This window comes from Oncorhynchus mykiss, chromosome 14, assembly GCF_013265735.2.
Source record: "Oncorhynchus mykiss isolate Arlee chromosome 14, USDA_OmykA_1.1, whole genome shotgun sequence".
In the NCBI taxonomy this organism is placed as follows: Eukaryota; Metazoa; Chordata; class Actinopteri; order Salmoniformes; family Salmonidae; genus Oncorhynchus; species Oncorhynchus mykiss.
In genome coordinates this window covers 35,107,298-35,179,386 of record NC_048578.1, presented here as the reverse complement: position 1 = coordinate 35,179,386, position 72,089 = coordinate 35,107,298, and the positions used below count along the sequence as shown (strand labels likewise).

The 72,089-nt window shown below is 41.8% G+C and overlaps 3 protein-coding genes across 7 annotated transcripts in view; 1 reads left to right on the top strand and 2 right to left on the bottom strand.

Moving 5' to 3' along the window:
- Nucleotides 1-20,772, top strand: part of glra1 (glycine receptor, alpha 1) — a 109,266-nt gene extending 88,494 nt beyond the window's left edge. For all 5 annotated transcript variants that reach the window (XM_036943410.1, XM_036943408.1, XM_036943413.1 and 2 more), the window contains one exon: nucleotides 16,142-20,772. In XM_036943410.1, coding sequence (XP_036799305.1) covers nucleotides 16,142-16,435 — 294 coding nt within the window. In that variant the 3' untranslated portion in view covers nucleotides 16,436-20,772. The remainder of the gene's footprint in view (nucleotides 1-16,141) is intronic.
- A 12,072-nt stretch (nucleotides 20,773-32,844) lies between these two features.
- Nucleotides 32,845-43,925, bottom strand: g3bp1 (GTPase activating protein (SH3 domain) binding protein 1). Its single transcript, XM_021561843.2, has 12 exons — nucleotides 43,748-43,925; nucleotides 42,569-42,685; nucleotides 42,237-42,318; nucleotides 41,828-42,001; nucleotides 41,634-41,724; nucleotides 41,264-41,357; nucleotides 36,369-36,621; nucleotides 35,523-35,624; nucleotides 35,061-35,175; nucleotides 34,567-34,695; nucleotides 34,110-34,219; nucleotides 32,845-33,658 (listed from the first exon to the last, which is right to left on the bottom strand). Exons 2-12 carry the CDS (start codon nucleotides 42,661-42,663, stop codon nucleotides 33,416-33,418), a joined length of 1,488 nt encoding a protein of 495 aa, XP_021417518.2. The 5' UTR covers nucleotides 42,664-42,685; nucleotides 43,748-43,925; the 3' UTR covers nucleotides 32,845-33,415.
- Nucleotides 43,926-54,035: 10,110 nt separating this feature from the next.
- On the bottom strand, nucleotides 54,036-71,632 carry LOC110489215 (SPARC). Its single transcript, XM_036943407.1, has 10 exons — nucleotides 71,500-71,632; nucleotides 61,400-61,467; nucleotides 61,216-61,254; nucleotides 60,263-60,359; nucleotides 58,118-58,239; nucleotides 57,792-57,912; nucleotides 56,131-56,264; nucleotides 55,642-55,790; nucleotides 55,063-55,211; nucleotides 54,036-54,743 (listed from the first exon to the last, which is right to left on the bottom strand). Exons 2-10 carry the CDS (start codon nucleotides 61,457-61,459, stop codon nucleotides 54,715-54,717), a joined length of 900 nt encoding a protein of 299 aa, XP_036799302.1. The 5' UTR covers nucleotides 61,460-61,467; nucleotides 71,500-71,632; the 3' UTR covers nucleotides 54,036-54,714.
- Nucleotides 71,633-72,089: the final 457 nt, after the last annotated feature.

The window sequence follows — 72,089 nt, the reverse complement described above, 5'->3', positions numbered from 1 at the left end:
CCTGAAAGGAGGATGTGTACTAGGTGAGGGTCGATTAGTCTACTGTTCCCTGGAGCACTAGTCTCTCTCAGGTAAATTGAGAAGCTGGCCACATCCCTAACGGCAACCATACGGCTCTGGTCAAAAGTAGTGCACTAATCAGGGAATAGGGTGCCATAGGTCTCTGGTCAAACGTAGTGCACTATACAGGGAATAGGGTGCCATAGGTCTCTGGTCAAACGTAGTGCACTAATCAGGGAATAGGGTGCCATAGGTCTCTGGTCAAACGTAGTGCACTATACAGGGAATAGGGTGCCATAGGTCTCTGGTCAAAAGTAGTGCACTAATCAGGGAATAGGGTGCCATAGGTCTCTGGTCAAACGTAGTGCACTATACAGGGAATAGGGTGCCATAGGTCTCTGGTCAAAAGTAGTGCACTAATCAGGGAATAGGGTGCCATAGGTCTCTGGTCAAAAGTAGTGCACTAATCAGGGAATAGGGTGCCATAGGTCTCTGGTCAAACGTAGTGCACTATACAGGGAATAGGGTGCCATAGGTCTCTGGTCAAAAGTAGTGCACTATACAGGGAATAGGGTGCCATAGGTCTCTGGTCAAACGTAGTGCACTATACAGGGAATAGGGTGCCATAGGTCTCTGGTCAAACGTAGTGCACTATACAGGGAATAGGGTGCCATAGGTCTCTGGTCAAACGTAGTGCACTATACAGGGAATAGGGTGCCATAGGTCTCTGGTCAAACGTAGTGCACTATACAGGGAATAGTGTGCCATAGGTCTCTGGTCAAACGTAGTGCACTAATCAGGGAATAGGGTGCCATAGGTCTCTGGTCAATAGTAGTGCACTATACAGGGAATAGGGTGCCATAGGTCTCTGGTCAAAAGTAGTGCACTAATCAGGGAATAGGGTGCCATAGGTCTCTGGTCAAACGTAGTGCACTATACAGGGAATAGGGTGCCATAGGTCTCTGGTCAAAAGTAGTGCACTAATCAGGGAATAGGGTGCCATAGGTCTCTGGTCAAAAGTAGTGCACTAATCAGGGAATAGGGTGCCATAGGTCTCTGGTCAAAAGTAGTGCACTAATCAGGGAATAGGGTGCCATAGGTCTCTGGTCAAAAGTAGTGCACTAATCAGGGAATAGGGTGCCATAGGTCTCTGGTCAAAAGTAGTGCACTAATCAGGGAATAGGGTGCCATAGGTCTCTGGTCAAAAGTAGTGCACTAATCAGGGAATAGGGTGCCATAGGTCTCTGGTCAAAAGTAGTGCACTAATCAGGGAATAGGGTGCCATAGGTCTCTGGTCAAAAGTAGTGCACTAATCAGGGAATAGGGTGCCATAGGTCTCTGGTCAAAAGTAGTGCACTAATCAGGGAATAGGGTGCCATAGGTCTCTGGTCAAAAGTAGTGCACTAATCAGGGAATAGGGTGCCATAGGTCTCTGGTCAAAAGTAGTGCACTAATCAGGGAATAGGGTGCCATAGGTCTCTGGTCAAAAGTAGTGCACTAATCAGGGAATAGGGTGCCATAGGTCTCTGGTCAAACGTAGTGCACTATACAGGGAATAGGGTGCCATAGGTCTCTGGTCAAAAGTAGTGCACTAATCAGGGAATAGGGTGCCATAGGTCTCTGGTCAAAAGTAGTGCACTAATCAGGGAATAGGGTGCCATAGGTCTCTGGTCAAAAGTAGTGCACTAATCAGGGAATAGGGTGCCATAGGTCTCTGGTCAAAAGTAGTGCACTAATCAGGGAATAGGGTGCCATAGGTCTCTGGTCAAAAGTAGTGCACTAATCAGGGAATAGGGTGCCATAGGTCTCTGGTCAAACGTAGTGCACTATACAGGGAATAGGGTGCCATAGGTCTCTGGTCAAAAGTAGTGCACTAATCAGGGAATAGGGTGCCATAGGTCTCTGGTCAAACGTAGTGCACTATACAGGGAATAGGGTGCCATAGGTCTCTGGTCAATAGTAGTGCACTATACAGGGAATAGGGTGCCATAGGTCTCTGGTCAAACGTAGTGCACTATACAGGGAATAGGGTGCCATAGGTCTCTGGTCAAACGTAGTGCACTATACAGGGAATAGCGTGCCATAGGTCTCTGGTCAAAAGTAGTGCACTAATCAGGGAATAGGGTGCCATAGGTCTCTGGTCAAACGTAGTGCACTATACAGGGAATAGGGTGCCATAGGTCTCTGGTCAAACGTAGTGCACTATACAGGGAATAGGGTGCCATAGGTCTCTGGTCAAACTGCCCCTGAACAGGCAGTTAACCCACTGTTCCCAGGCCGTCATTGAAAATAAGAATTTGTTCTTAACTGACTTGCCTGGTTAAATAAAGGTAAAAAAAAAAAAAAAAAAAAAAAAAAAAAAAGTAGTGCACTATACAGGGAATAGGGTGCCATAGGTCTCTGGTCAAACGTAGTGCACTATACAGGGAATAGGGTGCCATAGGTCTCTGGTCAAACGTAGTGCACTATACAGGGAATAGGGTGCCATAGGTCTCTGGTCAAACGTAGTGCACTATACAGGGAATAGGGTGCCATAGGTCTCTGGTCAAACGTAGTGCACTAATCAGGGAATAGGGTGCCATAGGTCTCTGGTCAAAAGTAGTGCACTATTTATTTTTATTTTTTATTTAACCAGGTAGGCTAGTTGAGAACACCTTTATTTAACCAGGTAGGCTAGTTGAGAACACCTTTATTTAACCAGATAGGCAAGTTGAGAACACCTTTATTTAACCAGGTAGGCTAGTTGAGAACACCTTTATTTAACCAGGTAGGCTAGTTGAGAACACCTTTATTTAACCAGGTAGGCTAGTTGAGAACACCTTTATTTAACCAGGTAGGCTAGTTGAGAACACCTTTATTTAACCAGGTAGGCTAGTTGAGAACACCTTTATTTAACCAGGTAGGCTAGTTGAGAACACATTTATTTCACCAGGTAGACTAGTTGAGAACACCTTTATTTAACCAGGTAGGCTAGTTGAGAACACCTTTATTTAACCAGGTAGGCTAGTTGAGAACACCTTTATTTAACCAGGTAGGCTAGTTGAGAACACCTTTATTTAACCAGGTAGGCTAGTTGAGAACACCTTTATTTAACCAGGTAGGCTAGTTGAGAACACCTTTATTTAACCAGGTAGACTAGTTGAGAACACCTTTATTTAACCAGGTAGGCTAGTTGAGAACACCTTTATTTAACCAGGTAGGCTAGTTGAGAACACCTTTATTTAACCAGGTAGACTAGTTGAGAACACCTTTATTTAACCAGGTAGGCTAGTTGAGAACACCTTTATTTAACCAGGTAGGCTAGTTGAGAACACCTTTATTTAACCAGGTAGGCAAGTTGAGAACACCTTTATTTAACCAGGTAGGCTAGTTGAGAACACCTTTATTTAACCAGGTAGGCTAGTTGAGAACACCTTTATTTAACCAGGTAGGCTAGTTGAGAACACCTTTATTTAACCAGGTAGGCTAGTTGAGAACACCTTTATTTAACCAGGTAGGCAAGTTGAGAACACCTTTATTTAACCAGGTAGGCAAGTTGAGAACACATTTATTTAACCAGGTAGGCAAGTTGAGAACACCTTTATTTAACCAGGTAGGCTAGTTGAGAACACCTTTATTTAACCAGGTAGGCAAGTTGAGAACACCTTTATTTAACCAGGTAGGCAAGTTGAGAACACATTTATTTAACCAGGTAGGCTAGTTGAGAACACCTTTATTTAACCAGGTAGGCAAGTTGAGAACACATTTATTTAACCAGGTAGGCTAGTTGAGAACACCTTTATTTAACCAGGTAGGCAAGTTGAGAACACATTTATTTCACCAGGTAGACTAGTTGAGAACACCTTTATTTAACCAGGTAGGCTAGTTGAGAACACATTTATTTCACCAGGTAGACTAGTTGAGAACACCTTTATTTAACCAGGTAGGCTAGTTGAGAACACCTTTATTTAACCAGGTAGGCTAGTTGAGAACACATTTATTTCACCAGGTAGACTAGTTGAGAACACCTTTATTTAACCAGGTAGGCTAGTTGAGAACACCTTTATTTAACCAGGTAGGCTAGTTGAGAACACCTTTATTTAACCAGGTAGGCAAGTTGAGAACACCTTTATTTAACCAGGTAGGCTAGTTGAGAACACCTTTATTTCACCAGGTAGGCAAGTTGAGAACACCTTTATTTAACCAGGTAGGCAAGTTGAGAACACCTTTATTTAACCAGGTAGGCAAGTTGCGAACAAGTTCTCATTTACAACTGCGCCATGGCCAAGATAAAGCAAAGCAGTGCGACACAAACAACAACACAGAGTTTCACATGGGATAAATACATGTACAGTCATGTACAATAGAAAAAATCTATATACAGTGTGTGCAAATGAGATAAGATAAGGGAGGTAAGGCAATAAATAGGCCATAGTGGCGAAATAATTTCAATTTAGCATTAACACTGGAGTGATATATGTGCAGATGATGATGTGCAAGTAAAGATACTGAGGTGCAAAAGAGCAGAAAAAAGGGAATAGGGTGCCATTTGGGACATAACCGCTGAGTACCATACAGTGTTTAGTGCTCACATCTCTACAAGAGATGATAGCTGGTAGTCCCGATGTTTGGCAGGTATGACTCAGATCTTCATCCGGTCTTTCACATGGTATGAGTTCTGGAGATTCCGGTTGGGTGATGTCATCATGTAGTCTAGTATGTGAAATGCAAGTCAAGCATTATTCTGCTGGGTTTTCTAGAAAATGCTGACAAATCCTTGTTTGAGTGGTGTTAGGCCTATATAGTATTGCAGTTAACAATAGTATCATAAAATAGGACAAATATAAGCACCTGCCAAATTATTATTTAGTATTACTATATAGTGTAGTATTGCAGTTAACTATATTATCATATTATGTTATTATATTAACATTGTTTATGTAATTATTAACCAAATATCCTGTGAAAATGCTGATCAATCCTTGTTTGTGAGGTGTTAGGCCTATAGTATTATTCATTTCAATACTATCTGGTGTTGATGATTATAAGCCCATTATGAAAGGATATATCCTGCATTTACTTAAAGCTCTGAATGATATTGATAGTTTTTGGAGTTGTATCAGATGACAGGCTAGCTGCTATGTAAAATAGCTAGATTGATGTTGTATGACTTTACCATCCTGATCTACAGAAAGACATGTTGTATGACTTTACCATTACCAGTTCAGTGTGTGTGTGTTCAGCCTTCTAAAGGCTATCATTCAGCCAGTTCAATCTTCTAAAGGCTATCATTCAGCCAGGTCAGCCTTCTAAAGGCTATCATTCAGCCAGTTCAACCTTCTAAAGGCTATCATTCAGCCAGTTCAAACTTCTAAAGGCTATCATTCAGCCAGTTCAACCTTCTAAAGGCTATCATTCAGCCTTCTAAAGGCTATCATTCAGCCTTCTAAAGGCTATCATTCAGACTTCTAAAGGCTATCATTCAGCCAGGTCAGCCTTCTAAAGGCTATCATTCAGCCAGGTCAGCCTTCTAAAGGCTATCATTCAGCCAGTTCAATCTTCTAAAGGCTATCATTCAGCCTTCTAAAGGCTATCATTCAGACTTCTAAAGGCTATCATTCAGCCAGTTCAACCTTCTAAAGGCTATCAGTCAGCCTTCTAAAGGCTATCATTCAGCCAGTTCAACCTTCTAAAGGCTATCATTCAGCCAGTTCAACCTTCTAAAGGCTATCATTCAGCCAGTGCAACCTTCTAAAGGCTATCATTCAGCCTTCTAACGGCTATCGTTCAACCTTTTAAAGGCTATCATTCAGCCAGTGCAGCCTTCTAAAGGCTATCATTCAGCCAGTTCAACCTTCTAAAGGCTATCATTCAGCCAGTGCAACCTTCTAAAGGCTATCATTCAGCCAGGTCAGCCTTCTAAAGGCTATCATTCAGCCAGTTCAACCTTCTAAAGGCTATCATTCAGCCAGTTAAACCTTCTAAAGGCTTTCATTCAGCCAGTTCAACCTTCTAAAGGCTTTCATTCAGCCAGTTCAACCTTCTAAAGCCTATCATTCAGCCAGTGCAGCCTTCTAAAGGCTATCATTCAGCCAGTTCAGCCTTCTAAAGGCTATCATTCAGCCTTCTAAAGGCTATCATCCAGCCTTCTAAAGGTTATCTTTCAGCCAGTTCATCCCAGAGGACTGCTCCTCTGTTCTCTCTGCAGTGAGGAACCTGTCACTTCTACCCTCGACACAATAAAACAACCTCTCTGGTTCTCTCTGGTTCTGGCTGAGCATCGGGATACATAGCACACACACACTCAGCTCCAGGACCAATCTTCAACAGCCGCAGTGGAAATCGTGTTGTTTCTCCGTTGGTGTTTAATTGATCGATGATTGTCACTGATAACCTAGAGAGTGCCCATCAGCTACTACCTGACCTGGTTGAAAACTGATGGTCGCTGGTTAGAAAGACAATGAGGGTGAAATCTACAAACGAACGCTGCAGCCTTTCCTGTGTGTGTGTGTGTGTGTGTGTGTGTGTGTGTGTGTGTGTGTGTGTGTGTGTGTGTGTGTGTGTGTGTGTGTGTGTGTGTGTGTGTGTGTGTGTGTGTGTGTGTGTGTGTGTGTGTGTGTGTACGTGCATGTGAGAGCGCTAGTGTGTGTGGATGTTTATGTGTGTGTGCGTACCTCTATGTGAAGGTGACAGATTGAGGTCTCCCCCTCCTGGCCAGATGGTGTAACTGCAGACTGCAGATCAATAGCAACAGGCAGACTATTCATCTGCCCGTTGCCTTGAAGTATAGACTGACTGTCCAGCAGCAGCCCACTCCCTCGACACACACACACAAACACACATACACACACTCACTCACACACACACACACACACACACACACACACACACACACACACACACACACACTCACACACACACACACACACACTCACACACACACACACACACACACACACACACACACACACACACACACACACACACACACACACACACACACACACACACACACACACACTCACACACACACACACACATACACACACACACACACACACACTCACACACACACACACACACACACACACACACACACTCACACACACACACACACACACACACACACTCACACACACACACTCACACACACATGTACCCGACAAGCTTCTCTCAAGATTGAACGAAAGAGAGAAAGATTTTAGGAGTAAACTAAATAATGAAATCAGTTGCCCAACTGCAGCCTACCAATATTATCCACCAGCATTGAATAAAATAATAGCAAACGGCATGTAATTTCACAAGCTTCTCTCTCGAGACTGATATTAAGAAAGGCCTTACCGAATAAACATGAATAAATACTGACTTGATTAAAACTTGACCCAACTGCAGAATACAGTATATCAATGGTGTGTCTCCTTTAAGGATTGTATAAAGAATATCAATGGAATTATAGCAATTGCAGAATTCATAATAATACATTATTTAATTATCCATAGAGACATGTCTGTAGCCTATACCCAACCACAATAACATCAGCCACATAGCCCATGCATTAAAGATGCACTCTAGGATCTTAAGAGGAACAAATTCGTAACGTATTTATACTGAACAAAAAATATAAACACAACGTGCAACAATTTAAAAGATTTTACTGAGTTACAGTTCATACAGTGCCTTGCGAAAGTATTCGGCCCCCTTGAACTTTGCGACCTTTTGCCACATTTCAGGCTTCAAACATAAAGATATAAAACTGTATTTTTTTGTGAAGAATCAACAACAAGTGGGACACAATCATGAAGTGGAACGACATTTATTGGATATTTTAAACGTTTTTAACAAATCAAAAACTGAAAAAATTGGGCGTGCAAAATTATTCAGCCCCTTTACTTTCAGTGCAGCAAACTCTCTCCAGAAGTTCAGTGAGGATCTCTGAATGATCCAATGTTGACCTTAATGACTAATGATGATAAATACAATCCACCTGTATGTAATCAAGTCTCCGTATAAATGCACCTGCACTGTGATAGTCTCAGAGGTCCGTTAAAAGCGCAGAGAGCATCATGAAGAACAAGGAACACACCAGGCAGGTCCGAGATACTGTTGTGAAGAAGTTTAAAGCCGGATTTGGATACAAAAAGATTTCCCAAGCTTTAAACATCCCAAGGAGCACTGTGCAAGCGATAATATTGAAATGGAAGGAGTATCAGACCACTGCAAATCTACCAAGACCTGGCCGTCCCTCTAAACTTTCAGCTCATACAAGGAGAAGACTGATCAGAGATGCAGCCATGAGGCCCATGATCACTCTGGATGAACTGCAGAGATCTACAGCTGAGGTGGGAGACTCTGTCCATAGGACAACAATCAGTCGTATATTGCACAAATCTGGCCTTTATGGAAGAGTGGCAAGAAGAAAGCCATTTCTTAAAGATATCCATAAAAAGTGTTGTTTAAAGTTTGCCACAAGCCACCTGGGAGACACACCAAACATGTGGAAGAAGGTGCTCTGGTCAGATGAAACCAAAATTGAACTTTTTGGCAACAATGCAAAACGTTATGTTTGGCGTAAAAGCAACACAGCTCATCACCCTGAACACACCATGCCCACTGTCAAACATGGTGGTGGCAGCATCATGGTTTGGGCCTGCTTTTCTTCAGCAGGGACAGGGAAGATGGTTAAAATTGATGGGAAGATGGATGGAGCCAAATACAGGACCATTCTGGAAGAAAACCTGATGGAGTCTGCAAAAGACCTGAGACTGGGATGGAGATTTGTCTTCCAACAAGACAATGATCCAAAACATAAAGCAAAATCTACAATGGAATTGTTCAAAAATAAACATATCCAGGTGTTAGAATGGCTGACTGACTGACATAGGCCCACCCACTTGGGAGCCAGGCCCAGCCAATCAGAATGAGTTTATCCTCACAAAATGGCTTTATTACAGACAGAAATACTCCTCAGTTTTACCAGCTGTCTGAAGAAGCCGGGTGTGGTGGTCCTGGGCTGGCGTGGTTACACGTGGTCTGCGGGTTTTAGTCCAGTTGGACATAATGCCAAATTCTCAAAAACAATGTTGGAGGTGGCTTAAGGTAGAGAATTTAACACTCTGGTGGACATTCTTGCAGTCAGCATGTTAATTGCATGTACCCTCAAAACATGAGACATCTGTGACATTGTGTTGTGAAAAAACTGCTCATTTTAGAGTGGCCTTTTATTGTCCCCAGCAGAAGGTGCACCTGTGTTATGATCATGCTGTTTAATCAGATTATTGATATGCCACACCTGTCAGGTGGATGGATTATCTTGGTGAAGGAGAAATGCTCACTAACAGGGAAGTAAACAAATTTGTGCTCAACATTTGAGAGAAATAAGCTTTTTGTGCGAATGGAACATTTCTGGGATCTTTATTTCCGCTCATGAAACATGAAACATTTACAAACATTTACATTTCAGCTCATGAAACATTTACATGTTGCGTTTATATTTTTGTTCAGTAGTACAAATTGGATTTGTAAGATATCTAATTGTTAGTGCACAAAATGTATTCCATTCGGTTACATACTGTAATTCCATGGTTTTTCCATGGTTTTAAAAAGGAAGACATTTGTCCGTGGCTCATTTGTGATGCTAGTCGGCCAATGCCTCCATGCCAGGCAGTCACTAAAAGCAACCCAAAAAACTTAACTCTAGTCTAAAATATTAGCGTCCAGAAACGTCTCAGCTAAGTGGATAGCTACTTTCTTTCAGCTATCCTTTTCTTTTCCCCTCTAGTCCAAACTGAGATATATTAATAACTAGGTGACATGATGTGACCCCTAGACTGCAGATACAGTGTTCCAGTGTTCCGCTGGCTAACGATGACAGGGCCTTATTAGGACCACACTTCCTGATTGATCCAGGATAATCAGCTCATTAGGCCTGATTAGCTACTGTTCAAGTGGAATCTTTCACACGGGATCGTCTCGGGTGTGTGTGTTCTGAGGTTGTACTGTACCACCACGTCTGAGAACAACGGGGGATAAGAGACTGGATTAGCTAGGTAAATAAAACTGGATTAGCTAGGTAAATAAGACTGGAATAGCTAGGTAAATAAGACTGGATTAGCTAGGTAAATAAGACTGGATAAATAAAACTGGATTATCTAGGTAAATAAAACTGGATTAGCTAGGTAAATAAAACTGGATTAGCTAGGTAAATAAGACTGGATTAGCTAGGTAAATAAAACTGGATTAGCTAGGTAAATAAGACTGGAATAGCTAGGTAAATAATACTGGATTAGCTAGGTAAATAAGACTGGATTAGCTAGGTAAATAAGACTGGATTAGCTAGGTAAATAAGGATGGATTAGCTAGGTAAATAAGGATGGATTAGCTAGGTAAATAAAACTGGATTAGCTAGGTAAATAAGACTGGATTAGCTAGGTAAATAAAACTGGATTAGCTAGGTAAATAAGACTGGATTAGCTAGGTAAATAATACTGGATTAGCTAGGTAAATAAGACTGGAATAGCTAGGTAAATAAAACTGGATTAGCTAGGTAAATAAAACTGGATTAGCTAGGTAAATAAGACTGGAATAGCTAGGTAAATAAAACTGGATTAGCTAGGTAAATAAAACTGGATTAGCTAGGTAAATAAGACTGGATTAGCTAGGTAAATAATACTGGATTAGCTAGGTAAATAAGACTGGAATAGCTAGGTAAATAAGACTGGAATAGCTAGGTAAATAAAACTGTATTAGCTAGGTAAATAAAACTGGATTAGCTAGGTAAATAAGACTGGATTAGCTAGGTAAATAAAACTGGATTAGCTAGGTAAATAAAACTGGATTAGCTAGGTAAATAAAACTGGATTAGCTAGGTAAATAAGACTGGATTAGCTAGGTAAATAAAACTGGATTAGCTAGGTAAATAAGTGGCATGCAACAGATAACCAAGTGGAAGCTACTCTCTGCCGGTGTCTGCAGGACATGAAGGGGCTAAATTATGTGAACTCATCATTTTCTCTGCGGAGTAAAAGATAATACATACAAAAAAATAACACATAGAACAAAATACTTTTGGAGTATTGAAGTACAAAATATTTAAAAAGTACTAAATATATTACGTAGTATAAAGATGTTATAATTTAGTTGTGTTTCAACTGTGAAGAATATTTGTAAACAGTTTAACATTAACAATGTCTAAAATCCAGAATTTCTGCCCGTAGAGCACTAGTGAGAGAAATGATAAGGGACTATTTAGTTGTATTTCAACTGTGACTTATATCTCTAAACAGATTTACGTGAACATGGCCTAAAATCATGTATTCAGGCAGTATCGACAATGCAACTAGTACAACGCAGAAATGATCGATACTGTGGCTTTTTAAACAGTTTTCAATAAACATTTGTCTAAAAGAAGTCAGTCCTAGACTAGAAGGGTATTTGTTCTATTAGAAGTCAGTCCTAGACTAGACGGGTATTTGTTCTATTAGAAGTCAGTCCTAGACTAGACGGGTATTTGTTCTATTAGAAGTCAGTCCTAGACTAGACGGGTATTTGTTTTATTAGAAGTCAGTCCTAGACTAGAAGGGTATTTGTTTTATTAGAAGTCAGTCCTAGACTAGAAGGGTATTTGTTCTATTAGAAGTCAGTCCTAGACTAGAAGGGTATTTGTTCTATTAGAAGTCAGTCCTAGACTAGAAGGGTATTTGTTCTATTAGAAGTCAGTCCTAGACTAGAAGGGTATTTGTTCTATTAGAAGTCAGTCCTAGACTAGAAGGGTATTTGTTCTATTAGAAGTCAGTCCTAGACTAGAAGGGTATTTGTTCTATTAGAAGTCAGTCCTAGACTAGACGGGTATTTGTTCTATTAGAAGTCAGTCCTAGACTAGATGGGTATTTGTTTTATTAGAAGTCAGTCCTAGACTAGACGGGTATTTGTTCTATTAGAAGTCAGTCCTAGACTAGACGGGTAAGGTATTTGTTCTATTAGAAGTCAGTCCTAGACTAGATGGGTATTTGTTTTATTAGAAGTCAGTCCTAGACTAGATGGGTATTTGTTCTATTAGAAGTCAGTCCTAGACTAGAAGGGTATTTGTTTTATTAGAAGTCAGTCCTAGACTAGATGGGTATTTGTTCTATTAGAAGTCAGTCCTAGACTAGAAGGGTATTTGTTTTATTAGAAGTCAGTCCTAGACTAGAAGGGTATTTGTTTTATTAGAAGTCAGTCCTAGACTAGAAGGGTATTTGTTTTATTAGAAGTCAGTCCTAGACTAGATGGGTATTTGTTCTATTAGAAGTCAGTCCTAGACTAGAAGGGTATTTGTTCTATTAGAAGTCAGTCCTAGACTAGACGGGTAAGGTATTTGTTTTATTAGAAGTCAGTCCTAGACTAGACGGGTATTTGTTCTATTAGAAGTCAGTCCTAGACTAGACGGGTATTTGTTCTATTAGAAGTCAGTCCTAGACTAGAAGGGTATTTGTTCTATTAGAAGTCAGTCCTAGACTAGACGGGTAAGGTATTTGTTCTATTAGAAGTCAGTCCTAGACTAGACGGGTATTTGTTCTATTAGAAGTCAGTCCTAGACTAGACGGGTAAGGTATTTGTTTTATTAGAAGTCAGTCCTAGACTAGACGGGTAAGGTATTTGTTTTATTAGAAGTCAGTCCTAGACTAGACGGGTATTTGTTCTATTAGAAGTCAGTCCTAGACTAGACGGGTATTTGTTCTATTAGAAGTCAGTCCTAGACTAGAAGGGTATTTGTTTTATTAGAAGTCAGTCCTAGACTAGAAGGGTATTTGTTTTATTAGAAGTCAGTCCTAGACTAGAAGGGTATTTGTTCTATTAGAAGTCAGTCCTAGACTAGATGGGTATTTGTTTTATTAGAAGTCAGTCCTAGACTAGAAGGGTATTTGTTCTATTAGAAGTCAGTCCTAGACTAGAAGGGTATTTGTTCTATTAGAAGTCAGTCCTAGACTAGAAGGGTATTTGTTCTATTAGAAGTCAGTCCTAGACTAGACGGGTATTTGTTTTATTAGAAGTCAGTCCTAGACTAGAAGGGTATTTGTTTTATTAGAAGTCAGTCCTAGACTAGACGGGTATTTGTTCTATTAGAAGTCAGTCCTAGACTAGAAGGGTATTTGTTCTATTAGAAGTCAGTCCTAGACTAGATGGGTATTTGTTTTATTTGACTTTGTGTCCGGGAAACCAGCCCTTAACATTACTGCTACTTCAACATTCTTCTCAGGTGACCTGATCCTTTAATAATGAATACGATATTAAAAAAGGAATGGAAAGAAATCCAATTGGAATGACTGGGAAAGGGTCGTGTATTGGCATTGGGCTAAATTGCTTTGGGAAATCATAAAATGAACGGCAAGGCACCAACTCCTCGAGGAGAAGGTGATGATGGTTAGTCGTGACACTTCCCAAAATGACTTTGTGCAAATCAGCATTTTCCTTTTTTTCCAAGGCTGCATGACACCGCGACCCACGCAAAGGCAAAATGTTTAGAGAAAACATAGGATGGAGCCTCCAACTAGTTGGCTTTACGGTTCTCTTTCAACTCAGCCAATTAATCACATCACCACACACTAAGAGATATACAGGCATCTATCATGAGGAAATAATGTGATGGATCGAGGAGTCAAGACGTCCTTCTCTCTGTGTCTCACTAGACACCAAACAACTAACCAACCGGTCACCTCTCTTTCAAATCAATTCAATTCAAGGGGCTTTATTGACATGGGAAACATACGTTTACATTGCCATAGCAAGTCAAATAGATAATTAACAAAAGTGGAATAAACAATAAAAAATTGGACAGTATACATTACACACACAGAAGTTGGAAAAGAAGAGAGACATTTCAAATGTAATATTACGTATATATACAGTGTTTTAACGATGTGCAAATAGTACAAAAGGGAAAATAAATAAACATAAATATGGGTTGTATTTTACAATGGTGTTTGTTCTTCACTGGTTGCCCTTTTCTTGTGGCAACAGGTCACAAATCTTGCTGCTGTGATGGCACACTGTGGTATTTCACCCAATAGATATGGGGGTTTATCAAAATTGGATTTGTTTGGGGATTTTCTCTCTGACTTGCAAATGCAAAAGGAGGGAGGGAGGGAGGGTTGAGCCTGATACTGCTTTCGTTCCAAGCCATACATTGTCTCCCTCACCATACACAAACCCAAAGGGCACCATTCCTCTCTCTCACTATTTATCTCCCCTTCATACAATAAGAGTCTCTGCCCAGCTTACTGCTTTAATGGTGGAATGTTGAATTAGGGGGTAATGAATCAGACAGCCTGGGCTGGGCGGTGTGAAAATATATGTGTCTCAAATGACATCCTATTCCCTACATCGTACACTACTTTTGACCATAGGCCTAAGTCGAAAGTAGTGCACTATGTAGGGAATAGGATGCCATTTTGGGACGCCATCCTCCGCCGTCCCTCTTTACTGCTCCACGTCACGTCCCCCAGTCAACACATTAATCATACGGCAGGAGGAATGAATACTTACAAATGGTGGGCCAGCGCCACTGAAGGACAAGGGAAGGTTGACGCACAACGTAGCCAGCATTAGATGTCTCAGGCACTGTTAGTGGAGTGGAGGAGAAGATCCAAAATGGAGGAGGAAGGAGAAACGCCGTCTCCCCTCCTTGCGCGTGTGCGCGTGTGTGTGTGCGTGTGTGTGTGTGTGCGTGTGTGTGTGTGTTCATCCATTCAGCCCAACACACATGAACAGTTATAACTGTGGAGGTATAAAGACAAGGACAGAAGGAGGACATGGAGTCTACAAATGGAACCTAGAAAACTAAGGCTTGTATTTTAGACAAGGACAGGAGGACATTTACATTTTTCACACCAAGCAAAGACAGATAAGGGACCCTGATTGTTTGTGTGTGATGAGGTATTGTGGAGGCAGGGATTGTGTTAACCTGTAATGAAATTGCAGTCAATAGGAAAATGCAATTTACGTAGTATGATATCGAGATAACGTGAGATAGCGTGTCCTTTATAACATGTGCAAACCTTGCCTCAATTTATCAATATTTGTTATTTTCAGTGATGTCATAGCTAAAATGTGAATCGTCGACCCATGCAATCCATATTTATCACAATGCATATCAGTGGTTAATGAGATAGTATCTGGATCATGTTGGACTTTGATTTTTAAGGCTCAACCATATGTGCCTCATTATGTTAGTTAATATGTCTCTGCATTACTTAAAGGCCCACTGTGATTTTCACAGCTATTATATGTGTTTTCAATTCACGAAATCTGTTAAGAGCCTTTTCCTTAACGGCCCAATTTGATTTAAGTCTGTTAAGAGCCTTTTCTTTGAATGCCCACTATGATTTAAGTCTGTTAAGAGCCTTTTCCTTAACGGCCCACTATGATTTAAGTCTGTTAAGAGCCTTTTCCTTAACGGCCCACTATGATTTAAGTCTGTTAAGAGCCTTTTCCTTAACGGCCCACTATGATTTAAGTCTGTTAAGAGCCTTTTCCTTAATGGCCCACTATGATTTAAGTCTGTTAAGAGCCTTTTCCTTGAAGGCCCACTATGATTTAAGTCTGTTAAGAGCCTTTTCCTTAACGGCCCACTATGATTTAAGTCTGTTAAGAGCCTTTTCCTTAACGGCCCACTATGATTTAAGTCTGTTAAGAGCCTTTTCCTTAATGGCCCACTATGATTTAAGTCTGTTAAGAGCCTTTTCCTTGAAGACCCACTATGATTTAAGTCTGTTAAGAGCCTTTTCCTTAATGGCCCACTATGATTTAAGTCTGTTAAGAGCCTTTTCCTTAACGGCCCACTATGATTTAAGTCTGTTAAGAGCCTTTTCCTTAACGGCCCACTATGATTTAAGTCTGTTAAGAGCCTTTTCCTTAATGGCCCACTATGATTTAAGTCTGTTAAGAGCCTTTTCCTTAATGGCCCACTATGATTTAAGTCTGTTAAGAGCCTTTTCCTTAACGGCCCACTATGATTTAAGTCTGTTAAGAGCCTTTTCCTTAATGGCCCACTATGATTTTCAACATATGTTTTTACGACTTACGGTTTGGGCCTTTAAGAGATATACAGAGAGAGAGCAGGCCTGGATATCAAATGTGTAATGTGTTTTTTGATTCCTAACAGAATGAATATTCGGCTGTGTTACAGGAGGATGAGGGCGGTGAGGGCCGGTTCAGCTTCACCGCCTATGGCATGGGCCCTGCCTGCCTGCAGGCCAAAGACGGCATGGCCATCAAAGGGAACAACAACAACGCCCCGACCGCCACTGCCGGCCCTCAGGAGAAAACGGTGGAAGAGATGCGCAAGCTCTTCATCGGCCGCGCGAAGAGGATCGACACGGTCTCTCGCGTGGCTTTCCCGCTAGTCTTCCTCATTTTTAATATTTTCTACTGGCTCGTATACAAGATCATCCGAAGCACGGATGTACACCAGATGACGTAAGCAAGGGAAGAGAGAGAGTTCAATACCACACCATCCTTCTCCCAAACCCAATACTCCTCGCTCTTCACTTGCTCACTTGCTTTTGGTGGCTATCGCCTTGGCAAAGGTAATTTATCAATATTTGTTCTTTTATTTAATTTTTCCCCCCTCTTTTCAACCTGAATAATCCGGACCAGTGCAATAGCAATGCAGTAAAATGCATGATATATGAATGTGGCAAAATATTTACAAAACGATAAATCAGTAAATGTTACGACTTTTACCGATACATCGGGGAATTTATGATAACTGAGAATTTAGAAAGAAAGAGGTGTTCTTCTAAGAAGTGTTCGTTTAATTTTCGCAACTCAAAGAAGACAGACACTGCATTCTAAAGAAGAAGAAGAAGAAGTAGAAGAAGAAGAAGAAGAAGAAGAAGTTGGGAAACATACAGCACTGTAATATAGTATATATCTATCATATATTTAAAAACTGTTATTTCTCTCGAAAGGCAGATGTCTGGATGGAACACTGAGGGATGGATTTTTAAAAGGATACTAAGACGATTTTAGTGTTTCCGTTAATAAAGTGTCGCAAGGATCGTGTGTCCTATATATCGCAATTAGCTTCAATGTGTGTTGCAAGCACTTATCAACGCTCCCTGAGCCCTCAACGAAAAACTGACATTTCATGTGGTTGATGCTGCTATCAACTATATGAAGGAAACTTAATGAGTCAAAATAATATTCTATTGTTTCTAACCGCTGTGGTCAACGTGTTCCTCTGTCGGCCCTTAACTTTATTTCTCAATTGCATATCGTTTTTAATTTTAGTGCCAAGTATATATCATGTTGCTGTAATCAGCTCAAGCTCTTCTTGGGAACTCTAAATTCTAAAGGGACATTTGCCATCATTCACATATCCTCATTGTTGCATTCGTTCATTCATTTATCCATGTGCTTTTTTTTTTAAAGGATTTGGTACTTAAATCAAAATAGGATTCATTAAAAGTGAATCTACACTGGAAAAAAAAATAATAATTGAATCCTAATTCTTCCTACTCATTTCATTGAAGCTGTACTGTTAACATTTGTTTTGTTATTTTCATAGTTTATTACCCAGTTACGGTAAGATACCCAGCAGGCAATGGAGAAAAATGTAGTGAGTTAAGATTAAAACAAGAAAACACCTACTGTACCTTAACAATTATTACCATTCATATATTTACACACATTAGGAGAAAGGCAATGGAGAAAAATGTAGTGAGTTAAGATTAAAACAAGAAAACACCTACTGTACCTTAACAATTATTACCATTAATATATTTACACACATTAATAATGTAGCTAAAAAAAAACATATGCATTATTATCATCATTTACTAAATAGGCCTAAAAGATATTCACTCAAAATCATGGAAAATAGTGTGATACTTTAACAACAACGATCGGCACAATGTTCTCATTGGTGTGTAATACAGTACATGTTATAGTTCACAATACTACAGTATACTGTGAAACTGATTGATTAATACATTCATTCAACTAGTCAGTGGCTTGATTTAAGATACTGAAATCCATTACTTCTCACCAGGCTTTTCTATGCAATGATTAATATATGCAATTATTTTTTTAAATTAGCTTTACCATTTACAAAACATTATCATGAATCTGTTTGAACTTGTGAGCCATCAAGTTTTTTTAATTTAAGACATCACAGATCACAGTGCTCATCTTTCCAAAGGTGGACATACATACCAACACACACGAGGCCTTCAGATCTACACCCTTAAGCATAATGTAAACTATTCACCCTCCTCCTAGGCCCATCATTCTCCACGCATTTACATTCAACTACAAACGGGCCAAGCTACAGTGGCTTTTCATATTGCATATTTAAGACTCTCTGCTCTCTGTAGCCCCACCTCTGGGACATTGTTTAGCTAGCCTAAAGTGCTGTCACCAAGCCCCAGAAATAAAGACTACACTACTGCTACCACAGGAAGTATGGCCTGCGACACATTGTCATGGATGGGAGACTCGGACACCGTTGAAATAAACACTGGTCGAGTGAGTTTTTACATTTAACTTTAATGCCAAATGTTATTTTCCTCTACTTGGTTTTTATTCCAAACCAGATAAGTGTTTTGTTAACCTATGATCATTGCCTTCCTGGTTCGGTTTTGAATATGACGTCATAAGGGGAAAGATGCCAGAACACCTTTGGACACAATATTATATACTGGTTCAGGATATTGTTTAGGTTTTGTTGTCGTAACTTAGATTGATTCAGTTCTTTCCATTGACTTCCCAGTGTGTGGATAAAGTGCTTCCATTTCTTTTTTGTGGGAATACGATGCTATTCAATTAACAATATTATATATATTTTGATATGAAACGTTTTCTCTGCTTCTTCATCCCTGTTTTCTTCTTCTTCGTGAAAAGTGTAATCCATTACTTTAACAGGTCATAGATTTTTTCGAATGTGTTAATGATAGTTTGAGGTAGTTTGATGTTTGAGGCTTGATGGACTTGCACAAGAGATTATAACAATATTTTACATTTCGGTCAATTATTTCTTAAATTCATATTTACCTTCCGGTTGAGGCAGTATTTGTCAAAAGATATGTGTGTTTTTAACAGACACAGTCCATGTGGGTAAATTGATTTGAAGGTCTATGTTTTTGCATTAGTGTTATTTTATCCCAGAAAATTAACTTTTCTACATGGGGCATACTTATGTACTTTATAATGTTATGCTTTACCCAAAACTATGCATTTATAAAAGTTCATTGTTAGAATAGGGTTAAAACATAAAGGGCCTTTTAAAATATCAGCACAGTAATCAATATGTTTTGAAAGTGCTGAATGATTTGTTGATACAGATACAGTATTTATTTGTTGGCTGTAATACATCAGTACAGAATTTGACCATGAATCTTTCCTCAGTTTTGACTTCCTCCGACTAAACTATCCATTAAATAAGATTATATCCAGTGTTGAATATGCAACAAACTAGTAACTAGTCATATCATGTACCTCCACTCAACCACCATGATATTCACTCATCCATTCAATAGTTATGGATTGAACTCTATGCCCTGACCATGCGAAGGATCACTGCACTTGGGACAATGCTATATGGATTTACTGTAACCAATTGCTTATTAAGGTGCATTATTACTAGCGACCTGTCCAGGGCGTGTACTTGTACATCAAGCTGCCTCATGCTACAGAAACAGGAGATAGGCTCCAGGGTTGGGGTCAATTCCAATTTAAATTGAATTTTAATTCAATTCAGAATCGAGCTGGAATTAGAATTGAATACATGGGAAATGAATAGGCAGAAAGAATTGAATTGGAATTGAATTTCTGGAATTTACCCTGACCCTGATAGGCTCCTGCCCTACGGGACAAGGGGCAGGGGCTCGGACAAGGCTTACTTTGTTTATTATGTTATTCAAGATGGAAATGACACTTAATGCTCTGAATAGACAACGTCAACAAGGTCTAACGTATTCTAGAACACTGACACATTCTACAACAAGAATTGTATGTTTAACTTAATTGCTCAGCAGATCAATGTTCAAAGTATGGAAGTGGTAGGAATGTTCACTGATGGGGAAAACCCTCCATTGAACAAATAGGACTTCCTCCCCTTCATATCAACCTGACCTATCATAATGTCAAATATTATTGACAATGAAGGAAGTTCATATAATATTTGGCATATAGGACAGTGCAATATGAACATTTTAAAAGTATGAAATTCAACTAGCATGTTATGATTTGTTAGTAATTGCTGATAACAACAGCTGTTTGATTCTGTTTATTGTCTTTTTAATATATCAGATGCCCTGGTTGTGGTGATGCACTCACCGCCCAGTGATAGAGATGGACACAAATAACCAGTCATGAACTGAACTGTACACAAAAATGGAAACGTTTCTATTTATGTATTTTTATTCATTTTTAGCACACAAGTTGGAATGGCCTTAATTTAGTTTTACTTGCTTAAATATTGTGTATTGGCACAAAGTGCACATCTTAATTTGCTAATTACAGTTATGATAATAATAATCCAAGAGTGCACTTCAGAAGAAGGAAAAAAGTTCAGCAAATCCTTTTTTTTTTTTTTTGATTAAAATGTGAAAACACTGAATATTTTGCATGAATATAAACACGATGGCAGATATTTTTGGCTTGTACAAAAATGTTAGCAATTTGAAGAAGAAAAAAGGAATGTACAATTTCTGCTGTAACTGTATATAACTAAATATTTATTGAAATATGTCATTATAAGTAATTCTAATTACAATTAAAGGTTTTCTGAACAAAAATCTCTTTGACCTCTTTTTTTTTTGTTAATTGTCAAGAGTTGGACTATTTCTTTCTGTTTACACAGCTCAAGGATCTGTTTACACAGCTCAAGGATCTGTTCCACAGCTCAAGGATCTGTTCCACAGCTCAAGGATCTGTTCCACAGCTCAAGGATCTGTTCCACAGCTCAAGTATCTGTGTATAATCATTAAAAAAAATTTTTTGGGAAATGTCAAACAATAAATTATGTCCGTAGGTTGTTGTATTCATTCTATCGTTAACTAGCAAAAAGCCCTTGAGGAGACAATTATTTCTCTCTTCCTTTATGATTGGATTAGGCTTGCTATAATTGACTTTTAAAAACATGTTATATAAATGCTACTCATTTAAAAAAATATATAAAAAAATACAAATTGGCATTATTACCATTTGTAAGATCATATTCCTAAGATTCAGTGGCCTAAAGGTAAATTCGCACACAACGGAGATGGAAGGTACAGTAGCAGTGTTTCAATGTCGTCTTTCGCCACAAAAGGAACGGCTCCTCCGGCGTTCCTTCCGCATCCGTGGGGGCAGTGTTGTCACTGCGTTCCTTGATTTGATCTATAGGCTATATAGGCTATTCATCAAAGCGGTCTATTTTTCATTGATAACCAATTGTAATCACAGCAACTGTTCAAACAGTAAACCAAACATCAAGAATCCACCCAAAACGGTATTTTGTTTACAAGTATAGACGGATTAGCTGACAACATCACGAAAATGATGCTGAGAGATTTTTTTCTCCCAGCGCTGCTAACGACAATTTTGGTCCGCTCATACAGGAGTAATAAAGGCACAGTGCACTAATTTTATTTAAAAAAAATATATATATACACTACTGTTTTTAATGTAATATCAAAATAGGCTACAGAGGCCCATTATCAGCAACCATCACTCCTGTGTTCCAAAAACCCTTTTGCAATTATGTTAGCACAGCTGAAAACTGTTCTGTTCTGATTAAATAAGCAATAAAACTGGCCTTCTTTAGACTAGTTGAGTATCTGGAGCATGCTTTTCGTGCTTTTCTTTCAAAAACAAGGACATTTCTAAGTGATCCTAAACTATTGAACAGTAGTGTATATCTATATACTTATATATATATTTAAAAATTCTGATTTGTGACCAAAACATGATGACTAGTGAGGTAATGTGACTCTTCGTTGCTTTCACGAAATGAAATGACAAAACTTAGAATACACTTTGCTCTAGCCTCCTTGTGAATGGGAGTGGGACCAGTGAGAATATCATGTGACCACAATGTGCCCCGATGCTCCAAAAAAAATCATTCCTCCCCCATGCGTACGTTCCTGCCACGTTCCTGCCATGTTCCTGCCACGTTTCAGCCATGTTTCTGCTTAGGGCCTCGATACTTACATCCACCTGCAGTTGACTGAGCTGTTAATTGTGTTAGATGACAAGCTCACAAACACACACCACACACACACACAGCTGTTAATTGTGTCAGATGACAGTTGGTTGATTGGCTGTGGGTGGTTCACCAGGTGCAGAAATGTATTAATGAATTCATCAGTCAAGGAGCCCAATATACTGTAGACCTACAGATGTATATGGAATGTAAGACATAGTGTTTTCTGACTTATAGAGGGAGACCATAGAGAGGGAGAACCCAGAGAGAGGGAGAACCTAGAGAGAGGGAATCTAGAGAGGGAGACCCTAGAGAGGGAGACCATAGAGAGGGAGACCATAGAGAGGGAGACCATAGAGAGGGAGACCATAGAGAGGGAGAACCTAGAGAGAGGGAATCTAGAGAGGGAGACCATAGAGAGGGAGAACCTAGTGAAGGAGACCTTGGAGTGGGAGACCCAAGAGAGGGGAAACCTAGAGAGAGGGAGACCCTAGAGAGGGAGACCCTAGAGAGAGAGACCCTAGAGAGAGAGACCCTAGAGAGAGAGACCCTAGAGAGGGAGACCGTAGAGTGGGAGACCCTAGAGAGGGAGACCCTAGAGAGAGAGACCCTAGAGAGGGGAACCTAGAGAGAGAGACCCTAGAGAGAGAGACCCTAGAGAGGGAGACCCCAGAGGGGAGACCGTAGAGTGGGAGACCCTAGAGTGGGAGACCCTAGAGAGGGAGACCCTAGAGAGAGAGACCCTAGAGAGGGAGACCCTAAAGAGGGAGACCCTTTAGAGGGAAACCCTAGAGAGAGAGACACTACAGAGGGAAACCCTAGAGAGGGAGACCATAAAGTGGGAAACCCTGGAGAGGGAGACCCAAGAGAGGGAACCTAGAGAGAGGGAACCTAGAGAGGGGGACCCTAGAGAGGGAGACCCTAGAGATAGGGAACCTAGAAAGGGAGACCCAAGAGAGGGAGATCATAGATTGGGAGACCCTAGAGAGGGGAAACCTAGAGAGGGAGATCCTAAAGAGGTATACCCTAGAGAGAGGGAACCTAGAGAGGGAAACCCTAGAGAAGGAGACCCTAGAGAGGGGAAACCTAGAGAGAGAGTCCCTAAAGAGGTAGACCCTAGAGAGGGAAACCCTAGACAGGGAGACCCTAGAAAGGGAGACTGTAGAGTGAGAGACCCTAGAGAGGGGAACCTAGAGAGGGAGACCATAGAGTGAGAGACCCTAGAGAGGGAGACCCAAGAGAGGGAACCTAGAGAGGGAGACCCTAGAGAGGGGGACCCTTGAGAGGGATACACTACAGAGGGAAACCCTAGAGAGAGAGACCCTAGAGAGAGAGACACTACAGAGGGAAACCCTAGAGAGGGAGACCGTAAAGTGGGAAACCCTGGAGAGGGAGACCCAAGAGAGGGAACCTAGAGAGAGGGAACCTAGAGAGGGGGACCCTAGAGAGGGAGACCCTAGAGATAGGGAACCTAGAGAGGGAGACCATAGAGAGGGAGACCATAGAGAGGGAGAACCTAGAGAGAGGGAATCTAGAGAGGGAGACCATAGAGAGGGAGAACCTAGTGAAGGAGACCTTGGAGTGGGAGACCCAAGAGAGGGGAAACCTAGAGAGAGGGAGACCCTAGAGAGGGAGACCCTAGAGAGAGAGACCCTAGAGAGAGAGACCCTAGAGAGAGAGACCCTAGAGAGGGAGACCGTAGAGTGGGAGACCCTAGAGAGGGAGACCCTAGAGAGAGAGACCCTAGAGAGGGGAACCTAGAGAGAGAGACCCTAGAGAGAGAGACCCTAGAGAGGGAGACCCCAGAGGGGAGACCGTAGAGTGGGAGACCCTAGAGTGGGAGACCCTAGAGAGGGAGACCCTAGAGAGAGAGACCCTAGAGAGGGAGACCCTAAAGAGGGAGACCCTTTAGAGGGAAACCCTAGAGAGAGAGACACTACAGAGGGAAACCCTAGAGAGGGAGACCATAAAGTGGGAAACCCTGGAGAGGGAGACCCAAGAGAGGGAACCTAGAGAGAGGGAACCTAGAGAGGGGGACCCTAGAGAGGGAGACCCTAGAGATAGGGAACCTAGAAAGGGAGACCCAAGAGAGGGAGATCATAGATTGGGAGACCCTAGAGAGGGGAAACCTAGAGAGGGAGATCCTAAAGAGGTATACCCTAGAGAGAGGGAACCTAGAGAGGGAAACCCTAGAGAAGGAGACCCTAGAGAGGGGAAACCTAGAGAGAGAGTCCCTAAAGAGGTAGACCCTAGAGAGGGAAACCCTAGACAGGGAGACCCTAGAAAGGGAGACTGTAGAGTGAGAGACCCTAGAGAGGGGAACCTAGAGAGGGAGACCATAGAGTGAGAGACCCTAGAGAGGGAGACCCAAGAGAGGGAACCTAGAGAGGGAGACCCTAGAGAGGGGGACCCTTGAGAGGGATACACTACAGAGGGAAACCCTAGAGAGAGAGACCCTAGAGAGAGAGACACTACAGAGGGAAACCCTAGAGAGGGAGACCGTAAAGTGGGAAACCCTGGAGAGGGAGACCCAAGAGAGGGAACCTAGAGAGAGGGAACCTAGAGAGGGGGACCCTAGAGAGGGAGACCCTAGAGATAGGGAACCTAGAGAGGGAGACCCAAGAGAGGGAGATCGTAGATTGGGAGACCCTAGAGAGGGGAAACCTAGAGAGGGAGATCCTAAAGAGGTATACCCTAGAGAGAGGGAACCTAGAGAGGGAAACCCTAGAGAAGGAGACCCTAGAGAGGGGAAACCTAGAGAGAGAGTCCCTAAAGAGGTAGACCCTAGAGAGGGAAACCCTAGACAGGGAGACCCTAGAAAGGGAGACTGTAGAGTGAGAGACCACCCTAGAGAGGGGAACCTAGAGAGGGAGACCATAGAGTGAGAGACCCTAGAGAGGGAGACCCAAGAGAGGGAACCTAGAGAGGGAGACCCTAGAGAAAGGGAACCTAGAGAGGGAGACCCTAGAGAGGGAGACCCTAGAGTGAGAGACCCTAGAGAGGGAGACCCAAGCGAGGGAACCTAGAGAGCGAGACCCTAGAGAAAGGGAACCTAGAGAGGGAGACCCTAACGAGGGGGACACTTGAGAGGGGATCCTACAGAGGGAAATCCTAGAGAGGAAGACCGTAGAGTGGGAGACCCTAGAGAAATGGAACCTAGAGAGGGAGACCTTAGAAAGAGGGAACCTAGAGAGGGACACCCTAGAGAGGGGAAACCTAGAGAGGAAGACCCTAAAGAGAGGGACCCTAGGGAGGGAGACCCTAGAGAGAGGGACCCTAGGGAGGGAGACCCTAGAGAGAATGAAACTCTAGAAATAGAGATCAGAATGTATACTGAACACAGAGGGTATGCTATATGAACACAGACAATATGCTATATGAACACAGACAGTATGCTATATGAACACAGACAGTATGCATTCTGAACACAGACAGTATGCATTCTGAACACAGACAGTATGCATTCTGAACACAGACAGTATGCATTCTGAACACAGACAGTATGCATTCTGAACACAGACAGTATGCATTCTGAACACAGACAGTATGCATTCTGAACACAGACAGTATGCATTCTGAACACAGACAGTATGCATTCTGAACACAGACAGTATGCTATATGACCACAGACAGTATGCATTCTGAACACAGACAGTATGCATTCTGAACACAGACAGTATGCTATATGACCACAGACAGTATGCATTCTGAACACAGACAGTATGCTATATGACCACAGACAGTATGCATTCTGAACACAGACAGTATGCTATATGACCACAGACAGTATGCTATATGACCACAGACAGTATGCATTCTGAACACAGACAGTATGCATTCTGAACACAGACAGTATGCATTCTGAACACAGACAGTATGCATTCTGAACACAGACAGTATGCATTCTGAACACAGACAGTATGCATTCTGAACACAGACAGTATGCATTCTGAACACAGACAGTATGCATTCTGAACACAGACAGTATGCATTCTGAACACAGACAGTATGCATTCTGAACACAGACAGTATGCATTCTGAACACAGACAGTATGCTATATGAACACAGACAGTATACATTCTGAACACAGACAGTATGCATTCTGAACACAGACAGTATGCATTCTGAACACAGACAGTATGCATTCTGAACACAGACAGTATGCATTCTGAACACAGACAGTATGCATTCTGAACACAGACAGTATGCATTCTGAACACAGACAGTATGCATTCTGAACACAGACAGTATGCATTCTGAACACAGACAGTATGCATTCTGAACACAGACAGTATGCTATATGACCACAGACAGTATGCTATATGAACACAGACAGTATACATTCTGAACACAGACAGTATGCATTCTGAACACAGACAGTATGCATTCTGAACACAGACAGTATGCATTCTGAACACAGACAGTATGCATTCTGAACACAGACAGTATGCATTCTGAACACAGACAGTATGCATTCTGAACACAGACAGTATGCATTCTGAACACAGACAGTATGCATTCTGAACACAGACAGTATGCATTCTGAACACAGACAGTATGCATTCTGAACACAGACAGTATGCATTCTGAACACAGACAGTATGCATTCTGAACACAGACAGTATGCTATATGAACACAGACAGTATGCTATATGACCACAGACAGTATGCATTCTGAACACAGACAGTATGCATTCTGAACACAGACAGTATACATTCTGAACACAGACAGTATGCATTCTGAACACAGACAGTATGCTATATGACCACAGACAGTATGCATTCTGAACACAGACAGTATGCATTCTGAACACAGACAGTATGCATTCTGAACACAGACAGTATGCATTCTGAACACAGACAGTATGCATTCTGAACACAGACAGTATGCATTCTGAACACAGACAGTATGCATTCTGAACACAGACAGTATGCATTCTGAACACAGACAGTATGCTATATGACCACAGACAGTATGCTATATGACCACAGACAGTATGCATTCTGAACACAGACAGTATGCATTCTGAACACAGACAGTATGCATTCTGAACACAGACAGTATGCATTCTGAACACAGACAGTATGCTATATGACCACAGACAGTATGCTATATGACCACAGACAGTATGCTATATGACCACAGACAGTATGCTATATGACCACAGACAGTATGCATTCTGAACACAGACAGTATGCATTCTGAACACAGACAGTATGCTATATGACCACAGACAGTATGCTATATGACCACAGACAGTATGCATTCTGAACACAGACAGTATGCATTCTGAACACAGACAGTATGCATTCTGAACACAGACAGTATGCATTCTGAACACAGACAGTATGCTATATGACCACAGACAGTATGCTATATGACCACAGACAGTATGCTATATGACCACAGACAGTATGCTATATGACCACAGACAGTATGCTATATGACCACAGACAGTATGCTATATGACCACAGACAGTATGCTATATGACCACAGACAGTATGCTATATGACCACAGACAGTATGCTATATGACCACAGACAGTATGCTATATGACCACAGACATTATTCAAAATGCATTGATTAAACACTGATCTGTTTAGTACTTTTCTTTTTTTTACAGGTTTAGAGAGTAGATATTTCTGTGAAATTAAATATTATACATCGTAATTGAAAATCATGTAAACACAAAGCTCATTAGTGCAAAGCCTCCCTATAGGTTTCAAGTGAACAGCATCTATCTATATTATACGCATGATTCTGTATTATGTTTCATGTTTTGTGTGGACCCCAGGAAGAGTAGCTTCTGCTTTTACAACAGCTAATGGGGATCCTAATAAAATACTACATACCAAAAATGGGATCCAAATAAAATACCAAAATACAATGTGAAGGATGTCAGTTTCCCTCTTATAGCCCAATGAATGCAAAGGGTCTGATGGTGATGTGCCTAGCAATCCAATAAGAAGCACTTTGGATGCATTTAGACAGCCCGCCCAATTTTGATATACTTTTTTCACTAATTGGTATTTTGACTAATCAGATCAGCTCTGAAAAAGATCTGGTGTGAAAAGATTTGATGTGATGGGTCAAAAGACCCATGTGAGGAAAAAATATCATAAATGGGCTGTCTGCCTTAATATGGCCTCTATAAACATGTTTCCATCCAACCGTTTCATGTGGGTGAATTATCTGATGCATGAAAAACGTCACGACATGGCTAACGGAAACAGGATATGCCAGTACAATTTTATAACTGCCGACAGTCAATTTGTTCATCATTTTTTCACATATTTTTGTGTAGATAAAATTAATTGTGCGAAAAAAATGCGTTGGAAACGCCTTTATCTCCAAATATTTATATAATAAACATCATATTGAAGTAAACTTGGAGTCACGCAATGTTGTGTTGTGTGGTCCTCCCAATATTAATCGGGAAACCATGCAGTTTATTATGCTACAGATTAAATAAATGATTATGAACTTCACAGGGTGGTGAATGTGCACACTATGAGCTTGATGCTCATCAAAAATATATATATTTTTTCTGGTGACATGATGATGCTTAAATATCATATTCTGGTGACATGATGACGCTTGGCTGCCATTTGACAAATAAAACACATATCGCTCTTACCCATAATAATGTCATAATGCCATAATGCAGGTAGTCAACCCGCACTGTGTCTGCGAGCTGTTGGTTAGAGCGCACATAGCAATACCAGAGTGGGCACGTTTTCTAAATAACACAACCGTTTTTGTGACAAAACCATCAGTAGAATTGAAAAAGCCATTAAATTGTATTTTTAAATCAGTAAAATGTAATTTAACCGCAAAATTATTGATTATGCGTCATCACGCACAGCTTTCCATTTGGGACATAAACGAGCTCTCTCTAATCTACCTACCTCCAATAAACATATTAAGTTATGATGTAAAACAAAATCTCACCACACACAGTGACTGACTGAACTTCCTTCTCCTAAACACACAAGCGCAGGTTTCCATTAACCAAGGTTTTTTTTTTTTTTTTACAAAAGCGATGTCGCAACAAAAAAAATCTTGCGATATGTGTAATGGAAACGTCAGATATAGGATGCATTTTTATCTGTTCGACAGGGGTGGATTTTTCTTTTGGTCGAGCCTTCTTTATTGCGACATGATGGAAACAATATTTTTCAATAAATTATTATTGCCGAATAATTTTGAAGGTACATGGGCACGTCATGTCGTCACTTCACGATAACGCTCCACTTCACATTTGATTCTAAATGCCTGAACTTCCTCCACTGTAATGTGATATTTTTAGCTGTTGGATGATGATGACCCATTAAAGGACTGGGCTCAATCATACGCCCTAAATGGCAGCCTATTTCCTATACAAGTGCACTACTTACCCCATAGGGCTATGGGAAATAGTAGTGCACTATATAGGGAATAAGGTGTCTTTTGGGACATAGTCATAGCTCTGACTCCTCTGCCCTTGTTCAAGTGAGTGGGTAACAACTCACTGCCCATCCCCCACCCCCTCTCCCAGACCACCCCGCTGCAGAAACAGTATACTACAGGGGGACTCATTGGAATGACATTACAGCTGACACTGAAAACCACCCCGGGGCCTGAAAAGCCAGTGAAACATGAAGGCTTTGACAGACATTTGTTTCACAGTGTTTGAAATCAGAGCATTAGCATTTTTTTTGTGACCCTGCAAATGCTCCCTAAAATAAGTAATCTGTTTTAGTTGTGTTGATGGTGATGACTAAACCTTTGTGATTTCGCCCCATGATAATGAAGCCTTTTACACTTCTTCCCACGCCAGGATGTGAATGCTAATAGATTCAAACAGTCTTAATGAGAGTCTTGATTGCCTCCAACGTGTTTGTGTTTGTGTTTGCTTGACTGCATTCCTGTGTGTGTGTGTGTGTGTGTGTGTGTGTGTGTGTGTGTGTGTGTGTGTGTGTGTGTGTGAGTGAGTGTGTCCCAAATGGCGTCCTATTCCCATAGACCCTGGTCAAAAAGTAGTGCACTATGTAGGGAATAAGATGCCATTTTGGGAAGGGTTTGTCCAGCTGGAGGGCCTTATGCTCAGAGGGTTGTTGCCAGCTGTAGCAGGATATTCTCAGCCCATGTGGGTCACAGGGTGGGGGTGCCAAATAGGATACGACCGATACACCCTGAGAGGTTACGTTGCATCCTCCTCCACATCATGAATACTAATGAACACAGTATCTGGCCACCTGCTGGAAGACCTTGTCCTTGTTAGTGAGGAAATCTTCAGGACCCTTTGCTGGGGGTGTATTCATTAGAGCACACTGTAGCCACCCTGAACCTAAGTTCAGGTAGTACCACCCTGTTTCAACCTAAGTTCAGGTAGTACCACCCTGTTTCAACCTAAGTTCAGGTAGTACCACCCTGTTTCAACCTAAGTTCAGGTAGTACCACCCTGTTTCAACCTAAGTTCAGGTAGTACCACCCTGTTTCAACCTAAGTTCAGGTAGTACCACCCTGTTTCAACCTAAGTTCAGGTAGTACCACCCTGTTTCAACATAAGTTCAGGTAGTACCACCCTGTTTCAACCTAAGTTCAGGTAGTACCACCCTGTTTCAACATAAGTTCAGGTAGTACCACCCTGTTTCAACCTAAGTTCAGGTAGTACCACCCTGTTTCAACCTAAGTTCAGGTAGTACCACCCTGTTTCAACCTAAGTTCAGGTAGTACCACCCTGTTTCAACCTAAGTTCAGGTAGTACCACCCTGTTTCAACCTAAGTTCAGGTAGTACCACCCTGTTTCAACCTAAGTTCAGGTAGTACCACCCTGTTTCAACCTAAGTTCAGGTAGTACCACCCTGTTTCAACCTAAGTTCAGGTAGTACCACCCTGTTTCAACCCTAAACCCTAAATATATTGATTATATTCTTCTTACTATATAATCATAATATAAAATAATGGCACGGGATTTAAGCACGTCTTGTCTGCTAAATGAACAACCCTACGGCATGGTGCAAAGCCAGATAACATAGTGGGCCAGCTCATATTCTGTTCTTTTGAAATACATTTTCTTCATATCATGTTTCTTTAGAATAGTTATTGTGATAGTGTATATTAAATGGATTTATTTGTCTTCTAAAGGTGCGCATCAGCAGTTTGTACGCGGCTTATACAGTGGGGCAAAAAAGTATTTAGTCAGCCACCAATTGTGCAAGTTCTCCCACTTAAAAAGATGAGAGAGGCCTGTAATTTTCATCATAGGTACACTTCAACTATGACAGACAAAATGAGAAGAAAAAAAAAAATCCAGAAAATCACATTGTAGGATTTATTTGCAAATTATGGTGGAAAATAAGTATTTGGTCAATAACAAAAGTTCATAGGGCATCATTTTAAATAAGAATTTGTTCTTAACTGACTTGCCTAGTTAAATAAAGGATTTTAAAAAATCATCCCAAAGGTGTTTGATGGGGTTGAGGACAGGGCTCTGTGCAGGCCAGTCAAATTCTTCCAAACTCAACAAAGCAACAGTTATTGTGCTGACGTTGCACCCAGAGGCAGTTTGGAACTCGGTAGTGAGTGTTGTAACCGAGGACAGACATGTGACCTTGTGACCTACCACTTAGGCTTTGATGCTCCTAGACGTTTCCACTCCAAAATAAAAGCACTTACAGTTGACCGGGGCAGCTCTAGCAGGGCAGAAATTTGACAAACTGACTTGTTGGAAAGATAGCATCCTATGACGGTGCCACTTTGAAAGTCACAGAGCTCTTCAGTACGGGCCATTCTACTGCCAATGTTGGCCTATGGAGATTGCATGGCTGTGTGCTCAATTTTATACACTGGTCTGCAATGGGTGTGGCTGAAATAGCTAAATCCACTAATTTGAAGGGGTGTCCACATACTTGTGTGTGTGTGTATATATATATATATATATATATATAGTGTAGGTTGACCTATTCAATTACAGTCAAGGTAATCCCAAAGAGGGTGTTGGCCTGACAATGGTGTGCCCTTTGAAACCCTATGATAGATACAGATGCTCCTGAATAGCACTATAATATGTTATATATATAATACTGATTTGACCCATGCCATGGCTATTGTGTACTGTACCAAAGCATCTGTTTTGATGAAGTCCTCCAGAGCCGCCTGTCGTCCATTGCAGTCGGCAATTTCCTCTTCCGTTTGGTGCCGCTCTTAAACTAGTCCACGTGATCTCTAGTTTACATGAACATGCTGTTAAAATGGTTAGCATTGATTTCCATCCGATGTAGGAAACACTGTGTTGACCCTACAAGAGAAGGAAAACTACTTCTTGTAAATGAGACGGAAAAACAGACGTACATCTTAGCAACACATTTGCTCGGTGATAAAATAATGACTTCCTTAATCCTCTTGGTTCCTGTGCGGAACATAAGGCATCGACTACAGGAGTGCCACTGCTTCTGATCTTCTCTTTTTTTGGGGGGGGGGGGGGGGAGGCATCTCTTTCACGGTTCGTTGCCAGGTTTCCTTAGGGCGGCCACAGTTCCTTTCCTCATAATGAACAAGGGCTGATTTCCTGGACACAAATTAAGCCTCATCTTGCACTAAAAAGCAAGCTCATTGGACATCTCCAGACATGCTTTATAGTCCAGAAGTAGGACTAATGTGTGTCCAGGAAACCAGCCCATAAAGATGAACTCGATGTATAGACTACAGAAGTCAGGTTTAAAACAGTAAAACATGTTTATTCAGTTCTCTCATCAGCTGATTTGTCATGATGAAGTGCATCAGTAGTGAAAGGCAGACCGGATTTGTTACATGCTCGATAATAACCATTTACAACCATGATTCAACTTCACAATTTAAAATAAAACCATTACTTGCATTTGACCTGAAAAGACAATGGTAGCAATACACAGGACTGCCCAAGCAGTACATACACGTTCCTTTAAGAAACAGGGAGAGAACGCCAAAACCAAACTGGGCTGTTCCAATTCAACTAGTTAGTTTAAGACCCTTTTTAAATTATTCTTTTTTTTTTAACTTTCAAAACAAATTCAAGTTCAGGATGATGTAAAAGATGAGGAGAAAAGCCCAGATCATGTCAAAGTCAGGAGAAAAGGAGAGATGGATCACATTCCAGAATCCCAATGAACAAAACAAAACGCGAAGGGAGGGAGGGATGTAGAAGCCATCTTTGTTTTATAATACTCAAAGAGTCGGGGCAACTGACATCAGCAGTAGTAGTAGTAGTAACTGGCATGGTAGGACATCAGACCAACTTCAGAGTGACATTCACTGACGAGGTCCCATGTAGCGACCTCCTTCACTGGGTCCAGTACCTCGTCCAGAGCCAAAGCTGGGTTTCTGTGCCATGCCACCCCTGGTGGGGGGGCCCCTGGGCCCTCCTATCCTCTCTCGGGGCCCTCCGGGGCCACCTGGACCTCTGGGGCGGATGTCTCGCCGATCCCCTTCCCGGGCGGAGCGCGTCTTCTTTTCCTCCACGTTCAGTCGGACATCGCCTCTGAACTTAATGGGCTACAAATGAAAGAGGACTGTTAGTATATTAACTAATTTAAATGATCAAAAACTGTAAAGATCAGAGTGGGCTTTTAGAAAGGATCGTCTGTACATGCATTAAGAATTTTTTGAATGACATGTACTGCTTCCAAAACAGACATGGGAATGTGAAGCACCTTTCAATCATCATTGAAATGTAGCCGAAGGCTTGACAAAGTGGAGCCGAAGGCTTGACAAAATGGAGCCGAAGGCTTGACAAAGTGGAGCCGAAGGCTTGACAAAGTGGAGCCGAAGGCTTGACAAAATGGAGCCGAAGGCTTGACAAAATGGAGCCGAAGGCTTGACAAAATGGAGCCGAAGGCTTGACAAAATGGAGCCGAAGGCTTGACAAAATGGAGCAGAGTTCATCAAAACAGCATGTTGGTAATTAAAACACTCAGGCTTAACATAATGTAAAAATAATTAGTACCCGGTTGCTTAGGATTTTCTGTACAGGTTCCGAATCGTCAAACACCACAAACCCAAAGTTAGGAAGCTTTCCTCCGCTGTTGATCCGTAGCTCAAGCACAGTACCATACTCTGTAGGGGGAACCAGATCATATTCAAATGACAACACTTTCAACCAATCAATTACCTCCATCAGTTGCTGCAAAGCATTCTGTGTTCTGTTGCAGAGACGCAGATCATTTAAAATTAGAAAGATCAATGATTCTAATAAATTATGTCTAACTGTTTTACAGGTCATTTGGGGACTATGATCAATTAAGACTATCCATCTAAAATGTGGTACTACTACTACTACACCCCAGGACTGATTACCATGTGCTGTCCCTATTTAAATCAATTATTTGCCAGTTGAAACCATACAAAGCCATTAATTCAAAAGCTTTTTTGCAGACCATTAAAAATAAAAAGAGGGACATTACGTTGGAAAAACTCCTTGAGCTCTGCCTTGTCCACATCATGAGGAACGTTTCCTACAAAGAGCTGGTGAGCATCTGGATACCGCACCACACGGCCAACCTCCGACGACTCTCCCTGCTCTCCTTCCCGCACTGCAGACCAAGAGCAGAGACCCGACAGAGGCATGAGAGGAGATCACTTTAGGTCACGCATACACGCCTGATGTTTCTTCAAAGAATAAGCACTACACACACACACACTAACAGACAGACAGACTCCCATTCAGAGTTCAGACTAACAGACAGGGTTACATCCAACGTAGACAGCATACTGTAGCAAATATATATATATTTTTTTTACAACGGAAAACAAATCTGTGTTCTTATTGGACGAGAGGTAAGGAAGTACATCACAGTTGCACTTCATTTCGATACATTTTCTACATCCTGAACATGATCCAGCTTCCTGGTGGATGGTACCGTGTGTTGGGGGCGAGATGTTATCCGGTGGATCATACCTCCAGGTCGGGGTCCTCTGACTGGTGGGGGGCCGGGTCTTGCTTCCCGTGGTCTCTGGTCTCCTCTCGGTTGTGTTCTCTGTGCTGCGGCTTCTGTTTTCACCTCCACCCTGGGCTAAAGCACCAAGACAAGACCCTGAGAAACCAGGCTAGAAGACCAAGACAACAAGGCTCCAAGCTAAATCACTAGTTGATTGTGTTCGTTGTCCTTTTTAAGAGGAACATTGACTTTAAAAAAAGTCACACGTAAATGTTAATTATACCTAATCATAAATATAGTGCATGTGGTCTTTCAACTGGTTGGATACATACAAGATGTGTAATAGGTGATTTTTAATCGCCTTAGTAACCAATATAGAATGTGTGGTTGTTTCTTCTGCTGGTATTTAATACATCATGTCTGCTACAGGAGGACTGTTTTTTTTTTTTACACAGAGAAAATAACATTGTATGTTAACATACCGGTGCTGAGGGAACTTTGACGACGTGAGGGGGGATGCCAGAGACGGGGACAACGCCGCTAGGGGGAAGGTTCTTACTGGTGACAGACGCCCAGGAGAAAGGCTTGAGGAGAGACCAAACAGACATTATTAAATCAAGCTGAATGAGGTCTGGTAGCTGTACAGGGAAACCACTAGAAGCTACCTTTTTATTTTACCTTTATTTTACTAGGCAAGTCAGTTAAGAACAAATTCTTATTTTCAATGACGGCCTAGGAACAGTGGGACAACTGCCTGTTCAGGGGAAGAACGACAGATTTGTACCTTGTCAGCTCGGGGGTTTGAACTTGCAACCTTCCGGTTACTAGCGCATTTACATGTGACTAGGCTACCCTGCCACCCAAACATCAAGGGTCAAAGGAAGGAATTTCTCAGCAATAGTAGTTAATCTAGAAAATTAGCTAGTAGTTCATCTAGAAAATTAGCTAGTGGTTAATCTAGAAAATTAGCTAGTAGTTAATCTAGAAAATTAGCTAGTAGTTAATCTAGAAAATTAGCTAGTGGTTAATCTAGAAAATTAGCTAGTGGTTAATCTAGAAAATTAGCTAGTAGTTCATCTAGAAAATTAGCTAGTAGTTCATCTAGAAAATTAGCTAATCAAAGCTGATGCAACCAAAATGGTTCTTAAACCAAACTGGAATAATCAGAGGTGTAGACAAGTCACATATTGCCTAGTGACCTCTACAGTGGATAACCAGCCAAAACACAGCATCCAGAGAGGAATAGACAGCCAGGTCACACAAAGAAGGAATCACAACCACCATGTTGACATGACCACAGCGTAGCCAACAGAAGGGTTGAGACCTACCCGGTTATCTTCAGCGGGTGCGGGGGCAGGGTCAGCAGTGGCAGAGGGCAGGGGCGAGGAGACTGGACACTGCTCTCCCTGCTCCTCTGTGGCGTGTTCCTGCTGCTGCAGGGTCTCTGGCTCCAGGTCCCGTTTTCCATCCACCACGTCTGGCTCTGCCTCTGGCTCCGCCTCTGGCTCCGCCTCCGCCTCAGGTTCTGCCTCAGGCTCTGGGGTTAAAGCCACCTCTTCCTCTGGTCTCTTGGCCTCGGTGCTGATATAACCCAGACACACACGTCTAATATTAACCCAAGCATAGACTAGAATGAAGTGGCACTAAATAAGTTGCAAGTAATTTATTGGGTAAACCACCACTATTTCGCATCACAGAAAAGCCAATAAATGAAATGTGACATCTAAATTGTCTGGGGGGGGGGGGCGCAGTGCAAAATAATGTTTCCAGTAAAAGTGCAATATGTACCATGTAAAAAAGCTAACATTTAAGTTCCTTGCTCAGAACATATGAAAGCTGGTGGTTCCTTTTAACATGAGTCCTCCAGCTAAGAGGTTTCAGGTTGTAGTTATTATAGGACTATATCTCTATACCATTTGTATTTCATATACCCTTGACTATTGGATGTTCTTATAGGCACTAGAGTATTGCCAGCCTAATCTCCGGAGGTGATAGGCTTGAAGTCATAAACAGCGCTGTGCATCTCAGCATTGCTAAGAGCTGCTGGCAAACGCAGTAAAGTGCTGTTTGAATGAATGCTTAAGCCTGCTGCTGCCTACCACTGATGTCAAACTGCTCTTAAACTTAATTATAATAAACACAGAAATACGAGCTTAATATGGTCAAACCCAGAAACTATCATTTCGAAAACAAAACGTTTATTCTTTAAGTAAACCCTCCCCCAACCCGGACAACACTGGGCCAAACACTCCCCTAACCCGGAGGGCACTGGGCCAAACCCTCCCCTAACCCGGAGGGCACTGGGCCAAACCCTCCCCTAACCCGGACGGCGCTGGGCCAAACCCTCCCCTAACCCGGACGGCGCTGGGCCAAACCCTCCCCTAACCCGGACGGCGCTGGGCCAAACCCTCCCCTAACCCGGACGGCGCTGGGCCAAACCCTCCCCTAACCCGGACGACGCTGGGCCAAACCCTCCCCTAACCCGGACGACGCTGGGCCAAACCCTCCCCTAACCCGGACGACGCTGGGCCAAACCCTCCCCTAACCCGGACGACGCTGGGCCAAACCCTCCCCTAACCCGGACGACGCTGGGCCAAACCCTCCCCTAACCCGGACGACGCTGGGCCAAACCCTCCCCTAACCCGGACGACGCTGGGCCACGGGTCTTCCGGTTGAGGCCGAATGCAACAGAACCTGGACTCAAACCCAGAATATCTAGTGACACAGCTAGCACTACCTTAGACCACCGCGCCACTCAGGAGGCCCCTAGATTGCGCCTTCCTGAGAACAAAGTAACGAGGCTGATGGATATCGTATGCTGCTTTAATAAAGGAGTGGGAGAGTTTTGATTTCCCAACAGCAGCGGCTCACTGAGCAGGCCAAGGACAGTCGCAAATTAGAGACAAATTGTGTTGGTCAGGACAGTTGTAGAAGTTCTGCTCCCCTAGGCAAGATCAACATGTGCTGCCCGTTTCATGTATAGCAGTCTATAAAGATTTGGAATGGATTGATAGACAAGATGATGTGCAATCGGTGCATTTCAGTTGAGCGTATTCAGCAGCCAACTGCCCATAGTACGAAACTGTCGTCAATAGGTCACGTGTAATCACACGGGGGGATGTTATTCGAAAACATAATGTTAACTTTCACTGCTATGCAGATGACACACAGCTGTACATTTCAATTAAACATGGTGAAGCCCCAAAATTGCCCTTGCTAGAAGAATGTGTTTCAGACATAAGGAAGTGGATGGCTGCAAACTTTCTACTTTTAAACTCGGACAAAACAGAGATGCTTGTTCTAGGTCCCAAGAAACAAAGAGATCTTCTGTTGAATCTGACAATTAATCTTAATGGTTGTACAGTCGTCTCAAATAAAACTGTGAAGGACCTCGGCGTTACTCTGGACCCTGATCTCTCTTTTGAAGAACATATCAAGACCATTTCAAGGACAGCTTTTTTCCATCTACGTAACATTGCAAAAATCAGGAACTTTCTGTCCAAAAATGATGCAGAAAAATTAATCCATGCTTTTGTCACTTCCAGGTTAGACTACTGCAATGCTCTACTTTCCGGCTACCCGGATAAAGCACTAAATAAACTTCAGTTAGTGCTAAATACGGCTGCTAGAATCCTGACTAGAACCAAAAAATTTGATCATATTACTCCAGTGCTAGCCTCTCTACACTGGCTTCCTGTCAAAGCAAGGGCTGATTTCAAGGTTTTACTGCTAACCTACAAAGCATTACATGGGCTTGCTCCTATCTATCTCTCTGATTTGGTCCTGCCGTACATACCTACACGTACGCTACGGTCACAAGACGCAGGCCTCCTAATTGTCCCTAGAATTTTTAAGCAAACAGCTGGAGGCAGGGCTTTCTCCTATAGAGCTCCATTTTTATGGAACGGTCTGCCTACCCATGTCAGAGACGCAAACTCGGTCTCAACCTTTAAGTCTCTACTGAAGACTCATCTCTTCAGTGGGTCATATGATTGAGTGTAGTCTGGCCCAGGAGTGGGAGGGTGAACGGAAAGGCTCTGGAGCAACGAACCACCCTTGCTGTCTCTGCCTGGCCGGTTCCCCTCTTTCCACTGGGATTCTCTGCCTCTAACCCTATTACAGGGGCTGAGTCACTGGCTTTACTGGGGCTCTCTCATGCCGTCCCTGGAGGAGGTGCGTCACCTGAGTGGGTTGAGTCACTGATGTGGTCATCCTGTCTGGGTTGGCACCCCCCCCCCCCCCCCTTAAGTTGTGCCGTGGCGGAGGTCTTTGTGGGCTATACTCAGCCTTGTCTCAGGATGGTAAGTTGGTGGTTGAAGATATCCCTCTAGTGGTGTGGGGGCTGTGCTTTGGCAAAGTGGGTGGGGTTATATCCTTCCTGTTTGGCCCTGTCCGGGGGTGTCCTCGGAGTGGGCCACAGTGTCTCCTGACCCCTCCTGTCTCAGCCTCCAGTATTTATGCTGCAGTAGTTTATGTGTCGGGGGGCTAGGGTCAGTTTGTTATATCTGGAGTACTTCTCCTGTCCTATTCGGTGTCCTGTGTGAATCTAAGTGTGCGTTCTCTAATTCTCTCCTTCTCTCTTTCTCTCTCTCGGAGGACCTGAGCCCTAGGACCATGCCCCAGGACTACCTGACATGATGACTCCTTGCTGTCCCCAGTCCACCTGGCTGTGCTGCTGCTCCAGTTTCAACTGTTCTGCCTTATTATTATTCGACCATGCTGATCATTTATGAACATTTGAACATCTTGGCCATGTTCTGTTATAATCTCCACCCGGCACAGCCAGAAGAGGACTGGCCATCCCACATATGCTCTCTCTAATTCTCTCTTTCTTTCTCTCTCTCGGAGGACCTGAGCCCTAGGACCATGCCCCAGGAATACCTGACATGATGACTCCTTGCTGTCCCCAGTCCACCTGACTGTGCTGCTGCTCCAGTTTCAACTATTCTGCCTTATTATTATTCGACCATGCTGGTCATTTATGAACATTTGAACATCTTGACCATGTTTTGTTATAATCTCCACCCGGCACAGCCAGAAGAGGACTGGCCACCCCACATAGCCTGGTTCCTCTCTAGGTTTCTTCCTAGGTTTTGGCCTTTCTAGGGAGTTTTTCCTAGCCACCGTGCTTCTTCACCTGCATTGCTTGCTGTTTGGGGTTTTAGGCTGGGTTTCTGTACAGCACTTTGAGATATCAGCTGATGTACGAAGGGCTATATAAAATAAATTTGATTGATTGATTGATGACCTCACAATAGTTCAAATTACAATAAGCATAACATTTATTAACATCCTCCAGTAGAAATGTAAACCTATAACACGGTTGTCCAAATTTGATTGGACAACATCAGTGTAAGAACTTCTTAAAATTTTGTGGCTGTCTAGTGTTCCCTTTCATTTGCTGTGGTGCTGAATCGCAACGGGAATGGGGCGGACCAGCCCGGGTCATAGCTAGAAGGGATATAGATTGTCAAATGAACGTTAAAAAAAAAAAGTTTCATTTTAGCTAACCCTATTCCTAATTCTCCAAACATGCTCTGTAAATACTCCTAACCTGATACGAAAAGTCAAATCTGATGTTAATTCGACAAGCTGGATCCATTCTAGCCATGACCAGCCTGCTCTAGCGTTCGCAGACAGCCAGGTGTGGTTATTTATTTAAAAAATGAAATGTCAAGGCTAAATTAAATTAGGCCTAGAGTGTACTTGAAAACCCACGCAGTTTTGTTATTTATTAATTTAAAATGTTTATACAAATAGCCTACAGGACAAATAATATATTTGGAGTTATAGTGTAGTACTGTCTAGGTGACTTGTTCCTTCTAGGTTAAATGTTTGTTTATGATATATAGCTGGGATGAAGATTCAACGGTCAATGTTTTGCTTTTCAATAAAAACCTGTCATGATGGTATAAGAACATAGTTCTACCCTTTACATTCTGTTAAGATTAATTACGATCATCTAAAATAAATAAATATATATATATATATATATATATATATATATATATATATATATATATATATATATATATATATATATATATATATATATATATATATATATATATATATATATAGAGCACCATGGGTGGACACCTCTCTCTGATGAAAGGCATGTTTGCCACCATTCATGTTATAGTATTACAGACTTAACATTGAGGATGAAAAGTGGAATAGGATTGCTGATGCAGTCAAGACTAAGATAGATATGTTTCCTTACCACGGTGTCTGTTTGTAGAAGGCTGCAGCCTCTTCCTGGGCCACCTCAGGTGATGGTACTCTCTCCTCCATCTCCTCCACATCCTCATCAGACTCTGAAACACCAAGAACATGACCGAGTGCCAATTACAGAAGTTTTAGAGCTAAATTAAATACCTGTTACCTTTTAGTCATTTAGCAGATGCTTCTATATACCTAAAAGGTGAAGGCATATTATTCATAATAGTAGCGTTGACCCAGAGGTACAAAGCACCGCAATGGAGTTCAATAAGAGCAACACCTCTAACCATTATGTATTAGTCACGAGACACAAATTACATAAGAAACCAAACAAGCCAAACGTTAAGCTTCCTAATGTTTAACTGGCTCACCTTCAGGGGGTTCTGAGTCAGAATCCCCAAACACTTCGTCTTGGTAACGGAACACATCGTTGTGAACGTAGAACTTGTTTGTTACAGTGCCCTGAAACACCAAGGTCATTGAGTTTAAAACAATTAACCCTTTAACTGAACTGGACACTAATACACAAATTTCCAATGTTCCTCTATACAGTTGAAGGACCTACCTCAGGGGCCAGCACGAATGTCTGCATGAATTTGCGCATGGGCTGCATGTCGTTGGACAGCTCCCCCATCACTTGCACCACGACGCCCTCGTTCAAGGTCGCATGGGCGTCCACATGTCTGATCTTGGTGTGGCAGTCACGAAAGTTCAGCGCCAAAACTTTTTTATGGATCTCCTTTATACGGAAATAAAGACTTTGATGAGAATCTCAAACTTAAAATGTGTTAGACTTGTATCAGAAAACCTAACTGACATTATATGACCCATCTTTAATATGAACATACTGAGAGATCTTTGCCATAAAATCATGTGTGGATGTGTCGCGTTGGATATTTTACAAAGGAAACATATAATACTGCTTCACGAAGTGATGCAAATATAATTTGGGGATATTGTATTGCAGTACTCACCGACTGTCCATAGACTGATTCAACTGGTTTGCCATTGTTGTCCAGACCTCCATGTACATAGGAGGAATTTTTCCCATAAAACCTACAACAAAAAACATTTAAAATCAGTTATTTCTCATCTTTATAGTAGAGGGATAGATAACCCATTAATATATTAAAGCAGATCACAATGGAACAGATACTGTTTGGGAACAATTTTCTAGTACTGTACTGGCTTTACCTGTGCAGGTAGTCAGGTGCCTGGTTGAGTATTGTGTAGTACTGTATTAGCTTTACCTGTGCAGGTAGTCGGGTGCCTGGTTGAGTAGTGTGTAGTACTGTATTAGCTTTACCTGTGCAGGTAGTCGGGTGCCTGGTTGAGTAGTGTGTAGTACTGTCGGACAAACTCCCGCCCCACGAGCTGGGCACTTGGTTTCTCCATCACCATTTCTTTGGTCAGCTGAAGAGAACTGAAACAAGGTGTGGTTGTCATGGTGTGGATAATGGAGTCTGATCTGTACCAGTCACCATCCGTGTCTGTTCTGTCTGACAAACCCGGCAAGCCACATCACCCAGCTATTTATTTAGCCAATCGTGGCGACAAGAAACGTTAACATTAGCACAAACGTTACAGGAGGCTGTGCAAGAGCATCATTTGCATTAAATCTAATCTATTGGATGACTAGCTCGCTAGACATCTAGTCAATTCAACCAATAATAGGTTTCAGTTTATAGTAGTATGAAATTAATTACAGGAGACAAATGAGTCGCCCAGACCCACCCAGTTAAACTGTCTAACGTTATTTAGCTAAGCTGTGCTTCAAGGGTTTTATGCCCAGAAAGGCCCGACTGCAACACTGGTCACGTCATCGACAGAAAAACAATGTTATCGAAATGTAACGATTTTGGCCGGTTATGTCGATGGCCAGACAACTATATCTTATTACCCAAATGAACTCGGACAGCTGAAAATAGCGAACTTCGATATATTGTATCACCAACACGTGTGGTAAATACAATGCTAACTAACTAGCTAGCTAATTAGCCAAGGTTAGCCACGGCTCCTTTTCGCTCAGTTTATTTAAAACTAGCAAAATATTTAGTTACCGAAACGTAGCAGACTAAACAGCAGCCGACTGATAATCTTCGACGTCAAAACTGATATCATAAACATTTGAACAGACAAACATCGCTAACTGGGCAGCCATGGCTCGCTAGGGGAAAGGCCAGTCTTTCAACCACCCCAGTCGGATTAGTTGGCCATTTCGACGGTCCACTCGACTGACTGATTTAACCCACGTCACCCGATTTAAGTCTAATTTCGTGGCACAATCAAATAATTTAAGACAAGTATGTACTAGCTAGGTGACGTTAGTTAACTGGCTAGTTAGCACAACTAAAAATGACTTAGCTTTTATCATGCTAACTAGCGTTAATAAGCTTACTAGTTAGCATCAAACAGCGCCTTAATAAGATTACAAATATTACTGCAGCGGATATTTATTCAATAATTTCAAACAGGGTTTACTTACCAGGAGGCAATTGTTAAAAATGGTTTATTAAAAAATATATATATATGTGTGATTTCACTGAATCACCTCCGCTCTGCCAGGCGGTAACTAGAAAGATTGTTCTAGCAGGGCAACGCAAAACGTGTTCGGCTGCTCTTTTACCGGTCTCAAACGTGGAACGTGGACAACCTACCCAGAATTTACAGTCTTAGATGCACGAACCAATGAATTTACTGCGAGAGGAAATATGTCGCCAATCAAACGCAAAAGCAGTTTAGTGAACAACCAATCGTCGTGGAGTGTGTGTAGCCCTGTCAGTCTAAATGTAGCCAATAGGAAACGAGTGTGATGGATTCCGATTATGGGTATGATTGGTTAAACATTTTACGGAGCGGCACACGCTGGATCATGCCCCGATCGAAATTAATGGGCGCGTTTTTCGCTGCATTGATTTAACACTCCCACCACACATTTTTTATTTATTTATTGAACCTTTATTTTATTAACAGGAAGTCGTGCTGAGATGAGCCCTGTATACACACCAATACACACCAAACACATCAATAGGCTGGCTATACATTCTGTATATACACATTTAACATTTTAGTCGTTTTAAGATTGCTGGGTGGGACAACTGCATTTCACAGTCATAGTAAGTACATCTTTCCTCAGTAAAGTAACTATCTGCAAAGTCTGAGCTAGTAAAGGGGGGAAAAAAGTCAAGTGCAAGTTGTAGATCACAATAATATATTTTTTGGGGGTGTACTGTGTTTTTTTTTTAAGAGGTAGGGTTTCAGCTGTTTTCAGAGGATGGGCAAGGAGCATGATAATGCATGAAAGGCATTTCAAGAAATTGCCCCTTTCAAGAAATGTAGAACCAGGAACAGATGTAGCCCATGGTTCTCTCCAGACCTGACTGCCCTTGACCAGCACAAAAACATCCTGTGGCGTTTCAGAGCTGGTCATGGGTGCTCTTCAGCCATACTCAAGGTCCTAAACGATATCATAACCGCCATCGATAAGAAACAATACTGTGCAGCCGTATTCATCGACCTGGCTAAGGCTTTCGACTCTATCAATCACCACATCCTTATCGGCAGACTCAACAGCCTTGGTATTTCAAATGATTGCCTCGCCTGGTTTACCAACTACTTCTCAGATAGAGTTCAGTGTGTCAAATCGGAGGGCCTGTTGTGCAGGACCTCTGGCAGTCTCTATGGGGGTGCCACAGGGTTCAATTCTTGGGCCGACTCTCTTCTCTGTATACATCAATGATGTCGCTCTTGCTGCTGGTGAGTCTCTGATCCACCTCTACGCAGACAACACCATTCTGTATACTTCTGGCCCTTCTTTGGACACAGTGTTAACTACCCTCCAGATGAGCTTCAATGCCATACAACTCTCCTTATGTGGCCTCCAAATGCTCTTAAATACAAGTAAAACTAAATGCATGCTCTTCAACCGATCGCTGCCCGCACCTGCCCACCCGTCCAGCATCACTACTCTGGACGGACTTAGAATATGTGGACAACTACAAATACCTAGGTGTCTGGTTAGACTGCAAACTCTGATTCCAGACTCACATCAAACATCTCCAATCCAAAATCTAGAATTGGCTTCCTATTTTGCAACAAAGCATCCTTCACTCATGCTGCCAAACATACCCTCGTAAAACTGACCATCCTACCGATCCTCGACTTCGGCGATGTCATTTACAAAATAGCCTCCAAAACTCTACTCAACAAATTGGATGCAGTCTATCACAGTGCCATCCGTTTTGTCACCAAAGCCCCGTATACTACCCACCACTGCGACTTGTACGCTCTCGTTGGCTGGCCCTCGCTTCATACTCGTCGCCAAACCCACTGGCTTTTGGCCATCTATAAGACCCTGCTAGGTAAAGCCCCGCCTTATCTCAGCTCGCTGGTCACCATAGCAGCACCCACCCGTAGCACGCGCTCCAGCAGGTATATCTCACTGGTCACCCCCAAAGACAATTCTTCCATTGGCTTCCTCTCCTTCCAGTTCTCTGCTGCCAATGACTGGAATTAACTACAAAAATCACTGAAACTGGAGATACTTATCTCCCTCACTAGCTTTAAGCACCAGCTGTCAGAGCAGCTCACAGATCACCGCACCTGTACATAGCCCATCTGTAAATAGCCCAAACAACTACCTCATCCCCTACTGTATTTATTTATTTATCTTGCTCCTTTGCACCCCAGTATTTCTACTTTGCACATCCATCTACTGCACATCTACCATTCCAGTGTTTTACTTGCTATATTGTATTTACTTCGCCACCATGGCCTTTTTTTTGCCTTTACCTCCCTTATCTCACCTCATTTGCTCACTTTGTATATAGACTTGTTGTTCTACTGTATTATTGACTGTATGTTTGTTTTACTCCATGTGTAACTCTGTGTTGTTGTCGGTGTCAAACTGCTTTGCTTTATCTTGGCCAGGTTGCAGTTGTAAATGAGAACTTGTTCTCAACTAGCCTACCTGGTTAAATAAAGGTGTTCTCAACTAGCCTACCTGGTTAAATAAAGGTGTTCTCAACTAGCCTACCTGGTTAAATAAAGGTGAAATATGTTTTACATTTGTTTTTAAACATGAACCTGAGAGTCACTTCTTCAGTGTTTGCATAGAACGACATGGTGTTTTTACAGGTTCACTCCAAAGTTTGTTGCACTCTGGGAATGGGACATCGTGGAGTCAATCATGATGGAACGGTCTTGGAGCTGGCAGGCCTTTCCCAGGAGGAAGAGTAGCTCTGTTTTTTTTAGGTTGAGCTTGAGGTGGTGGGCTGAGATATCTGAGATATCTGCACGCAGAGATGCGTGTTGCCACCTGGGCATAGCCGCGTGAAGTAGGGGTTCTGACGGTGCTGCAGCACCCACTGAAAAATAAAATGATTATTTTTTTTTATTTTTTAAATGTCACTGGGCCTTTAATAGTCCTATATTAGTGGACCTATATAGCAGTCTGCAGGGCTGGGCCTTTAATAGTCCTATATTAGTGGACCTATATAGCAGTCTGCAGGGCTGGGCCTTTAATAGTCCTATATTAGTGGACCTATATAGCAGTCTGCAGGGCTGGGCCTTTAATAGTCCTATATTAGTGGACCTATATAGCAGTCTGCAGGGCTGGGCCTTTAATAGTCCTATATTAGTGGACCTATATAGCAGTCTGCAGGGCTGGGCCTTTAATAGTCCTATATTAGTGGACCTATATAGCAGTCTGCAGGGCTGGGCCTTTAATAGTCCTATATTAGTGGACCTATATAGCAGTCTGCAGGGCTGGGCCTTTAATAGTCCTATATTAGTGGACCTATATAGCAGTCTGCAGGGCTGGGCATTTAATAGTCCTATATTAGTGGACCTATATAGCAGTCTGCAGGGCTGGGCATTTAATAGTCCTATATTAGTGGACCTATATAGCAGTCTGCAGGGCTGGGCCTTTAATAGTCCTATATTAGTGGACCTATATAGCAGTCTGCAGGGCTGGGCCTTTAATAGTCCTATATTAGTGGACCTATATAGCAGTCTGCAGGGCTGGGCCTTTAATAGTCCTATATTAGTGGACCTATATAGCAGTCTGCAGGGCTGGGCATTTAATAGTCCTATATTAGTGGACCTATATAGCAGTCTGCAGGGCTGGGCCTTTAATAGTCCTATATTAGTGGACCTATATAGCAGTCTGCAGGGCTGGGCATTTAATAGTCCTATATTAGTGGACCTATATAGCAGTCTGCAGGGCTGGGCCTTTAATAGTCCTATATTAGTGGACCTATATAGCAGTCTGCAGGGCTGGGCCTTTAATAGTCCTATATTAGTGGACCTATATAGCAGTCTGCAGGGCTGGGCCTTTAATAGTCCTATATTAGTGGACCTATATAGCAGTCTGCAGGGCTGGGCATTTAATAGTCCTATATTAGTGGACCTATATAGCAGTCTGCAGGGCTGGGCCTTTAATAGTCCTATATTAGTGGACCTATATAGCAGTCTGCAGGGCTGGGCCTTTAATAGTCCTATATTAGTGGACCTATATAGCAGTTTGCAGGGCTGGGCATTTAATAGTCCTATATTAGTGGACCTATATAGCAGTCTGCAGGGCTGGGCCTTTAATAGTCCTATATTAGTGGACCTATATAGCAGTCTGCAGGGCTGGGCCTTTAATAGTCCTATATTAGTGGACCTATATAGCAGTCTGCAGGGCTGGGCATTTAATAGTCCTATATTAGTGGACCTATATAGCAGTCTGCAGGGCTGGGCCTTTAATAGTCCTATATTAGTGGACCTAGAAAATATTCTTACAAAATTTGGAAAGGAGAAAAGTAGTTGAGTGTCGTCCGCATAGCATTGATGAGAGAGACCATGTGAGGATATGACAGCCGAGTGATTTGGTGTATAGAGAGAAGAGGGCCTAGAACTGAGCCCTGAGTATTTGGTGCAGAAAAATCCTCTCTGTGTCACCTGGTAGGAGAGGCCTGCCAGGTAGGATGCAATCCAGGAGTGTGCAGAGTCTAAGATACCCAGCCCTGAGAGGGTGGAGAGGAGGATCTGATAGAGCCTGAGACAGCCAGCCCTGAGAGGGTGGAGAGGAGGATCTGATAGAGCCTGAGACAGCCAGCCCTGAGAGGGTGGAGAGGAGGATCTGATAGAGCCTGAGACAGTCATCCCTGAGAGGGTGGAGAGGAGGATCTGATAGAGCCTGAGACAGCCAGCCCTGAGAGGGTGGAGAGGAGGATCTGATAGAGCCTGAGACAGCCAGCTCTGAGAGGGTGGAGAGGAGGATCTGATAGAGCCTGAGACAGCCAGCCCTGAGAGGGTGGAGAGGAGGATCTGATAGAGCCTGAGACAGCCAGCTCTGAAAGGGTGGAGAGGAGGATCTGATAGAGCCTGAGACAGCCAGCCCTGAGAGGGTGGAGAGGAGGATCTGATAGAGCCCGAGACAGCCAGCCCTGAGAGGGTGGAGAGGAGGATCTGATAGAGCCTGAGACAGCCAGCTCTGAGAGGGTGGAGAGGAGGATCTGATGGTTCATGGTTTCGAAGGCAGCGGATAGATCAAGGAGGATGAGGAGACAGGAGTCTGCTTTGGTAGTGCCAAGAGCCTCCGTGACCTTGGGAGGAGCAGTCTCATCAATATTCACATCAATAATCAATATTCACATCAATATTCTCATCAATATTCACATCAATATTCTCGTCAATATTCACATCAATATTCTCAACAATATTCACATCAATATTCTCATCAATGTTCACATCAATATTCTCAACAATGTTCACATCAATATTCTCAACAATGTTCACATCAATATTCTCAACAATGTTCACATCAATATTCTCAACAATGTTCACATCAATATTCTCAACAATGTTCACATCAATATTCTCAACAATGTTCACATCAATATTCTCAACAATGTTCACATCAATATTCTCAACAATGTTCACATCAATATTCTCAACAATATTCACATCAATATTCTCATCAATGTTCACATCAATATTCTCAACAATATTCACATCAATATTCTCATCATGTTCACGTCAATATTCTCAACAATGTTCACATCAATATTCTCATCAATGTTCACATCAATATTCTCATCAATGTTCACATCAATATTCTCATCAATATTCACATCAATAAATGAAACACAATCATAGAAAACAAACACATTCTTCCGTAAAAAAGGTATTGAATCAGTCTTTTGAATAGTGCAACAGGCACCAAGTCACCCAACTATAGAGAGTCTTGGAGATCATTCTACATATAAGGTGCAACAAAACTAAAAGCAGATTTACCTCTCATTGGACATCGTAGGGATCTCCAGAGTCAGCTATCCCTGAGACCAGGGCTGCTATCTCGTACGTCTGTAACGATGAAGTAAGGTACAGCGGAAGTTTATGCAGGAGGGCTTTATAAACAAAAAAAGAGTGCAATGATCTACGATCTACGAGACTTCATTGATGTCCAGCTTACTTTCTGATACAGAATACATTGATGTGTCCTGAACCCATCCATTCATTGATTGAACCCATCACCGGTAATAAGCTAAGATAAAACAGTGTTCAATGGCTTCCATACAGTGGCAGCTTCACCTGGTGGGCAGCGTTCTCTTTCAGCACCGATGGAATGAACCCACAACTAAAACTTTGACCAACCGGTGCGACAGGCGAGTTAAATCAAGCGTACCTATATTTTCTAGAGAAGTTATGCATTCATCCACTAGGGGGCGACACAAATACACACAGACTATATGGGTGGTACTGGATGATGTTAAGAGATAGACGGGAGAGGTTGAATGGACCTGAAGGGTGGGACTGGAGGATGTTAAGAGATAGATGGGAGAGGTTGAATGGAGCTGAAGGTTGGGACTGGATGATGTTAAGAGATAGACGGGAGAGGTTGAATGGACCTGAAGGGTGGGACTGGATGATGTTAAGAGATAGACGGGAGAGGTTGAATGGACCTGAAGGGTGGGACTAATAACAACAAGATAAAATGTACTGTGTCCGTAATCTGTATATAGGTTCAGAACTTGTGTGAAACAGCACAGTTAAAAATATATGGCATATTCAAATCTAACTGGATGGACATCAGAAATAGATGAAGGTCAGGACTAAAAACAAAACATATAGAACTATTGTAAAATAGACTGTGTCCGTAAAATGTATATAGGATGTATAAACTGGAAGTGTTAACTCCACTAGTGTTTACTCCACTAGTGTTAACTCCACTAGTGTTTACTCCACTAGTGTTTATTCCACTAGTGTTAACTCCACTAGTGTTTACTCCACTAGTGTTATCTCCACTAGTGTTTACTCCACTAGTGTTTACTCCACTAGTGTTAACTCCACAAGTGTTAACTCCACTAGTGTTTACTCCACTAGTGTTTACTCCACTAGGTGTTTACTCCACTAGTGTTAACTCCACTAGTGTTAACTCCACTAGTGTTTACTCCACTAGTGTTTACTCCACTAGTGTTAACTCCACTAGTGTTTACTCCACTAGTGTTTACTCCACTAGTGTTAACTCCACTAGTGTTAACTCCACTAGTGTTTACTCCACTAGGTGTTTACTCCACTAGTGTTAACTCCACTAGTGTTAACTCCACTAGTGTTTACTCCACTAGGTGTTTACTCCACTAGTGTTAACTCCACTAGTGTTAACTCCACTAGTGTTTACTCTACTAGGTGTTTACTCCACTAGTGTTAACTCCACTAGTGTTTACTCCACTAGTGTTAACTCCACTAGTGTTAACTCCACTAGTGTTTACTCCAATTAAGGGAGGGGTGGTTAGTGGAAAACAATAAAGGGAAAATATATTTTTAAAAGATATCTATACCGTACTAGTGAACATTTTGGACACACCTACTCATTCAAGGGTTTTTCTTTATTAAAAAAAAACTATTTTCTACATTGTAGAATAATAGTGAAGACATCAAAACTATGAAATAACACATATGGAATCATGCAGTAACCAAAAAAAGTGTTAAACAAATAAAAATGTATTTTAGATTTTAGATTCTTAAAAGTAGCCACAATTTGCATTGATGACAGCTTTGCACACTCTTGGCACTCTCTCTTTTCCAATAATCTTGAAGGAGTTCCCACATATGCTTGAGCACCTGATGGCTGCTTTTCCTTCACTCTGCGGTCCAACTCATCCCAAACAGTCTCAATTAGGTTGAGATCAGGTGATTGAGGAGGCCAGGTCATCTGATGCAGCACTCCATCACTCTCCTTGGTTAAATAGCCCTTACACAGCCCGGAGGTGTGTTTTGGGTCATTGTCCTGTTGAAAAACAAATGATAGAGCAAACCAGATGGGATGGCGTATCGCTGCAGAATCACAGACAGTGTCACAAGCCAAGCACCCCCACACCATCACACCTCCTCCTCTATACTTCACGGTGGGAACCACACATGCAGAGATCATCCGTTCACCTACTCTGCGTCCCACAAAGCCACGGCGGTTGGAACCAAAAATCTTACATTTGGACTCATCAGACCAAAGGACAGATTTCCATCGGTCTAATGTCCATTGCTTGTGTTTCTTGGCCCAAGCAAGTCTCTTCTTATTATTGGCGTCCTTTAGTAGTAGTTTCTTCGCAGCAATTTGACCATGAAGGCCTGATTCACGCTGTCTCTGAACAGTTGATGTTGAGATGTGTCTGTTGCTTGCATTTCTTTAGGCTGCAATTTCTGAGGCTGGTAACTCCAATGAACTTCTTCTTTGCAGCAGAAGTAACTCTTGTGGCGGTCCTCATGAGAGCCAGTTTCATCATAGCGCTTGATGGTTTTTACGACTGCAATTTAATAAACTTTTGCCAGATTGGCTGACCTTCATGTCTTAAAGTAAAGATAGGCTGTTGTTTCTCTTTGCTTATTTGAGCTGTTCTTGCCATAATAACTTGGTATTTTACCAAATAGGGCTATCATCTGTATACCATCTCTACCTTGTCACAACACAACTGATTGGCTGAAATGCATTAAGAAGGAAAGAAATTCCACAAATGAACTTTTAACTAGGCAAACCAGTTTTATTGAAATGTATTCCAGGTGACAACCTCATGAAGCTGGTTGAGAGAATGCCAAGAGTGTGCAAAGCTGTCATCCAGGCAAATGGTGGCTACTTTGAATAATCTCAAATATAAATTATATTTGTTTTTTGTTTAACACTTTTTTGGTTACTACATGATTACACATGTGTTATTTCATAGTTTTGATGTATGTATGTATGTATGTGTGTATGTATGTATGTATGTGTATATATATATATACTGTATATATATATATATATATATTATGCAACATATATATATGGGGAATTGGAAATGATGCAGACAATCTATTGGCAAAAACACTTTCTGGTTTGTTAGTGCATCCTGTGAACGATCAGTATCTCACCAGAACGATACAAATGATCTGTGGTCGATTCAACATTGAACATCATAATAAAGGTGAACACATTTTCTTCTAGTCAGAAAAATGAAGAATATGCCCAAACATTTGTTTAATTCACGTTGTTTATTAATACCCGCAAAACCTGTGAGGGATTGTTGTCAATTATATCATTGTATTCAGCTTTTATTTCCACCGTTTGTCTTGGAGAGAAGGGAGGATATTTTCCCCTTGTGGAGGAAGGGGCGGTGCCTCTGGCTGAGCCTTTGTGGATGAGGCTCTCCAGCTGTTCCCTGTACTGTCTGGCTGAACGGGTGGAGATGGTAACAGGGTGCTGTAATAATGCCCTACAGGCGTCTTTTTTCTTCTCTCTCACGGGACCTTTCTTAGACTGTCTCGAGAGGAAACTCTGAGCTTGTTCAGAGTTTATGGAAGTATGGCCATTTGATCTTCTTTCTCTTGCTTTAGAGAATACATTTCATTAACTTCTCTGATTATAATAGATACTATAATGTTATTATATCTCTAACGATTATAGAAAGCTAAACTAGCCTTGTCCTGGCAAATCTATTCATCTGGGTTCACTGGGACAGGGTGTCCAGCTGGTTGTACAGTATTTTTTTCTCATAAGTTATTGCATTCATGACAACAGAAGCAGACGGGACATTTTATTAACTGCACAAGGTTATTGGTCTAATAAAGAAGTTGTTAGTTATGCAAAGTGCCGGTTTGAACTTTTTCAAAATAGACTCTTAAATATAGGGTTAGAAAACGTTTGCATTCTGGCATACCAATGTTTTGACAAAAACATACTGGACTCAAGGACCAGGAGCACACTGGGGTTCTGAAATCTGAAGGCGTTAGTCGTTGCCAGATGAGTCATCACAGGATGTTGAGACGTGCACTGAGCCTGTACTCATAAGTCTAAGGCGTAGCCTACCATGCAGTACAGGACACCTTGTGCTGGAACTGTACATGTGGCATTTAGTTTTTTGTTTTTTTAAAGGGAAAGGTGATTCTTAAAAAAAAAATGTGAATGAATGAATACTTCATGATGATGTACTTCATATCTGTGATATGGACACTTTAGAGGTCTTTTTTTTCAAAAACCTACCAGGTAAATACAACTAATTCCCATGAAGTGCTCTGAGTCCGTGTTAAGATGTTTTCCATTTGTTCCAGTTGAAATGTATCAACGTTGTGAGGATTCTGAAGAAATGCAGATATGAAAGCATGCAACAGTGTTGGACATTTCAGATCATTTTTATTTGAGGAAATAATTCTATTGTGTTCACACGGTATCAAAAAAAAAAGAGTATAAGGAACGTCAGTAAACATGCTACGGTATAGTGTGAGGAAAAAAACGCTCAACCTGCAAGATGCTTTCCTCGTAGAGTTTAAACAATATTTCCTTTTTATTGTCTCAATCATTTTTCAGTACACTTATGCCCTTGTTGTGTGACAGAATCTATGTCAGAAAACCCACCTGTGGATAGTCAGGCCTTAATTTAAAGCAGTAGTCAAAGTCAGTGAACTAACAAACAAAAGAACAGAGATAACAAAAGGAGTCCACCACCAAAAGAGTGAAAACAACTAAATATGTTTAAAAAGCGAAAGGAGCATTTATTTAGAATTTATTTGATTTTTACAAATTTGTCTCCTTCAAAATAATTTTCAAATTGAAGTTATTAAATCACAGCCCTGATTAAAGTGAGAAAAAAAAGATAAATGTTGTGATTAACATCCATTATCACAACCTGTTCAACATACATTTATATCTCCCTCTCGTCACAAGTCTCTCTCTGTTACTAATCTATCTGTTTTTTTTTTAAAATGCTTATTTCTTTGCCCAAAAACAAGCCAAATTTGAAGTTGCATCATGCTGACGTTTTGTGATTGTTAGTTCAGACGGTGCACATCTCTTTTTTTTTCTTCATCAATGTTAGTGGTATAGGAGGTCGTTAATTAGTTACAGTTAGCACCGTTACAGTGTTCCTTTAACTTAGGGATCAGCTTAGCACCTCGTCCCAATAGAGACTAGTTTTCATACTGGAGGTCAGCGGGGTGAGTTTAGATGACAAGGTCCTTGTTGACATCCTCTGAAAACAAACAACAACAAAAAACACGCCCTGAATTAACAAGCGGTAATGAAATGAACCATTTTAAAATCAACAACCAACCAGTACAATACAAGGACGGGAAGACATGGCTCCGTTTGAAATGGCACCCTGTGCCCTATATAGCCCAAAGGGCTCTGGTCAAAAGTAGTGCACTATATAGGGAATAGGGTGCAATTTCAGACGCAAACAAGGAAGACATTTTAACAGCCCAAAGTGTGTCTTGGTCCTCCTGGTTTCTTTTGAGGCAGTAAAATAACGAGTGTAAAACTATGAACGAGGTGTTTTTAAAACTACTCACGCTCCTTGATACTGAAGCAGTTGGCCCACTCCTCCAGGGCGATGTACTTGTCATTGTCAGCGTCGCACTGCTCGAAGAAACGAGTGGTGCAGTGCTCCATGGGGATGAGAGGGGCGCGCAGGGGGGCCAGCTCTGTGTGGGACAGGAACCTACAACACCACAGAAAACATGTTACGAAGCATCTATGTAGGCCTTGTAAAGGATTTATAACGGCTTTATGAACACTTTCTAAGCTTTAGTTTTAGACCATAGAAAACCCATACAATCCTTTAAATAGTCAGCATTATGAAGACTTTCTAAGCTATAGTTTTAGACCATAGAAAACCCATACGATCCTTTAAATAGTCAGCATTATGAAGAACGTAGCATTGTCAGTTGCTTTTTTGCTCATAAAACAATAGATTCAGGCATGCTGCCAATATCCTTTCTGAAACATTGTAGAAATGTTTCATTATTTATGTCCTGACCGGTACCGAGTTGAATCAAAGTTATAGCCCAAGCAAGCCTGTATTTGTGTGATGTTGAAACAATCCAGCTGAAGCAGAAGTCAGGAAACTCTTCTTCTTCTCCTCAACCTACCCATCGACGGGGTGCTGGTCCAGCTGACCGAACTGCCAGTGGACGGGGAAAATGTACATGTTGTAGTTCTTCTCAAAGTCGTGGGCCAGCAGGTCCAGGGAGTGCTCTCCAGCCTGCAGTCTCTTCTCGTTCTCGTAGATCTTCTTCACCTGCAAGGCAATTCACATTTTTTTTTGCAAACATTAGTTTATCTAATATTCTTTTGAATTGAACCAACTGATAAATAATTCCCAGTAGGGTTGGATGCACAAAAGGAGTCAACTTCATAGTGAGAGCAGAACATCAAATCCTATAATCATATTTGACTTGCCTAGTTAAATAAAGGTTAAATATATATATATTTTGGCCCATTCGCAGAGTTCGGTAAATGAACGCAAGCAAAAGGAATTGGTTCTGTGCTGTGTTTAATAAGGACTATGACCCATCCTCAGTAGGCAAACAGTAAACGGTTTCTGTGCTGTGTTTATAGAAATTGATAATTGGACTTACTCTGAGCATCTGCTTCTCAGTCAGGAGGTTGTTCTCCTCATCGCGCTCGTACAGGCTGACCAGAACGTTCTTCAGCCAGTCCCTCATACGCAGGGGGAACTCATTCAGCTCAGCATCCATGCAGGCCTCGATGACTGGAGAATAAACAGGAAGGAGAATGAGTTATATGTCAGAGCTGTCCACACAGGGCTCATTGACTGGAGAGACACACAGGAAGGAGAATGAGTTATATGTCAGAGCTGTCCACACAGGGCTCAGTGACTGGAGAGACACACAGGAAGGAGAATGAGTTATATGTCAGAGCTGTCCACACAGGGCTCAGTGACTGGAGAGACACACAGGAAGGAGAATGAGTTATATGTCAGAGCTGTCCACACAGGGCTCAGTGACTGGAGAGACACACGTGAAGGAGAATGAGTTATATGTCAGAGCTGTCCACACAGGGCTCAGTGACTGGAGAGACACACGGGAAGAAACATTAGGTACGGTCAAGAGAGAGAGAAAAGGAAACGGGGAATACCCAGGAACAATTGGAGAAGGCAGGTTCAATGACCTATGGTCCGCAAGGAGCCAAAGGGTTTCATTTAATTAAGTCAAGTAAGTCATGGTCAGAAAGTTGTTTTACAAGTATGACATTTAAGTCCAAATCCATTCTCAAAAGGCCTTTTGTCATAGAACATAAAACCCACAACTCACACAAAATGTGACATTTGTGTCACACAGCCCCTAAGGCAAGTATTCTCTACCTTTTATTTTATTCCTTGGTTGAACACTGTACCTGACATTTAGAGGCCAATAGTTTAAAAAAAAGTGTTCTTTTAAGTTTTTGGATCCACAACGTGCAACAACATGATCTCCATCTGCGCCTTTCAGTCCTAAGGTACTCATCACCAACAGTGAGAGATGCATGGGCTTGGTTCTGTTATTTAATGACAGACATTTAGCTGCAGATTCAGCGGTAGTTTGAGAAGGGCGGCGATGCAGTGAGCATGCTACAGCCTGTCCTCCACTCTGTGTGTTGGAGTCCCTAAGGCAAGGTCCCTCTAGTTCAGCCCATTAATCACTCCCCTGGAGAAGCTTTCAGCAGGGCTTCAGCTCTAAGACAGCATAACCAATTGTAACGGATGTGAAGCGGCTAGCTAGTTAGCGGTGGTGCGCGCTAAGTGGCGTTTCAATCGGTGACGTCACTTGCTCTGTGACCTTGAGGTAGTGGTTCCCCTTGCTCTGAGACCTTGAAGTAGTGGTTCCCCTTGCTCTGAGACCTTGAAGTAGTGGTTCCCCCTTGCTCTGAGACCTTGAAGTAGTAGTTCCCCTTGCTCTGAGACCTTGAAGTAGTGGTTCCCCTTGCTCTGCAAGGGCCGCGGCTTTTGTGGAGCGATGGGTAACGATTCTTTGTGGGTGACTGTTGTTGATGTGTGCACAGGGTCCCTGGTTCGCGCCCGGGTATGGGCGAGGGGACGGTCTAAAGTTATACTGTTACATAATCACACTGGGAACGGAGTCTCGGAGGAAAATGTGTCTAAGGGGGATTCTCAAAAAGGTGAAAATTATTTCACTGAATTAAATGGTTGGATTAAAACATTTTCAATGGCCCCTGGGCGGTTTAATACATTGAATTGATATTAATTAAATACAATTTGTAACGATAAAGCATAGCTCACATTTGCATGGCCCGATGTAGTCTAGGTGCAGCTTGTGGCCCTTCTTGGTTCCCTCCAGACTGCACTTCTGGGCAAAGAAGTGGCAGGAAGAGTCGTAGGTTGTATTGTCTGTGGCGCAAACCTGGGATACACAGATTACATTCATGAATCAGATATAAATCAGAATCTATATCAAGAATGAGCCAATGATGCATATCAGTAGTAGCATTAGTGTACAGGGCAAGGTTACACTGTAATAGGAACAGTGTTGTGTATGAGAAATGTCTAGGACTACTTGATGTTGATGCTGAACAGATTAGAATATAATTTCTATGATGATAACTCACATGCTCAAACTCTTCAATGGCAGCAGGGCAGGTAGTGGGGTCCTGGCAGACACACATGGGGGTGTTCTCCTCATCGACCTCACACACCTTTCCCTTCTTGCAGTGGTGGTTCAAACAGGGGTCTAACGGAGGAAAGTGTTAAAAAACAATTCTGGAACATTAAAAATGGAACATATCGGAAGTGTTCTTTTGCCCTTGAATTTCCTACTCAGCTATTCAACAGATACAATGCATTTGGAAAGAATTCGAACCCCTTGACTTTTTCCATATTTTATTACGTTGCAGCCTTATTCTAAAATCTCAGCAATCTACACACAATACCCCAAAATGAAATGAATGAAAATTTCTGGGGAAGGGTACCAAAAATGTTCTGCAGCATTGAAGGTCCCTAAGAGCACAGTGGTCTCCATCATTCTTAAATGGAAGTAGTTTGGAACCACCAAAACTCTTCCTAGAGATGGCCGCCCGGCCAAACTGAGTATTTGGGGGAGAAGGGCCTTGGTCAGGGAGGTGACCAAGAACCCGATGGTCACTCTGACAGAGCTCCAGTTCCACTGTAGAGTGGCTAGATGAAAGCCACTCCTCAGTAAAAGAGTTTGCTTGGAGTTTGCCAAAATGCACCTAAAGACTCCCAGCCCATGAGAAACAAGATTCTTTGGTTTGATAAAACCAAGATAGAACTCTTTGGCTGAATGCCAAGCATCATGTCTGGAGGAAACCTGGCACCATCCCTACGGTGAAGCATGGTGGTGACAGCATCATGCAGTTGGGATGTTTTTCAGAGGCAGGGACTGGGAGACTAGTCAGGATCAAGGCAAAGATGAACGGAGCAAAGTACAAAGAGATCCTTGATGAAAACCTGCTCCAGAGCGCACAGGACCTCAGACTGGTGGAGAAGGTTCACCTTCCAACAGGACAATGACCCTAAGCGCGCAGCTAAGACAATGCAGGAGTGGCTTCGGGACAAGTCTCTGAATGTCCTTGAGTGGCCCAGCCAGAGCCCGGACTTGAACCCCATCGAACATCTCTGGAGAGACCTGAATATAGCCGTGCAGCGATGCTCCCCATCCAACCTGACAGAGCTTGAGAGGATCTGTAGAGAAGAATGGGAGAAACTCCCCAAATACAGGTTTGCCAAGCTTGTAGCGTCATACTCAAGAAGACTCAAAGCTATAATCGCTACCAAAGGTGCTTCAACAAAGTACTGAGTAAAGGGTCTGAATACTTATGTAAATGTGATATTTACATGTTTTATTTTATAAATTAAATAAAAAATGTTTTTGCTTTGTCATTATGGGGTATTGTGTGTAGATTGATGAGGAGAAAAAAACACTTGAACCAATTTTAGAATACGGCTGTAACATAACAAAATGTGGGAAAAAGTCAAGGGGTTTGAATACTTTCCAAATTAATTGTATATATATATATATATATATATATTCCTGGCAGTAGTTAGCAAAGAAGGAGTGTGGTGGAGCCCCTGCCAATTAGGAGAAGGGTTTATTTTTTGTTTCCAAGAAGCTTGGTGGAACCATTGGATGGAACACATAATGAAAGGTCTGTCTTTTGAGACAGAAGAACTCTGTCATTACCAACGTGTACCCCCCCCCCCCCCCCCCCCCCTCTCTCAATTCACAACACAGCTGCTGCAAAGGATCACCAACATACAGCTTCATTTGATTGATGTTGTCACAAATCTTTCCTAAAGCTAATGGTTCCTAAGCAGCTTAAAATATATACTAGCCCAGGGATCCTCAACTAGATTCAGCTGCGGGACAATCTTTTCTTGAACGGATGGTCAGGGGGCCGGTACATAATTACAAATAATTTGTAGACTACAAATTGACCACAAGAAGCCCAAACGGATATAATATTTGACTAAAACATAATCATTTCAAACCTTGCTTACATTTTTTAGATTTTTTACTATTTTCTACGTTGTAGAATAATAGTGAAGACATCAAAACTATGATATAACACATATGGAATCATGTAGTAACCAAAAAAGTGTTAATCAAAAATTAAATATATTTTATATTTGAGATTCTTCAAAGTAGCCACCCTTTGCCTTGTTGAAAACTTTGCACACTCTTGGAATTGTCTCAACCAGCTTCTCTCAACCAGCTACAATGTGTATTTACTCACTCTCAGCGATGTCCTCTTCCTCCTCCACAACATCAATGGCCTCGTCAAAGTCTCCAATCTCTACCTGCACTGGGTTGGCTCCCACTTCTGGCTGTGCCTGAGACAAACCAGTCAATACATGGAGCCGCCAATAGAGACGTAGTACTTCCAACAGTTTGACTCATCACATTTAAAGTGAATTATATACCATATCAAAGATGACAGTATTGTACATAAGCTATGGGCAATGGGCATGATTTGGTAGCACAACTTCAGTACCAGAAAATTGAGCTGTAGCTAAATGTCTTTAGTTGTCAAGGTGCAGAAGGAAGTGTAGCCAAAGTCTGTACTTCAGACAGGTCTTGAGAGGTGTAGCAGCCTACAGCTGGATGGGGTGGATAGAGTCTGAGCCACATGTGGTGAAGCCATTAAAACGTCATGGTTTCCTGTCCGCTGTATTTATAACCTGTGGGATTCTACTCTCTCTCTCTCTCTCGCTCTCGCTCTCTCTCGCTCGCTCTCTCTCTCTCTCGCTCTCTCTCTAACTCTCTCGCTTTGGTGGAGAAAAATTATTTTAGTCAAAGTTGTACTGTTTTGTTTTAGTTTGTTAATTTGTCAAAAGACACAGAGAGAGTAAAGAATATACATGTAGAGTCATTGCTTTTAATCTGTGTTTTAATTCCTACACTACAATATTTATAATTATTTTAATCTGGCTGTGTTTTAATTCCTACACTACAATATTTCTAATTATTTTAATCTGGCTTTGTTTTTATTCCTACAGTACACTATTCCTAATTCACTCCCACTAGGAACAGACATCAATTCAACATCTAATCCATGACGTGGAAGCAATGTTGATTCAAACAAACCAGTGTGTGCCCAGTGGGTATGTGCAAGCTGTTTAATGTTGTTTTCCCCCCTTATTTAGCACACCTGTCCATAGAATTCTGTAAACAAGTCAATGACCTTACCTCCTCAACGACATCATCAATGATGGGCTCCTCCTCCGTCTGAAATGGTTATGATGATGGTGTTATTATGATTGCTTTTCAGTGACAAAACAAGTGAACACACACACACACACACACACACACACACACACACACACACACACACACACACACACACACACACACACACCAAAGGGACACTTACAATGGAAGCGGTGAACACCTGGCCAGCTAGGCACAGGAGGAAGACGATACACACCCTCATCGTTCAGTCTAGAGAGAGACACAAAGATGAACATTTTAGTACACATTACACACATTCAATTCAACTGACGTTTGGTTTCATAACGAGGTGCAGGTGAGACCATACTCCTTTCCAGTTTACCGCCTGTCTAGATTGCAGCGCTATGTACTTTATAATACACAGTGTATAAAGTGTACGGGCCGGACACGGGCCAGACACGGGCCAGACACGGGCCAGACACGGGCCAGACACAGTCCAGACATTTGCTCAGGTGTGGTCAAACAAGTCATGCAGGGACAAGACAAGATGCTACTTCAAGAATCACAAAAGGCTCATGGGTAGTGTTTGGTTCCAGACAAACCGTTCACTGTCCTGTCTGATTATAGGGAGATAGCTACGTTCACATTCTTTGTGGATAGCTCAAATGACTCTCTTCAATTCAATCACTGGAGCTAAATTCAATCTCCTGATTGACTTTTTGTATTTACACCTAGATAATAGATAATAAGAAAAGTCATTTTGAATGTAGTCTAGTACTAGTGGCCTGCAGTATTACATTGAGGTAAACTTGTATAGACTTTTAGTATAGACTTGGATCACATAACACCTTCTTTATGAACAGGCATCTCACTGGGCACACCACGTCATTTGTGGAAATGTGTGTCACATTTGGTTGAGACGTTTCAACCTATTTTCACCCACTCAAAAAGACTGATATTGATGAATGAGATTCCAACCTATTTTCACCCACTCAAAAAGACTGATGTTGATCAATGAGATTCCAACCTATTTTCACACACTCAAAAAGACTGATATTGATCAATGAGATTCCAACCTATTTTCACACGCTCAAAAAGACAACCAGAAATGTGTTGAATTTCCAATGTGTTATCGCCATGCTTTCAACCAGTCCAACCGGAAAACTATTTCACATTTTAGGGGTTTGGTTGTCATCTAAATGGGTGTTCACTGCACTATCAATGTCAGATATTTTTTGTTATTTTATACAACAACTTATTGTGTTATCACTGTGCTTCATCTAATAGAAGGGGGTGGCAGGGTGGCCTAGTGGTTAGAGCGTTGGACTAGTAACCGGAAGGTTGCAAGTTCAAATCCCTGTTCTGCCCCCCGAACAAGGCAGTTAATGATGGTCCTAGATGACATCAGTAGTACAGTACATGAACGATGCTGTTTGAGATTCTGAACAGCTTCCTACAGCAATTATGAAGATCTCCACAGACTTTCACATGCATGATTACATTTAAAGTTACAATAACCTAATTTTAAGGTCGTTGCTGTAAATGAGAACGTGTTCTCAGTCAACTTACCTGGTAAAATAACGGATAAATAAATAAAATAAATAAAGATAGCCTTAACTAAAGTAATCTTGAATTGTGTTTGGTTGACAACCCAAACACCAATCAACTAGGTATTATGGGTATTATGTAATGTTGAATAGTTTCAATCCGTTTCTTTAACTTGTATTGTTTGGTTTAGTTGGAGACTTGAATCCAACATATCATTTTTTTAAACTGAGATCCCAGCTAAAAATGACTTTCATTTGTCCAGCCATTATATTTAGCCTCAAGATTTACCATTTTATTATCACGATAACCAGGGATACAAGTAGAACACAAAATAATTTGACATAAACAGTTGCTTTCATGAGTTTTAATGACAAATGTCAAATAAAAAAAACAAGTTGAAAAAGCAAAAAAAAACGGATAAAAATGAATTTATATATTTTTTTCTCAGTGGGAAAGTATTGTCCAACTAGTCAGTGACAACTGTGTGGAGTTTCGAGTTTGTGACAGCAACTATGTGCGCCTATTACAGTATTATAGACACTACGTGTGTGTTTGTGAGACTCTCAGCTTTTCATAGATAACTTTTAATAGTTTGTAGCTCAAACCATTCAAACCCTATAGATGTTTTTGTAAAAAGACCCCACCCCCCCCCCCGCCCCCCCGCCCATTAATCACACAGACTAATTGTTTTGGTTGAGATGGAGTCGTGAATCCAACATATTAATGATTCATTTGCGGACAATCTGTAATTAAAGCCAGACTAAGTCAGTGGTACAGATAGAAACTATCCAAGCAGAAGAAACATCTCCTTTAAATGTTGATATTTGGTTGCGTTGACAACCGAATACAATTCAATATCCAGTTTACAAATTATTAATTGATATGTTGGATTCACATCTCCATCTCAAAAAAAAAAAATCTAAGTTAAAGAATAGGACGACATCGAACTTTTTAAAACGCACTTTAAATCAAGTTTGATTTGATTTAGTCCTATTTTTGGATGAGATGGAGATGTGAATCCCGCACACGAATGATCAACTTGGCAGATCATACTTGAAGCTCTATGGTCTCTGTATGTAGTGTCTGTTTTTAGTTGAATCCTCTGGGAAACAATATCTGGTGAGGACTTCCTTAATAATGCTCCACAGGCCTAAACATCATCCTTGATGATACAGGAGGGATGAAGTATGAGTCACATGTCATTTGCTCTGTTAAACCTACCCTTTTTGGAATGACTTGGATAGCAGCAGTGAATCTATTTCAATTATTTAGAGATCGCTCAATAATCATTCTCACCATAGCACATTGGTAGTAGTCAGTGACACACATCAAAGCTAATCAGGGATTGGTTAAAACTCTGGATGGGAGACCAAAGATCAGCTGTAGATGGATCTGCTCTCCACTAGGAGGTGCTGCCCAGTCAATTTTTTAAAACGTTTTTTTTTTTTGAGGGGGGGGGGGGGGGGGGTAGTTGATATAACGTTGTAGATCTGACGTTGTTTCAAAGGTAAAAAATTAAACATATTTTATAAATAAGTTTGTCTATGTTGAAAATTGGTTGCCATGATGAATGACACAATTCTGTGGTTGAAATGTCAACCTATTTTCCACCGTCAATACGTTGACAATTTACGTTGAAACAATGTTGATTCAACCAGTTTGTGCCCAGTGGGATGTTCCCTCTCCACGCTGGCTTCTTTACTGCTGTCTATGGTGTTATGGTAGGGAGTGTTCCTCTGTCCAGTGTCTGTGTTCTTTGGCCCATCTTAATCTTTTCTTTCTATTGGCCAGTCTGAGATATGACTATTTCTTTGCCCAGCATCCCGGAGGCACCTCTTCACTGTTGATGTTGAGACTGGTGTTTTGTGGGTACTATTTAATGAAGCTGCCAGTTGAGGACTTGTAAGGCGTCTGTTTCTCAAACTAGACACTGTAATGTACTTGTCCTCTTGCTCAGTTGTGCACCGGGGCCTCCCACTCCTCTTTCTATTCTGGTTAGAGCCAGTTTGCGCTGTTCTGTGAAGGGAGTAGTACACAGCGTTGTACGAGATCTTCAGTTTCTTGGCAATTTCTCGCATGGAATAGCCTTCATTTCTCAGAACAAGAATAGACTGACGAGATTCAGAAGAAAGGTTTTTGTTTCTGGACATTTTTAGCCTGTAATCAAACCCACAAATGCTGATGCTCCAGATACTCAGCTAGTCTAAAGAAGGCCAGTTTATTGCTTCTTTAATCAGAGCTACAGTTTTCAGCTGTGCTAACAAAATTGCAAAAGGGTTTTCTAATGATCAATTAGCCTTTTAAAATGTTAAACTTGGATTAGCTGACACAATGTGCCATTGGAACACAGGAGTGATGGTTGCTGATAATGGGCCTCTGTATGCCTATGTAGATATTCCATTATAAAATCTGCCGTTTCCAGCTACAGTAGTCATTTACAACATTAACAATGTCTACACTGAATTTCTGATCAATTTGATGTTATTTTAATGGCTTTTCTTTCAAAAACAAGGACATTTCTAATTGACCCCAACACACACACACACACACACACACACACACACACACACACACACACACACACACACACACACACACACACACACACACACACACACACACACACACACACACACACACACACACACACACACATCAAAGGGACATTTACAATGGAAGGAGGCCAGCCAGACAGTGAGCCACTAGATAATGGATAAAGGAAGGAATATAAGGGACTATATCTTTGTCCTGTAGAGCAAAACCCCTGTTTTCCATCTCTCTCTTCCATCTCTCTCTTCCATCTCTCTCTTCCATCTCTCTCTGACTGAGCCCTGTGAAGAGTTTGATCTGTGCTTCAAAACAAGGGCCCTTTGTCTCACAGGTGCACTCCACTCTCTCTCTCTCTCTCTCTCTCTCTCTCTCTCTCTCTCTCTCTCTCTCTCTCTCTCTCTCTCTCTCTCTCTCTCTCTCTCTCTCTCTCTCTCTCTCTCTCTCTCTCTCTCTCTCTCTCTCTCTCTCTCTCTCTCTCTCTCTCTCTCTCTCTCTCTCTCTCTCTCTCTCTGCATGCACGTGGACCCCAAAAAAACGTCTGGGTGTCAGAACAGCCCTGTTCACCTCTCCTATCCTCACTAAACTAGGATACAGCAAGTGTCGGCGAGGTTTGAAACGAAACGGTTCCTATTAGCCAATAATGAAATATTAGACAGGCCACAGCTCAGCTTCAGATTGTCATAGAGATTAATCGATGTATACCCATACGGGCATTTTAAGAGTTAAATATTGTTATAGATTATATTATATTACTATGCTCTATATTATCTGGATACTTCTTATATATTTATTTCAAAATATTAAGCTAACAATAGGTTTCCGCACTGCGAGGACGGTCAGCTGTCCGTCCTGTCTCCCTGTAGCGCTGTCTTAGGCATCTCACAGTATGGACATTGCAATTTATTGCCCTGGCCACATCTGCAGTCCTCATGCATCCTTGCAGCATGCCTAAGGCACGTTCACGAAGATGAGCAGGGACCCTGGGCATCTTTCTTTTGGTGTTTTTCAGAGTCAGTCGAAAGGCCTCTTTGGTGTCCTAAGTTTTCATAACTGTGACCTTAATTGCCTACCGTCTGTAAGCTGTTAGTGTCTTAACGACCGTTCCACAGGTGCATGTTCATTAATTGTTTATGGTTCATTGAACAAGCATGGGAAACAGTGTTTAAACCCTTTACAATGAAGATCTGTGAAGTTATTTAGATTTTTACGAATGATCTTTGAAAGACAGCGTCCTGTAAAAGGGAAGATTATTTTTTGTTGCTGAGTTTAGTAATGATAAATAGTGGTATAATGGCCTAATGTTTTCTGGACATTTGGTTTGAATTATGGCAATGGGCTCATGTTTTACCGGTACGGCCGGCGTTCCACCACGATGTCTTTTGCTCGGATGATGTACCGGACTGTACCGCCTAACTTTCACCCCTGACAGATACTTACGTCACAGATACCCCCCCCCAAAAAAGGCCAGGGCGTGGATCAGAAAACCCGTCAGTATCTGCTGTGACCATAATTTGACTCATGGAGCGCCACACATCTCCTTTGCATAGAGTTAATCAGGCTGTTGATTGTGGCCTGTGGAATGTTGTCCCACTTCTGTTCAAAGGCTGTGCGAAGTTACTGGATATTGGTGGGAACTGGAACACGCTGTCGTACACGTTGATCCAGAGCATCCCAAACATGCTCAATGGGTGATATGTCTGGTAAGTATACAGGCCATGGAAAAACTGGGACATTTTCAGCTTCCAGGAATTGTGTACAGATCCTTCCGACATGGGGCTGTGCATTATCAAGCTGAAACATGACGTGATGGCGGTGGATGAATGGCACGACAATGGACCTCAGGATCTCGTTATGATATCTCTGTGCATTCAAATTGCCATCAATAAAATGCAATTCTGTTCATTGTCTGTAGCTTATGCCTGCCCATACCATAACCCCACTGCCACCATGGGGCACTATTCACAACGTTGACATCAGCAAACCGCTTCTCCCCGGTACAGTTGAAACCGGGATTCATCCATGAAGATCACACTTCTCCAGCGTGCCAGTGGCCATCGAAGGTGCGCATTTATCCACTGAAGTCAATTACTACCCCGAACTTCAGTCAAGTCAAGACCCTGGTGAAGACAATGAGCTTCCCTGAGACGGTTTCTGACAGTTTGTGAATAATTTCTTTGGTTGTGTTTTATCAGCTGTCAACAGACCACTGCTGATGAGGACCATATGCAGTTTGGGTCATGTTCCTGCAAAAGTTGGGTGACAATGTAAGCAGCCAATCACAATGGCCTAAGATGTCACCACAACCAATCATGCCAAGCCTGTTTAGTCTGTTCAATCCCCATTCACATTTTTTTGATTGGCCAGGGAGGAAAACTACCCAGTAGGAGAAGGGATCAAGGCCCTGGTCTAGAGATGAGCCGTGTCAAGCTATGTGTTCCTCTGCTGCGTCTGGAACTCTGGATGTGGAAAAAAACCAGTGACTAGCTGGCAGCAGTTGGGGATGATGACGTCCCAAAAATACTGTGCACAAGGAAAGTTCTCTCTGCTTTGAAAAATTAAAAAAAGGTGTTTATTCACTGAGAACTTGGACTACCACCTCTAACAAACATATAGCTAGGTAGTGTCTGAGAGGAAGCTAGAGATGTGAAAACAAAGATACTGGTATCATCTCCAAGAAATGTCCATATTTAGCTTGGAGGGCTACTGTGTTCCCAAACTTCCTATTTAATGATATTTTAACATATTCGTACTTAGTCTTGTTTTCTTAAATGATGTGTAAGTCAATCAGTTCATTGGGAGGATGACTGACGTAACAGCAAAACAAATTATTTTATTTGGAAAGAAGTGCTCATAATCAAACAGGGTAGAAGTAGAGGAAACTGTGACATAAAGAGGCCCTTTTTCAGCAGGTATTTCATTTGGATGTTTGTTGGGTTGGGGTGTAAACTCGACTATGAGGGGAAAACAGCCCAGGCAGATCTAAACGGTTTTCAAAGAGGCTTTAAACGGCTGCAGGATTAGGGAATTCTTTCTGCTTATCCAGGGTGATATAACCGGTGGTTAAATGTCTTGGAAAAGAAGCCTGGTGGCTATAGGGGGACTAGTGGCTCAGTCTCTGTGCATGTCGGTCAGAGGAGGACCTCAGCATGGTAAATAGACAAACATTTACCGGCATTAAATGTACATTCTGAAAAACACTGGTAAAGTCCCTCTCAAAGACTCAATGCATTTTTTGAACTCATGCACTTATTTAGAAATAAAATCTTTAAAAAAAAAAATGAATAAATTAATCTAGTCATAGGTTGTTAGTGTCTTGAGAAATATACTAACAAAATATTTTCTGAATTAGCTGTTTTTCTCTGGACAACTAGGTCCAATGAGATACATGATGCCGTACAGGAACCAGGTGGCATCTGTCACAGGACACACCTGTCCATTCCATTCCTGAACCTTTACTGCAAATCTCACAACATGTCAAATGTTGAGAACCGATTCCAGAACCTTCCGAATAGGTATGTTCACAACGTATATCCCAATCTTGATGTTATCGTTCTTTGAATAGCAAGCTATTTGAATAGCAAGCATATTTTACCGTGCTTTAAATGACACCTTTTCACAACATATCAAAGTGCTCCATCTGAGAAAAAGTCTCAGGAGTTTTTATATTGACACACATGGGCCATTCATAACACATGGGCCATTCATAACACATGGGCCATTCATAACACATGGGCCATTCATAACACATGGGCCATTCATAACACATGGGCCATTCATAACACATGGGACCTCTAAGCTACACAAAAGAGAACGGGAGAAAAGTCAAGGACTGATATATGGAGTCCATGTAACCCAAGTTAAGACTTAGTCACCTGACCTGTTTAAATCATCCCTATCCCACCATCACCTCTCTCTTTCTTCATCTCTGTCTCAGAGGGTTAACCTTAAAGAAGTGGGTTGAAACATGTGCCTAAGATACATGTCTGAATGGAATTCCTGAGTCCTATAACTTAAATCTGTGTTAAACCCTTTCTCTGTCATTCTCTCTGAACTTAAATCCTCTCAGTTTGTCTACTGGTCCCAAACTTCAAACACACGCCTGTCTCACATAAAAAATAAAAAAAAATAACAGAAAGCTGTAACTAATACAAAATCTGTGCCAATCAGGTGTTTGAGTTTGTACTGAGTATGGAGTTTGCTGTACATGTGTTTCTTTAATAAACACATTTCCCTCTGAAGTCTGGCCTGATGTGGCTATATAGAGTATTTCAGTCATTTACAACGTAACACAGAAGCTCTTTTGTCATCTACAGTGGGCTAGTCAGCCTGCAACACTGGATACAGGCCTACAGACCCTCATCGCTCTAGCTGTACTGGCACGGAGCCAGAGGAGTGTCGCTAGACAATACGTACCTGCTTCCTGTAAATCTAAACCTCTCTCCTCTCTCCTCCTCTGAGTCTCTCTCTCTCCCTCTCTCTCACACCCATCCCCCTGTGTTTCCATCCCCTTGTGATTCTGTACATTTGCTCAGTGGTTAAAGAAGTGAAGGAGTGAGATCCGGCGTTCCTGGTCTAGCTAAGGACTCTATGGTTAATTCCATCGTATTTTTTTTAATGCTGACTCGAGTTTAGATTTTCGCCCTGTCCACGTCAGACTGTTGGTGAAGAGATGGCATGAGGACAATAACTTCCTTCCTGTCGAGGATTAGAGCTTTCTAAGGGTTGCCATGCAGCCAATTCAAAATGTCCACAGTCCTTTCTCTCTTTCTTGAATTGGTTTAAACTTTAAACTCTGCACAACAGTAGCTACCCTTCAGCACATAGAACCAAACAACTAGAGGAGGGAAATGCGACCTCCTCTCATACTAAGTTAGACAGTTAAATAAAGTATTTAAATTCACCAAAAGGCAAGAGGATAAGTGTAGAAAAAAAACTTTCCATCGTGTAAACAGTTAGCCATTCTTCAGTCTTTAACTCAAACCTGAATACATTTAGTTCACTGCTAGACTGAAGAAAAAAAATAGATCCTATAAGCCAGCTTTGATTTCTCAACGGGTGAAACGGGCTTTTCCTGAAAAGCTGACAACTTCAAAACATGAGGAAAAAATATAAAAACATTGACTAATACGTCCTAATAGAGTTATATCATTGTACAAAAAGGAAATTGAGAATAGATGGTTGTCACTTTTCTTGTTTTAAAAGTATTTATTTGTATTAAAAGTTGCAGTTCTTCTCAGGCAGAACAGTGGACAGAGAGTTTGTCAAACTCAGAGTCCATCAGACAGACATCTGCAAGGTCTCACAAAGCCCCTAAACAGCTGGTGGGGATTGCCATGGTAACATGCATTCCTTTTGATGGAAGTAATTGGGAGTGGAGGGAGGGATCTGTGTTGAAAATAGCTCCTCTCTGTCTATTTCTCTCTCTGTCTCTCTCTTTCTCTCTCTCTCTCTCTCTCTCTCTCTCTCTCTCTCTCTGTCTCTCTCTCTCTCTCTCTCTCTCTCTCTCTCTCTGTGTGTCTCTGTCTCTCTGTCTGTCTGTCTCTCTCTCTCTCTCTCTCTCTCTCTCTCTCTCTCTGTCTCTCTCTCTGTCTCTCTCTCTCTCTCTCTCTCTCTCTCTGTGTCTCTGTCTCTCTGTCTGTCTCTCTCTCTCTGTCTCTCTCTCTCTCAGGCTTTGTCGAGCCCCATCCCCCTCCACCACTCCTACTAGTGACTATGTGGCACACAATACTTCTGGAACATTGTGCTGTTCCAAAAGAGAATGAATGAAAAAGGACATCAATTGTTTGACTATAACTTTTCTATATTCTGTTGAAATAAATGTTCTATTAACAATAGTTTCAAAATACATATTTACTCATTTCAAATTTTGCACTAAAACCTTTTAACCTATGCACCATTCAAATATAATAGATATTTTGTCGTGTCATTACTCTCTCACACAATATACTTTAACTTTCAAGGTGTGGTCAAGAAATAAACTAAGATTTTCATGCATAACTTGAATATAACTGCTCTTTTTTTACAACCGCAGGAAATTGGAAAGCCTCCAGTCACTGTTGTGCATATAAACACTGTGAAAACCCTGACATAGTTCAAGTATCACAGCAACTCAAAACACTGCACACTGTTTCTAATGCCACGTTAGCTGAGAAGTCCTTACTGGCTAAATCACAGCAAGTCATTCTGGAGGATACTCAGTCTTACCTTCAGAACACCAACAAGCAGAAGAGACAGAAGAGAAGTCAGCTGTGCAGAGGCTCCTGGGTCAATCTAACTGCTACACAAGTTCACACAGAAGACATTTACAGTGGGCTGGCCCAAGCAGCCCCCCTGATCCCCTCCCCCTAACAGGGGGTGGGAGGGTCTGACAGACGCTCCTAAATTTAACTCTATGCTGCCTTCTAGACAGAAGGCACTCTGAGGTTTGCTTTTTTACTTTATTTTTTGTTGTTGTTGACATTATTTAGAGACTGGGAGGATATGCATTTTCAGAAGTGATTATTCCAATGTTTCTATTTTACAGTAGATATCAGATATTTAACTGTGTATGCATTTTACTTGACAGTGATAACGTTTTGAAAAACATGAAACCACTCCTATGTTCAGCTTCTAGGATGTCTGACGAAGTGTCTGGGAAACTAAGAAGAAGATCTAATGACTGTTATTACTGTGATGTAACCGTCCTGGGGTCATGTCATCGTGGTTCAACCCTAACTAATTAGGCCTACAGGTTTCCATCCTCGGTATGATATACACAACCACTAGATGACATTTGACAGTGACAGGTTTCCATC

Excerpts from the sequence above, each read along its gene's own strand:
- g3bp1 (XM_021561843.2), bottom strand. The coding sequence starts at position 42,663 with ATGGTGATGGAGAAACCAAGTGCCCAGCTCGTGGGGCGGGAGTTTGTC. Across the intron at positions 36,622-41,263 it reads TTCTACAAACAGACACCGTG|CACCGAGGCCAAGAGACCAG; the intron begins GTAAGGAAACAT and ends GGGTTATATCAG. Across the intron at positions 35,176-35,522 it reads TCAAAGTTCCCTCAGCACCG|CCCAGGGTGGAGGTGAAAAC; the intron begins GTATGTTAACAT and ends TTGGTGCTTTAG.
- LOC110489215 (XM_036943407.1), bottom strand. The coding sequence starts at position 61,459 with ATGAGGGTGTGTATCGTCTTCCTCCTGTGCCTAGCTGGCCAGGTGTTC. Across the intron at positions 60,360-61,215 it reads TTGATGATGTCGTTGAGGAG|GCACAGCCAGAAGTGGGAGC; the intron begins GTAAGGTCATTG and ends GGTTTGTCTCAG. Across the intron at positions 55,212-55,641 it reads GACCAGCACCCCGTCGATGG|GTTCCTGTCCCACACAGAGC; the intron begins GTAGGTTGAGGA and ends GTGGTGTTGTAG.